Source organism: Pinus tabuliformis, chromosome Q (genome assembly GCF_031772625.1).
Source record: "Pinus tabuliformis cultivar Carrire ecotype Pingquan chromosome Q, CPIR1, whole genome shotgun sequence".
Classification (NCBI taxonomy): Eukaryota; Viridiplantae; Streptophyta; class Pinopsida; order Pinales; family Pinaceae; genus Pinus; species Pinus tabuliformis.
Genome location: NC_142296.1, coordinates 638,387,845 through 638,459,933, shown reverse-complemented (window position 1 = coordinate 638,459,933; position 72,089 = coordinate 638,387,845). Strand labels below are relative to the sequence as shown.

The following is a 72,089-nucleotide window of genomic DNA, read 5'->3' as shown; positions in this document are numbered from 1 at the left end:
GTTTCATTCTATTCTGCGCCAACACGAGGTTATCCTTTAAGAGTTGGAGAACTTGTTGTTGATGCTCGATGTGATGTTCCACTGCTTGAACCTTAGAATTTTCTCTTAAATATGATGTGATGGATGGTGGCTGATATCCATAAAGTGCCATAAATGGGGTCATTTTTGTTGCAATATGGAAGGAAGTGTTACACCACCATTCAGCTAGAGGCAACCATTTGACCCATTGTGTCTGTTTATCAGATACAAAGCAATGAAGATATCCTTCCAAACATTTTTTTACTATCTCCGTTTACCCATCATATTGGGGATGATAAGATGAGCTATGAGCTAAATGAGTACCAAGACAAGAAAATAATTCTGTCCAAAAATTTCCTGTAAAAATGGGATCTCTGTCACTTACAATAATCTTTGGGTTTCCATGTAGCTTTTGAATTGTTTCCATAAATGCCGTAGAAACTGTACTGGCTTTAAATGGATGTGATAATGCACAAAAGTGTGCATACTTGGTAATTCTGTCAACTACCACCATGATGACACTCTTTCCCTCAGACTTGGGTAAACCTGTGATAAAATCCATTGAAACCTCCTCCCAACGTTGGTTTGGAATGGATAAAGGTTGTAATAGACCTAGTTTCTTAATTGTTTCAGCTTTATTTTGTTGGCATACCAAACATTCCACCACAAACTTTTGAATATCCGATTTAAGTCCATCCCAAAAAAATTCCTTCTTAACCCTGTGGTAAGTTTTTAAAAATCCTGAGTGCCCTCCTAAGGGAGAAGCGTGCAATTCCAGAAGAATCTTTTGTTTGAGTTGGGAATTCTTACAGAGGTATAAGCGATCTTTGTACCATAACGAATCATTTTTCCAGCTAAATGTATCAGATGTACTAGAATCTTGTTGTAACTTTCGAATAAGTTCCCACACTTCTTCGTCATTCTTCCATTCCTCCCTTGCTTCGTTTATCCAATCTAGTTGGATAATAGAAATGGCACACAACAATGCTTCCACATCCTCATCCTTTCTTGAGAGTGCATCTACCACAACATTTTGCTTCCCTTTTTTGTATATGATTTCAAAGTCATAACCCAACATCTTTGTGACCCATTTTTGTTGTTCTTCAGAGGATAATCTTTGTTCTAAAAAGTATTTAAGGCTATCATGATCCATTTTTACCTTGAAGTGTTTTCCCATTAGGTAGGGTCGCCATTTGTTAAGTGCATGTAGTATTGCCAACATTTACTTCTCATAAATAGCTTTGTGTAAATACTTTCCCTTGATTGGATGACTTTCGAAAGCAATGGGTCTTTCATTTTGCATTAAAACAGCACCAATTCCATTTCTGAAAGCATCACATTCCACAATAAAAGTTTTTGTGAAGTCTAGTGTAGCTAAGACCGGTGCTTGGCACATTGCCTCTTTAAGATATTCGAAGGCCTTTGTTGCTTTTGGAGTCCATGAAAATGCATCTTTCTTCAACAATGTAGTTAGTGGTGTTGCTATTTTCCCATAATTCTTAACAAACTTGCGATAATACCCTGTCAACCCGAGAAATCCTCGCAAATGCTTTATGGATGTGGGGATTTCCCATTCCCTACTGGCTTTAATTTTGCTAGGGTCTACCTTAACTCCTTCATGAGATACAATATGACCCAGATATTCCACCTCTTGTACTCCAAAGAAACATTTGGATCTTTCTGCATATAATTGTTTCTCCTCCAATAGTTGTAGCACCCTGTCAACGTGTTCAACATGATCCTTCCAAGACTTGTTGTAGATTAGTATATCATCAAAAAATACTAACACAAATTTTTTAAGGAAGGGTTTAAAAATGGAATTCATCAAACCTTGAAATGTAGAAGGTGCATTGGTAAGTCCAAAAGGCATGACCAAAAACTCATAGTGACCTTCATGAGTTCTAAATGTTGTTTTCGGAATGTCTTGATTCTTCATTCTGATTTGATGATATCCTGAATGAAGTTCTATCTTGGTGAAGTAAATTGATCCATGCAATTCATCCAATAATTCATCAATGACAGGAATGGGAAACTTATCTTCAATAGTGAGCTTGTTGAGCTCCCTATAATCCGGACACATGTGCCATGATCCATCCTTCGTGTGCACCAATACTACTAGAGCAAAGAAAGAACTTTGGCTAGGTTGAATTATACCAGCCTCAAGCATTTCTGCAACCATAAGTTCAATTTCACTCTTTTGGGAATAGGGATATATGTACGGCCTGATGTTTGGAGGAACACTTCCTGGAATCAAATAAATAGCATGATCATGATCACGAATAGGTGGGAGACCTTTGGGAGTCTCAAATACCTTGGAATGATTGTCCAAGACTTTTTGGATATTTGGATATATAGATGATTTCGATGTGGAAACATCTAGCGAACATAATTGTGCAATTACACCTCGTTGTTCCTTTTTTAGAAGCTTTGTCATACCGTTAGAGCTTATTATCTTTCCCAGTTTCCCTGCAATACCCCTTAATTCAACTTCCTTTCCTTCCGTATAAAATTTCATGAAAATTTCTTGAAAGTTAAAAGCTATTGTAGCCATTGGACTCCTAGTACAACATCAGCACCTCCCATTGGAATGGAAAGCATTGGGCTTTTCAATACATATGCTCCCATGGATAGCTTGATATTATGGCACCTTCCAGAGCAATTTATCGTTCCTCCATTTGCAACCATCACTTGACACTCTGGTGCTGGATATAGGAAGCAATTCAATTCTTTTGCTATCTTACAATGAATAAAATTTTGGGTACTTCCTGAATCAATCAACACTATTACCTTTTTCTTCTTGATTTGTCCTTCTATCTTGATGGTTTGAGGAGTGGTAATTCCAGCCAATGCATTACAAGATATGGTCGGATTCATTTCTTCTTTATCTAGGCTTTTTTCCTGGAGTATATCCTCTTCTTTTGACCTTTCTTGCTCCTTTTCTTCTTCCTCGTCACAATCTGTGTAGAATAATTTCTTTTCAGCACACTTATGACCTTTAGTGTATTTGCTATCACAACTGTAACAAAGCCCTTTTGCTCTTTTTTATTCCAATTGTTGTGGTGTCAACCTTATAGTTTGTGGAAGGCTAGGGGCAACAACACTTCCATCTTTATAGTTGTGAGTGGTATGCTTCCTGGTTGCCATAATTTTGCTTTCCATTTTTCTTGCTAACCTGAATGCCTTCTTTAATGAATCAAGTTCCCAAAGGTGAACATCATGTTGGATATTATCCTTTAAAGTCCCTATGAACACATCATTCATATGCTCCTCTGGAATATTTTTTACCCTTATGTTCAATTTTTGGAACTCCTCAATGTGCTCCATTATTGAACCCTTTTGTTTGAGACTTATCAATTGGCTAAAAAAAAGTGTTGCTTTTTGTATCCTCATAATGTGCTGTCAATTCTTCCGTAAAAATTGCCCAAGTGATAATTTGTTTATGAGAGCAAAGCCATTGATACCATACAAACTGATTCGGTTCCAAATATAAAGTTGCAATACGTACCTTTTGTGTGTTTTGCACATTATTGAGATCGAAAAATTGCTCCATCTGTAATATCCATTTGCAGGATCCTTGCCATCAAACTTCCTCATATCGATTTTTGGAATATGGTGGGTCTTCGATCCAACGTTAGAGTCTATGGAATCATGATTAACATTTCTTTTGTTCTCATCATGAGTTTCCTTTACTACCCTTTCACCATTAGTGACCATTTCTTGTAGCAACTTATTCAAATTTATCTTCAATTCTTCCATCTTATCATCCATGCCATCCATTTTCGCGTCCATGCAATTCATCTTAGCATCCATGCCATTCATCTTAGCTTCCATGCCATCCATCTTAGCTTCTACGCCTTTCTTTAAACAATCCATCTTAGCTTCTACACCTTTCTTTAAACCATCCATCTTAGCTTCTACATCTTTCTTTAAACCATCCATCTTAGATTCTGTTACATTTTGTGCAAGTGACACTTGTTGCACTTGGTCTCATAACTTTGATATATCATGTTGCATTTCTTCCTCTTCTTCATGAGTCATGCTAGAGATTTCAGGTTGCTTACTAGGTTTTTGCATTTTCTTTCCTCGAGGCATCAATTACCGATAATAATGCTTTACTATGCCCTTTGAATTCCTTCAAACTAATTTTTCAAACCAAGCTTATGCAAAAATTTAAAAAAAACTACACACCTTTTTTCACTTTGTAGGAGCATGATATTGAATCTGATATATCTCTGTAATTTCGGATCATCCAGTTCTAAAATTGCGACCTGTAGTAGCCCTCTGCGTCCTCTTTCTAATGCCTCCAGTCTGATCCAAATTGGATTCTCCAAGGAAGAGTTATGCACAATCTCCCAAGATGACATGATTATAGACCTTTCCAGAAGATCGAACTTGTATGAAGTGCCACGTGTCATTGTTTCGACCTTTGGCTCTGAAAAATATATACAAGAAACTAAAGTTTGTCCTCTTTCTGTACCTTCTTACAAAATTTCAATCTGATGCTCAGAGAGAAAGTTATGATGATTTTCCCCAGGTCACCTGTTTGGAATGTAATTCAGGAGTCTGCAAAAAGACCAACTTCCTCAGATCATATCTCTGCAAATATAGTGTAAAATGCTCTGAAATTTGGACCCGAGGTTCAATTTGATTTCATCTCAAATGGGTTTTTTTCGCTTATGAAACATCGCAGAAAAAAAAGTTATAGCGAAAATGCCATGATGACCTATTTGGAGTAGCGAAACCCTAAAATCCAAAGCTCTGATACAAAATGTTATGAAACCAGCTCACAAAAAGATCGAAAAGATAGATCAATGCCTTAGAATTCAGCCTCTTCGAGGGGGCAACCTCCTTTACATTACACAAATGAACAATTCTTGGATGATTCAAATGAAAAAACCTCCTTTCTATATATAGGAGTCTAAGGGGTCACAATATAACCAAGCCGACCTAACAATAATAATATAAAGTCACAAAAATAACAATAGAGGGATTCTATGGGGCACAGTAATAACAATATGGGGACAATAGGGGCACAACAATATTAATAAGGGATACAACTACAATATTAATGGGGGCATCACTAGTATTATAGGGACCTAACACTCTTCAAATTCATTTGACTTAAATTCACCTCATTGATCTAATCTCAAGCTCTTTAACTTTAAATCAAATTTCATTTTTCATCCAAGGCTTTGAATGCTTTAAACTTATCAATGATTTAGTCTTGTCTTTTAGGAACAAAACCCATGTCATTTTAGTGTAATCATCAACAAATTGAAGTAATTTTCACCTTGTATACTTTTTTCTCTTGTAGGTCCACAAAGATATATATGAATGAGTTCAAATGGTTTTGTTGTTGAATACTCCTTTGACTTGAATCTTTTTCTTGTTTTCTTCCCATGTTGACATTTCTTGCAAATAGTGTTTGAAGGTTTTGTGATCTTTGGCATGTCTCTCACTTTGTATTTAGTGTTTATTTTCATTAGAAAATCAAAATTCATATGATAGATTCTTCCATGCTAACCATATTTCATCTATTTTTCCCATATATCATTTTTCTCCCTTGATCTCATTGAGGATGTATATTTTATTTGATGTTTTATTTACATCTGCAATTAATTTTCATGTGTTTTCCTTCCTTATCTCACACCCTTGAAAATAAAATGTGACAGTCTGTCCCTTTTCACGTATTTGACTAACACTAAGAAGATTATGTTTCAAACCTTCAACATACAATACATTTTATGTTTTAGTGTTTCCATTATTGAGACTAAGAGTACCTATTGTAGTGGCTACAACCACCCTCCAAATTATTGCCTTCGCTTTGTTTTGGAGCCTCCCTCCTCAAAATCTTAGCAGCATGTCCTGCACTACTCAGATACTTGTGTATTCATTTGAACTTATCTTTCACTTTGCAACTTGTGTTCGCTTACTTGTTCTACCGACTAACCACAAGTTGACCCCATGACTTGGTTTACATTTGATTCTTGCGTTGTCTTGGAAAACTGCGCAATCTGGCAACCAACCTTGCTCTCAGGAATTGTGAAGAGCAATCAACCCTACTCTCTAGAAATGTGCAGAGCAGTCTGGCAGACAACCTTGCTCAAAGAAATTGCACAGAACATCCATACATTGGGCTTTGCCTCAGGAATTGCGCAAACCCAGCTAGCATCTTATCTTCAGCTGGGAATTGTGCAGAGCATGAGAGGCAGACATAGCCACTCAACCTAGGAATTGCACAAAAGCATCCCTTCCGCTATAGTCTGATACTTGTGTCGGAAAGTTTCCTGGTTCCCTCCAGAACTGCGCAATATTCCCATGCATTTATGGCAGCCTTTCCCAAATAAGCAAAAAAGCATCCCTAAAAAATGGGGATCTATTTTTAGCACTGGGAGTTACAGTCAAGTTGATTTTAGAAACTTCCCGCCAGTTGCCTCTTTTTCCTAGATTTTTGGCATGCGCTTCATAAACCCTGAATCTACCAAATCTATTTAAATAACACCCCAGAGCTCATTCTACACATTTGATCTTGGAGCTCTGGAATTCCTAAGGCATTTAGGAACCTTCGACACAATCAGTACAACTTTTCCGAGTAATTTATTCTTTTCAAGATTTTTGTTTTTTTTTCTGTCACTTTTATTTCTTTGGCTTGTGCGAGTGTTGTTTTGCATGTTTTATTGAATGACCACTCACATTTTAGTTTGTTTTAACTTGTAGAAGTGATGTTTCAAGTTTTGAATTGTCTTTCTTAACTGTCGCATTTCACTAACGGTCGTCATTGCGGCGACCCTCTCCACTAGATTCATTGTTTGTTCGTTTGACTGGTTCCTGTGTTAGTTTTGATTTCATGCATGATCATTCTCTCTTATCTATGCCATCCTTCTCTCATGAATTCAAATCTATTCATTTTCAAGTTTCCCTTGGGCAAATCTGAGCTGCCTTGGCTAAGATCTTGCTTTCACCGGCATGCACTACACATTCCTGGAACTCAAGGCTCTGCCTTGGCTCCAAGAATTACACAGAGGTTGTCTATCATTGGCCTCCAGCTGTGCTCTACAAAGTTCTAGGAGATAGTGCCCAATCTTGCCCACTGGGATTGTGAATTGCATAGTCCCAGTTAGCAGTCAAGCCAGACTGAACTGTACATTACACTGTTCCAGTCCAAAGTCAACCCAGCTGGACTGTTCTCTGCGCAGTTCCAGTCAACAGCATGTCTCACTCGCAGTTGAGACTGCACAATGCGTAGTTCTAGTTGACAATCTCTCGCCTCTGAGAGTCACTACTGCACAATCTTGCCCAGTGGTCACCCATTTTGTTGCATGATCGATTCTTGAAGTGTTTAGTGTTTTTAAACTAACATTTTCTTGTCGTGAGTATCCACTCTGTCTCTAGGTACATCAATTGTTGAGCAGTCTCTGAGCAGTATATGTGTCACGGTTTTCAAGAGAGTTGGATCAAAGGACATTGTAGAGAGAAGCACTAGAGATGTGGTTAAACAGGTGTCAATAAACTTTCCCATCTATGCAGACACATAGTTGTTTGTAGAGAAGGACATGAAGATCACATGGCAAGAAATAAAGGACATATTCGCGTGTAGTTTCAAGGAAGATTTGGAAGATTGAAAAGTATATGTCAACACTCACAAGTCAGGCTTGTACATGGTTGCATGCAGGTACCCCACCTTCCCGTGCGCAAATATCATTCACTGGGTTGTCTCACATACCGATCCTGAGACGATGACATTGAGAAACACCAGTGGGACACAACTTTCCACCTTCAGGATGGAAAACGACCATCAGATGTATCACTTTCCGTAGCCAGTGAACTACATGGATGCATTGTTCTTCACTCCTAACAGCAACGTAACATCTATAGATATCATGAAGCATTGGGTAAAAGAGCCATCGAAGTTTAGGATGACACCCAACCAGGTCTACAAGATGAAGTCACTCAGGAAGGCTTACCAACTCCTGGTCATCTTCACATGTCACTTGTATGGTCAAGAGAGCATGGAGACCTTCCCGCAGAGTTGGGTTGTTATGTTAGATCAATTGGAAAATGAAGGAAGGCCTTTCAACTGGTCATGTTGGCTCTTCAGCTGAAAGTGCATGTGTCAAATTCCTGGAATCCGCCTAAGGATGGACAAGAAAGATTCTATATGTTCATGTACCTGCTTGATGCAATCTATGCCCAACAACAGTTCCCTGGCATGGGTTGGACATGGACACCATCAGAGGAAGTTGTGAACGTTTATTGCAAGTTTCTCTTTGAGTGAAGCTACCAAGGAGTCATGGTGAGGTTTTCTGACCACTTCATCTCCCTACTGTACAGGATGATATTTGAACAGGATCCACCTTGCATTTCCTAGGAAGCGATGCAGGCATTGCTTAGCATTGTAGATTGGTATGCCTCACTCGGTGGCACCCTCATCAGGATGTTTGCCATGTAGAAGCCTCCGTATGAGCTACCAAGGTTTTCCATGGAAAAGATGTTCATGCAAGAGGTTGCATACCACATCTCCATAGGTTTATCAGCATGACTGCACAGGAGGAAGAAGGCACCATGGCCTACTCTTCCTTTGCGAATTAGGTTGTACGAGATCTGTACCTTGAAATATGAAGATGTCGAGACCGAGGACTTGAAGAAGTTTTGGTTTGGCATCAAGAGCTTCAATCCATATGATCCACACTGCATACGTAAGAACCACTGTGTGAAGGTGTACTACCCATGGATCCACGGGGCATGTCATTGGCCAGAGGAACATCCTTGGAGGTATTGCTATAAATCCTAGGCTCAATGAATCGGTCAGCATGGTTGTAGAATGGAAAGAAACACTGCAGGCAGTAGCACCATAGGAAGCAACAACAACAACAACAGTGAACAACAAACTGGCATAAGACAAAGCCAAGAGGAAGATTATCGAGAGCGCAAAGGCCGAACAAAGCTACAAGTTCAAAGAAGATCCACTTGTTGAGAGAGTAGATTTGTTGAGCGAGTAGATTTGGAGATAGATGCAAAGAGGTGATAGCACGAAAGGAGGGTAGTGCAGAGAAAGAGGGAGAAGCAAAGATTGGAATAAGCGGAGAGGAAGTTGCAGGAGACAGAGAATAAGTTGAAAGCAGAACAAGAGCTCGGGAGGAGAGAAAGGGAAGAAAGGGAGAAACAGGAACAGGAATAAGGATAAGGTGCAGTGATAGAGAAAACTACACAGATATAGGTTGAGACAACAGAGCAGCTAGCAGATGAAGAAGAGGGTGAGCAAGTGTAGGTTCAAGAACTTGCTCAGCAGGTTGAGCAGTTGGTTGAGGTAACAGACATGGAGACAGAACATGAGCTGGAGGACCAAGACATTGATCTCATGCCGAGGTCATTTGAGGTCATACCACAGTCTCTTCCACCTCTAGAACCCTAGCCAGTTCAGAGCGAGCAAGGAGAAGTTTTTCTCCTCGATGATGATCCAGAAACGGATGTGTACAATCTGGAACTTGATGAGACACAACTGAGGATTGTACAGGCATGAAGAAAGTAGCTCTCGGATGATCATCCATCACCTGCACACATAGAAGAAAGGGTGATTGTACCATATGTTAGAAGACATCCAGTTTCCATGGTCAAGGCTTCTAAGGCTTATGCAGAAGCCACGATTTCAATGGTCAAGTTCTTAATAGCAGAGAATTATCAAATGGTGAAGGACTTGCAAGAGGATAGGAAGAGAACAGAGCAGTCCCCAAGATCCGCCATGATAGAGATGAAGAAAGTAATAGTGGTGGAGATATCAAATTTGGAGGTCGCCATGCAGACAGTGTATAGAAGATTTTTCACTGTGCACAAAGAGGTTGTCCAGTTGTACGAATTTCGGAAACAGTGCGCAAAGACAACCCAAACTCTCAAAGAAATTCACACTGCTATTGTGCACATGCAAGAATGGAAAATGAGATACAAGGGAGCCCCACTTTACTTGCACAAGAGGATGAAGCAAGAGGCTAAGCTAGACAAAGCACGGATTCAGATGTTGAACCGAAACTATAAGCAGCTCCCTCCGCTCATCATTAGCATTGAAGCTTCTTATGCATGGTTGTTCAGGAGTTTGGATGTCATAGTACGAATGCACAAGATCCATTCCATCAGAACCCTCACCCAGGCCATGAGGAAGAACCAAGTCATGCTGGATGTCAAAAAGTACATAGAGAAGTTGATGTGTCTAGCCACCAACGATGACTTGCATATCAGCGCAGAGAACATGCAAAGGTACATCAGTAGTCTAGCCAGACTCAGGACAATTTTGCGCATGCTTCAGGATTAGTTGGAACGGGGCTTTAGAACCATATACTCGGAAGCCATGGAGGCAAGAGTTTGCTTCGACAAATATGTCATCAAACAGTACAAGGACACAATGGCGCAATACCAAGCTTGGTATCACTTCAACACCAAAGATAACCACGAGGAGGTTACCGAGTTGGTCTTTCCACAAGACCCCGAGTGATGTTATTTGTCTTGTCAGGTTGAATCAAGCCTATTTTTGTTCCACATGGGTATATGTGGAAATTGTATTTTTGTAAACATGTTGTAAGTGAAATTCCAAGTTTCATTAATGGAATGTGAATAGTCACTATTGTAATGTGAAGAGTCATGAGGGTAGTCAAAGATTCAAAGGGTAATGTCAAGGGTCACCCCACCCTTTGCTATATATATAACCTCATCACTCATAGTACAGGCTTTTGGGAGCTAAGATTTTGGCTAGGCATTGCTAAGAGAAGGCTTGGAAATTCTTGTGACGAGCCTTGGCTTCTCCACAGTGCAGAGCGATTACAACTCTTTGGAGGAGCAGGTGATGCTGACTGTAATGTTCCACTATTGGTGCTAGTGGCTGTCAATGGTGTATGTATGGATGGAACTTTAACTTAATACATATATATATAACAAATCCAACACGTTTTCATGCATATGTTGTTATTGTAGTTGGACTATTCTGGTTGCTTTAGAAATGTATGTTATTTAACTTACGCATTTGTGTATGAACTATTTTGTATGCAATTGTATGAATCTTGTTGTAATTGATTTGTTGGTTTAACCGCCACTTTGGATTGTGGACTATTCTACTTTCCAGCTTGTGATGTCATCTAGCTCATGTGTTCCTTTCATGCTGCATATTATTACAAGCTTCTAAGGGACACACTTCCTTTTCCCCTCTGTGTGTTAGAACCCCCATGGATCTCACTTGACTCGTTGCAAGGTCACACACTTGCTTCCAAAAAAGATATCACACTTACCTCTGCGCGCTATCGCAATCAAGGCATTGCTTTACTACCCACTACTGGGACTCCTACTCCAAATGGTTTGAGGTCTAGTTGGGACTTCTTACTGGGGAGATCCCCTAACATGTTGGCGGGTCCAACATCGTCAACAATACCTTTTCCAGCTATCCTTATTGTAGGATCATCTCCAAATGTCCTACTACCTATGTTAACCCTTTTTAAAGTGAGAAACTTGTTCTTGTCATCTGTCATGGATTGAGTATCCATCGTCAATGTATCATTAGTTTCCTTTCTTTTAGGCATGGAGTGAAATTTGTATAAGCATAGATTTCTCCTTCTTTTGTTGTTCTTTATCCTTCTTCCTTTTCCAAAAAAAATTGGATTGTTTGGCAAGGGTATCATCTTCCTTGTTTTCTTTAGGAGATTTTATAATTCCACTTCTACAAAATCATGATATGTGCCCATAGATTTTGCGCTCTTTCTTCCTTTTCCAAACTTTTTTGGATTGTTTGGCAAGGGTATCTTCTTCCTTGTTTTCTCTAGGAGGTTTTATAATCCCACTTTTACAAAAGCATGATATGTTCCCATAGATGTTGTGCTTATAACATGAAACATTGTAATCAAATAAAGGAGAAAATGAGTTATTGTTTCTATTTTGGAACCCATAAGTACTTATATTTTTGTTCCATACATGGTTATCTCTTGCATGTGCTCTAAAATCTTTAGCTTTATTACCAAAATGATTGCAATAAAATGATAATCAAAGAAAGAGTCTTGATATAAATTCATGTGAGGCCACCTTGATGGAAAAGATCTTATGAATTTGTCCTTGTTTTCCTTGTGAGGAAGTTTTGGCTTTTGCAAGGCATCATTTTCTTTCTTCTTATTACTTTCATATTTTATGGAGATTTTAAGAACATAAACATAGCTTTTATGTTTTTATTCATTCACTTTCTTTAGTGATTTTGCAACCTTAGAATTTGAATCTTCTTTAGGAGTCTTCTAATTCTTATCATATCAATGACCAATACTAATCAATGATGACCTTTAGGAATTGATGACATCATCTAATATTTCAACACTCTTTTCAAACTTCAAGCTTCTATTCAATTGAGTAGTTTTCTCTAGTTCCTTACTTAAATAAACAATTCCAATGTCCAACATCTAGTAATTTTCTTAATTAAATTCCTTCAACTAGATTCTCACTACTTCTTTTGTCATTTTTACCTCTTCTAGTTGAATCTTTAGGATGATAAATTTTTATTTGTGTAGCTTGGGAGGTACTCCCACACCATAAGGTATAGGGTTTGGGAGAAGTTTGTCCCACATGGGCTTTGTGGGCAAGTGTACCCAAGAAATGAGTTTTGCACCCAAAGTTGTGGGAGTGAAACCAAGAGGAGATTTTCATGGTTTGTTCATTTAGGGGATGTGGGGCACCATTAAGGACCTAAGGGGCACTAGAGGCATAAATGAGGTGGCATTGGTAAAATGAAAATAATTGTATGTCTCATGTTTTATGTAGTTTTAACAATTTGTTAGGGTCAACTTGGAGTTATGTAATGGCTCTTGGTGGCTAAGGGAAGCCAACAAATAAAACTATAAAAGGAAGGCATGTGATCTCATTCAACTCACCATCCAAGTGCATCTCATCAAAGGAGAAAGACATATGAGGAAACCATATGTTAGTGTCTATCAGTCATGTCAGTCACCAGTGATCAAATGTTCTCTTTTAGCATTTCCATTAGGGTTTAAGGTCAAGTTTTTGTCATTTTAGTAGGTCCTCCATTCAAAAACTTTGGTCACCGATTAGTATGTCTAGGGTTATTTTCACTTTCTCAAGAATTTTTACATGTTGGTCACTTTCATCATTCAACTGAGTGTATCATCATTAAGAGAATATCATCATCATGTCAGTCATCACCATCATGATTCCACTCAGTCTAGTGTCTCCATTAGGTCATTAGGCTTTCAAGGTCACCAACACTTTCATTCCATGCATAAAATCCGACATAGGATGAGTTGTGATAAGAAAGTATTTTCAATAAATTATGATTTCAAATTTAATTTCATGTTTCTATATGTAATAAGTACTTCATAGCTATAGTTTCAAAGTTCCAAAAAGAAGGTACATTGTTGAAAAGAAGATACAAAGTCCAGGTTACAAATGTCCAAGTCTTCCAGGTTCAAAAGAATGAAAGTCATGTTTAAAAAAGACATGTGGGGCCCATTATCACTGAAAATAATGTTATGCTATGTCTATAAAATCCCAAAGAAATTCATACAAATTCAATTTACATTATTATCTTACCTTGTCATCAAGCTAATTCCTCCTTAGGTGAGAAAACATGGGTTTTTTTCAGTCAAATTTGAAAAATTTTCTTGCCGCTGCGTTTCTGGAGGTGGCAATGTGCACCGGTGAACTACGCTGCACACGGGACAGGGTCTCCCAGAATTGCAAAAAATCATTCAAGTTTTCAAGCCTCTAAATCCAATTTTTTATCCTCCAAGATTAATAATAGGTAAGTACACTCCTTTGCATCCCCTCTTCCTTTGGAAAAACAAACAAAATGATTGTGAGTTTAGTCCTTTAGGGTTTTCTATGAGTTTCATGTTTTGAGCTTGCAAATGATCAGTTGGAGCTTTGAAACCCTAAAATCACTATCCCAATACCTCTATTTTCATTAAACTCATCATCCCCATTCACTAACAATCCATTTCCCTTCACTCCACTTCACCTCCCTACAAACCCTAGCCCTAATCTATCAAATTGGGTAGTTTCCCTAGCTAGGACAGTGTTTAAATTTCCTAGATCATCTCCCTCATTCATTTCCCTTCATTTAAATTCCTAATGATTCCTAAAACCCCTATCCATCTCCAAAAATTTCCCTACTCTCGTCTCCCTTCCCTAACTCCCTCATTTCACCACTTCAATCACTTTTCACTATTTTTTCCCCTTTCCTATCATCTAGGGTTTCCAAATGGAAGGGGACTCTTCACCATCAGAGAAAAGAAAAAATCATAAAGGGGGGGAATATTCTGAGGTATGATCCCACAAATTTCAATGAGATCAATTCTTCACCATTCATAAGACAATGCTTTGAAGACGTCAACTGCCTAGGATTTTGTCAAAGAGTGGGAGAGTTAAGTTTTCATGAGCATCTCACTGATTTGATTGCCACCAATATGAAAGGAGAAAAGGCCACCATTGCAGGGATTGATTTCACATTCTGAGTTGATACCATCTCTCTTGCCACATGGATAACCAGATGTTGAGGAACATGGCCCACCACTACCAAACCAAAAACAAGATTTGCAACATCAAGGTCAAACAAATGCAAAACAAGCTGAAGGAAACCCTAAAAGGAAAATATGAGAAGGAAAACTTGGATATTCTTTCTGAGGAATCCATGATAACATAGTACACCTCATTTGGCACTTCTGGACCAATTTTGGGAGTTTTTTGAGCATTTTTTATTTTTGGTGAAACTTGGTGAAAATTCAAGAAAATGCACTAGTTTCAAAAATGCAATGCCTCGGCACTACAATTTTTCCTCAGAGCTCTAAATGAAAAATGGTTTGCATTTTTGGAAAGCTTATGGCCTCCTCTAAAAACCAATTTCCTTATATTTTTCAAACAGGGCTCAAAATTTTGAGAAAATAGAGAAAAAGGGGTCAAAAATCAACATTTTGCCCCTCTTTTTGAAAGACATTGCGCTTCTGGAGACTCATTGGGAGAATGAGTTTTTGGAGGCTTTCCCATGGGAAATTTTCAAAAATAAAAGATGTTTTGGAAACTAAACAGACAGGTCTAGTTTACCATTCTTTCATATTTCAATTTTTACTTCAGGAATGCACCTAAAAATGGACTCAAACTTGGCATTGTGCTTCTACAATTTTCTGATATTTTAATTATAAATTTCACTGTGTACTTTCTCAGAGTTTCTAGTTCGATTTGGGTAAAGGTCAAATGGTGAATTAAATGAATGATAGAGTGAAATTAAATGTAAATATGACGTAGTAATATATGGATAGTCTTTGTTTTGATGTAAATTGAGCTTCATTTATGAGGGAAGTTGCAGTCAAAGCTAATTGTAGAATTTGTTTCAACCTCCCTAGACTTTAGTGTTTGGTTAAAACCACTCATGTAACCACTCCTAGAGTCAAGGATTCGACCTCTGAGCCTAAGGAGAATTTTCTTTTGGTATTTATGTATCATTTTCTCAATCATTGGACTGGTTGGACATCTGAGGAGAGAACCATTGTAGCCTGAATTTGACATTTTTGGAAATCAAAGGACACAGTTTGCAGCTATTATCTAGGAATTCATGTGCAATAATAAGTTTGTGGTGTTTTTTTTCCTCGGTTATTACTTTATATGAATGATATTCATCTTCTCTTTCCATTCATCATATCTTCAATATTTTTCCTTACATTTTATAAATAGAATTATTTTCACTAAGCTCTGTTTTGATGGAAAATTATTATATGTTATTTTCACTCCTACTTAATGAATTCATGTTTCATTCTCATTAAGACATTTGTGCTTCTTCTGAATACCATACTACACCGAAAAAACCTAAGATCCATCACAAAAGTATTGTACCATTCTCCTTCATATCTTTGTTGTTGTAATCCTTTGACCCACTGACCTAGCTACCTGGTTTTTCTCCCTTATCCAGCAACAAAACCCTAAATTTTCCAAAACCTACCTAAACCTAACTATCTAGCCTAAAATACTTTACATCTCAGTCATTTGTTGGTTGTGATTTCATAGAGAGAGCCCTCTCTGGTTTGGTAGGGACAGATACCAAACTAAAAGCTTGGTCTGTCGTTACCTCCGTCGATTCCTCTCAACCTGAGACATTATGGGCAATAACACCATAGACCTTTAGGAGTTGATCTGACGTGGAGAAAATGATGTGTTTTTGTTTCTTTTCTTACGTTTTTTTGAGCCCAAGTTAGGTGTTTGTTGGCTGAGTTGGAGAGGAAAATTTTGTGCACATGTTGAGGTTCTCTATGTTAAGGTTGACCCCCTATTGTGTTTCTATATGGTGATGTTGTATCATGTGTTAGGGAAGTGAATGGAGTCCACATTACTTCAAGAATGAGCGCATGATATCATGGTATTTGAGAGAGAATTTGTGCTAGTATTTGAGGGTAGTTAGATTGAGTTGGGAAACCCTATAGTTGTTACAAGAAGCCCTAAACAAGGCTGAAAATCTTAGTTTATATTGTGCACAAGACTAACTATTTAAGGGAAAAATAAGATGTCCTTGAAAGGTATGCATTTGTATTTCTATGTTGGATGCAAGGGATGGTAGGGTTGTTTATTATGTTTGAACAAAAATGTTAAAGTAGCCTATGTAATCATTTCAGAGGTATGTTAGTGGTTGTGAGTTTATTCCCTAGTACTGTGAAAAAGGGAAAGATTGTTACAGTTAAGTGGGCAACTTGTTGTTTGGGCCCTAGTTCAGAGATCTCGAGAGTGTAGAATCAATGATAAGTGGGGTGATGTATTGTGCCCTAGTTTAGTGATTTGAAATCAGTGTAATCAGTGATAAGAGGGAAGCCTCTAAGCCCTAAGTTTGGTCTTATTTGGAGAAGCATAAAGGGAAGAAGTGGGCATTTGTGAAGATCCTAAGAGTTGGCACTCTTGGAGGATCAGGAGAGAAGCTAGTGGTAAAAATTTTCTGGGCCAAAGTTTAGTCACTCTTGGAGCAGTAGGAGGGTTGATAGTGGTTGCTTGAGTAGCGAGAGATGAAAGCTATATGAAGTGGCATAAGTTGTAGTGATCAACATAAGGGAGGAAAAGTACTCACCATATGTGTTCAAGGTACATGGATTGAAAGGACTATGGATGTGCACCATCAACAAGTAAGTCAAGTGTACATTGTTAAGGGAAATATTGCTCATCATAGTTGTTGATACCTAACCCTAGGTGATCTTATATCGGGGATGATTGTAAGGGCCATGATCCCTTGTATGAGAGTGCTAATATTTTTTTATTAAATTTTGTAATATAAAAAGTGTTGGGTTAAAATTGGTCTTGCATACTAGTTGATTCAATGTTGTATATTTTCCACTATGTAAATTAAAAGTGTTATGGCATTTGAGAGCGTTTGTGATTGTTATCTTAGACTCAAAACTAATTTTCAGTGCCATGAAAAATCAACATGGTATCAGAGCTACTTTTAAGAGCCAGTGAATCAGAGTGTGCACAACGTACAACTCAAGAGGGAGTTGGTTCCATTGTTATTGAAGGACTAATAACATTGGCGAAGTTATCGGTTGGTCTGCGATATGAGGATAGGTTGGATGGATTTTCCAACTATAGTCCTTGGAAGGAAAGGATCAGGTTTGTCTTGATGGTGAACAAGATCTATAATTTTGTGGGCAAGGAGATAAAGAAACCAACTGAACCTAAGGAGTTGGAAGCATATGAAGAGTTTGATACAAAGGAAAAGCTAATCATCCTAGATGGTGTTAAGGATTATTTGATACCTCATCTGTCAGGGAAGAACACTACCCATGAGATGTGGAAATATCTTCAGGATATGCTCCATAATAAGAATGAGAACCCACTACTGGTATTGAGGGATAAGTTGAAGAGCACCAAGATGTTGGATGGTGAAGGAGTGGTCCTGTATCTGACAAGACTTTCTCAGGTTCAAGATGAACTTGCTGCCATTGGTGAAATTGTTTCATATTTTGAGATGGTGATGATTGCTTTGAAAGGGTTTATCGAGGAATGGAAATCCTTCATCAAAGAGATCGTCACTTGGGAAAAGTTGCAAGACTAGAAAAGGTTATGAGGTGACTTCATTCAGGAGGAACTATGAGACGAGGACCTTCATAAGAAGAAGAAGAATTTTGATGATAATGTGGCTCTTGTGGGGAGAATGAAGGGAAAGGAAAAGGACTTGAGCAAGATGAAACTTTACAATTGTGGTGAATATGGTCATTATTTGACCAAGTGTATAAGGAAGGAGAAAGGAGACAATGAGAAAAACTAGGGAAAGGAGATAGTTGGTGTTGCTACATCCTCTAAGCTGGATGAGCTATTTATTCAAAACTAATTAAAGAAGAAATGAAATACATAAAATATTGTGTAAACAAAAATACAGAAACACATAAAACAAGAGAGACACAGATATATGTGGTTCATCCAATTTGGGCTACGTCCACGGAGAAACAACTAGTCCTTCCTTTTATATTATCCAGCAAAATGAAGAGATACAACCTACAACAAATCCGTTTTAATTTCCTATTTTCTCTCACACAACTTCCTCTCTCTCTTTTGCTTATAATAATGATACACAACTGCAATACAATTCCCTCATATAAATCGAGGGTTGCCTTCTAGGGAAAAACAAAAAAAAACCCTAAATTAACATAACTTCCACTGTCAGATCATCTGCCTAATGAACGACCCAAATTGACTATGAAATTACAATATTTTAGAAGGAAACTTTTCATTTATTTTTAGCTTTGGGGGCACTGCCCCCGAACCCCCGCAAACGGGGGGCTCATAAAAGTCGTCATCACCCCCTAGGACCCCCTTGACAACAATTAAATGGGTTGCATTTCCACCTTGTTAGGAACAAGGATCCAACATGGCTGAAACAAAAAACCTCTAAACAATCAAGAAGATAATCAGGCTCCACACCCAACACTCTTGAGAAGGATGGAGGATGAAATTGTTTCTTTGATTTCTCATTTCTCCGAGTGTATCGTCGATGAGACTGCATGGTACATGGACAATGGTGCGTTGATGCATATGACATGTTCACGTGATGTGTTTGAGACCTAACTGAATAGGACTCAAAGTTTCATATGGTAGTTGGATACACAAGTCAGAAAGGGATTAGAGGATCAAGTGTCGTGCCTATAGATCATGAGCAAAAATAGGTGCAAGTTCCTGAGGCTCAGAGGGAAATAATTTCTAATAGGAGTATGTAGGTTCAAAGGGAGAATCCACAACCCAAGAAGAGTGTGCGTTCAGTTGTGAGTAAGGGGAATTCTACATCTGGAAAGAAGGAACCATAGGATGACATGAAGGCATATCAGGATAGAATGAATAAGCATAAATATTATGGTGGCAGAGACACTACCGAGACGAGTGTGGTTCATTCTACAAGGTATGTTGTAGTGGTGAAAGCCAGAAGTTGGGCTAGTTTTTCAGTGACAATGATGACAAGATACTTCGAAGTGGTGCAAGTACCTCCCTCACTAAGAGGGAGCATTGATTTGTGTAGCTTGGGAGGTACTCCCACACCCTAGGGTACAAGGTTTGGGAGAAGTTTTTCCCACATGGGCTTTGTTGGCAAGTGTACCCAAACAATGGGTTTTGCACCTAAAGTTATGGGCATGAAACTAAGAGGATATTTTGATGGTTCATTCATTGAGGGCATGTGGGGTACCCTTAAGGAGATAAGGGGCACCAAAGGAATCAATGAGGTGGGATTGGTTGAGTGAAAACAATTTTATATCTCATATTTTATGGAGTTTTAAGAATTTTGTAAGGTCAGATTGGAGTTATGTAATGACCCTTGGTGGCTAAGGGAAGCCCACTATGAAATCTATAAAAGGAAGGAATGTGAGCTCATTCATTTCACCATCCAAGTGCATCTCATCAAAGGATAAATGCATCTAAGGTAGCTACAAACATTTAAGAGTTGATCTAAAGTGGATAAAAGGATGTGTTTTGGTTTCTTTTATTGTGTTATATTGAGGTCAAGTTAGGTGACTATTGGATGAGTTGGAGAGGCTGATTTTATACATGTAAATTCTCTATGTTAAGGCTGAGCTATTACCTATGTGTTGAGGAAGGGTCGATCGCTTGTTGTGTTGCTAGACGATGCTATTGTATCCTGTGTTAGGGCAGTGAATGGAGGCCACATTACTTCAAGGATGAGCACAAGAGATCGAGGTCTTTGAGAGAGAATTTGTGTTGGTATTGGAGGGTTGTTAGGCCATGTTGGGTCAGCCATGTAGCTATTACAATAAGCCCTATATAGGGCTGAAAACATTAGTGTATATTGTGTACAGGGATGAGTATTTGAGGGTTGAAGAAGATGTCCCTGAAAGGTATGTAGTTGTATTTCTATGTTGTTGGATGCAAGGGATGGTATGGATGTTTAGTATGTTTGAATAGAAATGTTGAAGAAACCCATGTACAACATTTTGGAGGTTTGTTAGTGGTTGTGAGTTTGTGCCCTAGTGCTGTGAACAAGGTCAGGCTTGTTATAGTTAAGGGGCAACTTTTTTGGTCCCTAGTTCAAAGATCTCAAGAGTGGAGAATCAATGATAAGTGGGCTAATGTATTATGCCATTGTTCACTAATCTATAGTGGTGTAATTAGTTATAAGAGGGTATCCTCCAAACCCTAATTCTAGTCTTCTTTGGAGCAACAGAGAGGGAAGAAGTGGGTAGTTGTGAATACCATAAGAGTTGGCACTCTTGGGGTAGAAGGAGAGAAGCTAGTGGGCAAACTTGTTTGGGCCAAATTTCAGTCACCCTTCGAGCAACAGGAGGGTTGATAGTGCAAGTTTGAGTAGGTGGAGATGCAAGCTATATGTAGTGGAAAATGTTGCAGTGATCAACAAAATGGAGGTAAAGTATCTATGATTTCAAGGTACATGTACTAAAAGGATTGTGGATGCGCACCATAAACAAGTAAGTTAAGTGCACTTTGTTCAGGGAAATATTGGCAATCATAGTTGTTGATACCAAGCCCTAGTTGATATTGTATAAGGGATGATTGTAAGGGCCATGATTCTTGGTACGGAGCCCTAAAATTGTTGTATTAAGTTTGTAGTATAACAAGTGTTGGGGTAAAAAAATTCTTGTTTGTTAGTTGATTAACTGTTGTATATTTTCTGTTGTGTAAATAAGAAGTGTTGTGGCATTTGAGAGTGTTTGTGATCATGATCTTCGACTCAAACTTGATCCTTGAGTGTCGTGAAAAATCAACAATAATAGTATTATCTGCTTCCTCAAGGCTTTCTGACATCTTTTCTTTTGCATCATGGTCCTCCTCTTTGTATTTATACAACTACTTATTTTGATTAAAATTCTTTTTCCTAATCTTTTTTGTTTCACTTAAGGAACAAATGAGTTCTTCAAGGTCCACCTCCCCATGTCTTTCAACATTTTATTCTTTTTTTAAATATGTCATTTCTTTTAAGTTTACCTTCAATTTCAAAAAACTCAATCTTTGTTTTGATTTCCATAAGATAATTTCTCTTCTATCATTATTGAAAATGCTTTCATTTCTCTTTTAAATATTTGTTAAACCCTTTTGAGTAGAGAATCTTCATTTGCTTATAAGAGTTTTTTCTTTTCATGCTTGTCGTGTTTGTGGTTCTTCTTGTATTGATGATGTTTGCTCCCTTTATTTACATCATGATCTTATTCATTATCACTACTTTCATCCTTCTCATATGGACACTTAGCCACAAAATGTCCTACTTTCCCACAATTAAAGAATTTAAAGGGTAGTTTACCTTTGTATTTTCCAAATCCATTTTTGAGTTTTCTCACAAAATGTGCTTCCTCTAAATTTGATTCACCACTGGAGATATTTCTTGATTCACAGTCTCTATCTTTTGTCTACTTTGAATCTTTGAAGGCTACTTCTCACTTTGATGAAATATCTTTCTTAGTCCTCATTTCATATATCAAGAGAATCCAATGCAATTCATACATTTTTAATTTATCAAGAACTTTCTTTGTTTTTGTAATAGCACAAACTTTGGCATCAAATATTAAGGGGAATGACTTAACATCTTTTGTACAATCATCGATTTTTCAATATTTTCAACAAGTCCTCTGATGGTGTTGAAATTGTTTTCTACACGAAGAAGATAGGTTGCAACATTTTCTTTATCTTTCATTTTCAAATTCTTGTGCCTTCTATGGATTTGGAGCTTAACCTTCTTAATATTGTCATCACTTATTATGTTTTGAAGTTTGTTCCAAATTTCTTTTGTAGATTCTCAATGCATCACCTTGACAAGCTTGGATTCTAATAGACCACACAAGATGGAGTTCATAGCTTTCGCATTATATTCACTAGCCGTATTTAACAAAGTTTCCAATCAAACGAGAAATGTACGGAGTTATCACTTTTTTGAGGTAGCAAAAAATCATCCGATTTTGAAAAATGTTGATTAAGAATACAATTTTTTTTTGGAACATATTTTTTCATTTTAAATTTTATTATGTATCAAGTATGAACATTTTTTTTTAAATGTTGGTGATTTTCGTGCTGGTTTTGAAAATCGTTGATGTGACATCAACCCCTTTAAACAATTTAACAAAAATCGTTGTCTTCTTCTTCTTTCCTGAGATATTTATTTTTCAAGTGTTTTTGATGTTTGTGTTTTTTCGTTTTTGTTTTCAATTCTTTTTGTGATGAATTCTTCATTTTTTTGCATAGTAAAAAAAAAGGGTCAATATTTATAGTTATGATTTTCTATATATTTATGTATTGTTAATTGTCACTAAAAAACAATACTTTTAAATATTTGACAAAAAAGTACACATTTTAAATATAGATATAATAAAAAATACACATTTTGAGACTTTTTTGCTAAAAATGACATGTCAAATAAATGCTTTTTACGGGAAAATTTTAACAAAAAAGTTTAAAAATTGGCATTTTTTATGATTTTTTTTGTTAAATATTAATAATATATACATTTTTTTCAAAAAATAATGATTCACATAAAAATTAAAGTGAAAATCAAATAATACAAATATTAAACATATAACAACAATAATTGAATACTTATTTGTATCATAAAATCTCAAAGTCAAAACATTACATGTATAAGTAATGAATAGTTTTCAAAATTGAGCTTGATTTGCAAGCATAAATTAAATTTAATCAATAATATCATATAATCCATGCTCATCATCTTCTAGAGTTTCATTATTGTCTTCTTCCATAGTATTTTGTGCTTCAGTTTGGTCATTTTCCTCTTTTGATGGATCTTCGATGTCTGCAAATCTCCACAAGTATCCCTTTCCAATCATTCCATCTAATCGTGGCCGAGGTTCCTTTGTTTTTTTTTCCACACATGATTCATTAAAATTCCATCTCGTCAAACCAAATTCTTGCATTGCATCTGGAAAAAATTGAATAGCATTAATTCTTTGTTGAATAAAACTACATTGTAGTGAGTCTTTTCAATGATTATGCAATTACTTCCTTTTTGTAGGCAACATATTAGTGTTGTACCTAATCATCAAGTACAAAATAAATGATTAAGTAAATTAATATAAACACATACAAATTAAAACATAAATATTGAGATTCAATTTTATATAATAAAACTTACTTGAACCTAGAACAAATCCAAAACCCAATCTCCTTCATTTGAACATAAATTTATAAGATAGTCAATCAATTCCTGTGGTTTTTTATAAAAGTTAACTTTCTCTCATTTTGCATCTTTATCATCATATGTGAGTTTTCTTACAATAACATCATGAACTAATACTTAGATATGACTCTTTCCATCTACTAGATTCAAAATAAAATACTTATAGCTATCATCTTTTGTCCAAGATTCAACATGAATGAATTCACAATCACTTATAATTAGTTGATCTCTGCAATCAATAAGATTTGATTTTGCGTGTAACATGAAATAGTAAAAAATTAATTAACTTATACATAAATATTTTTTTTAGCATTAATCAAACATACAATTTCAATGTCTTACCATGTAAGCTACATCCTTGAGTTTGTTTTTCCCTTGAAATTTGATAATATCATTGAAAATTGTGTATGCATGAAATGTCACAAATCTCCAAATAGGTGATCTTGTGACTTCTTGAAATCCACTAACTGATTTACTAAAATCTTGATAACTATAAGGCTCACTATCATATTCAACGTTTGGGAAACTGAAACAATGAGGAATATCTAAAATAACTAGGGAATATTCCCTTTTAGGTGTGAAATTTGCAATGTCTTCACAATCACATAGTATTATATGATATTGTACCATGTCGATCCCATTCCAAATGCAATGATTAAGACGAAGATCAAGTTCAAAATTCTTAATACATTGCTTTCTCTGCATTTCCAGCTTAATTTTTTCAATAAAGGATTTAAAACTATTTGATACTCCATTTGCATCCTTCTTCGACAACTTTAATGAAATAAGCAAATATATTTATAAGTAATAAAATAAAAATAAATTACATATGAATAAAATGAATATATAAATCAACATACATTTTTGAATGCAAGATAAAAAAAAAATTAATGTTTTCGTAGAACTTGAATCTGGGTAGTTGCGTACAACATCATCCCAACTCTCTTCATTCAACATTTTAACCATATGTTCTTGTATTTTCATATAAATCTTATGATTTAATAAATAAAGTAAAAAAAGTTAATATAGTGATATCTATAACAAATACTACCAATAACAATATGTTATATTTAAAAATTAAATTATAATCCAAAAATAAGTAAAAATATTTCAACGAATATACTTTTGAAATTCCTCACACATTTCGTCCATTGATAATTCATTTGCCTTCACCCAACATAATATTGATTTGATAAGTTTGTCATCCTTCAGTCCTTGAATTTCTCTCCAAGGTGTGTGTTGACAGTGCTGGACCCGCCAACATTCAAGGGATCTCCCTGATATGAAGTCCCAATTAGACCTCACACAGTTTGGTGTAGGAGTCCCATCCGGAATATGGCTCGGTTTTCGATGTAGTGGATTTCAATGATGTGCCTTGGATTCAATAATGCATAGAGTGATGTATAATGACTTTGGTGAGAATAAGTGTGTGACCCTGTGGAAGGTCAAGTGCAATGTATGAAGGTTCTACCACACGAAAGAGAAAATGAGTGATCCCCTTAGAAGCTTGTAATAGTACGCAACTTAAAAGGAACACGCGAACATAAATGACATCACAATATAATATGTTAAATAGTTCACAAGTTAACAGTGATGAATTAAACAACAACACACATTAAACAAGATTCATACAATGCAAACGAAATAGTTCATAAGCATAAGCGTAAGTTTAATTGTGGTGTTAACGAAATAGTTCATAAGTGTATTAAGCGTAAGTTAACTTATTGAGAGTAGAAGAGTTTTTCCCTTCAAAGAAGGATATTTATATATACATATGAGACACTTATTAAGGTTTTCCTCCCCTCCTTACTCTACTTGATTTAGCTGACAAGGAATAACCGAAAATTATAAAAGACCGATTAGAATATGCGATACTAGTTATAGATTCAAGCATCGTGATTCCACTATGGTTTTATCTGAAAGAGAATGTATTTTCCATCAAAGTATCATCAACTAAAAGATGCAATATTCACGCAAAGAGAGAGATTATATAGATAACCAAGCATTGACAGTGGCACAAATTCCTCGTGAACTTCACCATGCTTGCTTCGGAAACCAAACACGGTCTCATGCAAAAGCTATCCTACAACTAAAAGAAACGAAAAGATGGAAAAAGGAGTAAGACAAAAATTAAATCAAAGCAAAACAAATAAATGAAAACAAACAAACTACTCCTACTCCTAAACTAACCAAGAATAGACTAGACCTACTAAAATGAAATTTCCAATGTCACCGTCGATGCATCGGTTGGCCTATATAGGCGAGGGAATGCATATCAAGAAATGTATTAAAAAATATCAAGCAACAAAGATGAAGCGATACATACCACAAAATTCGATGTTTGAAAATGCACGCATAAAAATATGAAAAAAAAATCACATGCGAGACATTCTGCAGATCCGTTATTGTGTTCTGACGCACTGTGACAACATGCCATGTAAGAACAAACTTTCGAACTTCGAAATTGGGTGAACATAAAGAAAGAAGAAAAATTGCATTTTCCAAAGGAGCTCACTAGGTATGACTCCTCCAATGACTGAGTGATAGGATCATGAAAATCATATGGAGGATGCAAAAATTGAGATACAAACAAATTTTCAATTTGTGTAGAGGAGTGATGAGGAGACTTGAAAGATACATCGCTATTCTGGTCATAATTGGAACCAGTCTCAAGACTACGAGAACTAGACATAACCATCAGCGCGGGCTGAAATGCCTCAACAACTTGCAGAATTTCCAAATCATCAGAAGATAGATCATCAAAGATCGGTGGCTTAGAAAAATCAACAACAGAAAAATCAAAGTCAGGACCAAATGAATGGGTGAAAAGATCATGACAGCCATGATCAACAAGTTCAAGATCTGAAACAAAGGCATCCTCGTGATCTAATGAATCATAAATAAGGGAAGGTTGAAAACAATAAATTTCACCCTTTATTTCTTTAGAATTATGAGACGATAGATTGGGGAGATCAAGAAGAAAATATTTTTCCTCTCCATATTCGGATGTAAAATTGACACCCCATGAGTTCTGAGTATGATCAGAGATAACATCATCAGAAAATGATTCTTTGAAAGATTCAACAGGAATAACATAATCGTGGAATATGTTAGGGTAATGAGGGAGAGGTGTAGAAGGAAAATAATCATCATTCATCACCTCCGCCAAGTTTGCTACTCAACACTAACTCCATATAGAAATTGATCCTCATGAACATAAAAATAAAAATTTTAAATGGGTGAACACAACAGCTCACAATCCGGAGGACCAAAGGAACCAAAGGATGGAGGACGAGGAGATAAAAATTCATCTCAAACATCATATTCACAATCCAAACCTACGCTAAAATTATGGGTATGTGGGGTGGGAGAAGGTAGTAAATAAGCAGATGAATTCTCAAGTTCTCCCACCTCAACCTATGGACATGGATCTTTTTGATGAGGAGAATATGGAGAGTCACTTGTGTTGGCATTTTGGCACAGGAGTGGTGCTATGGTACAGGTGTTGTCCTTGATGGCAACTCTCTTTGGTGACAGATCTCAGTTCAGGCGCTCAGAATGAAGGAAATCTTGTATACGCAGGTTCACCTTGCCAAACACGCGTATACACGCGGGTTATACGTTCAAAAGTCGTGTATGCATATACACGCACTTTTATGCACAGAAAAGTGCGTACATGGTGGGAAACTTATTTTTGGTCCATGGTTGTTAGTCCTTGGAATTTGAACCTATGGTTTTGGACCATGGTATCTCGTCAGAAATGTTGACCCCAGGTTTTGGGCCCTTGGTATTGGTTTATTATGGTTTTGGACCGTGGTATTGTGGAAGGTCTAAAACTATAAAAGAGGAAGGAGATCATGTGACAAGGGATCATCTGAATTATTATTGAATATATGATAATGTATGAGATCTGGAATACTGGTGATTGGGTTATGGTGCAGATCTAGATCTGAATGAAGGAGGAACTTGAGCGCAAGAAGGATAAGGACTATTGATGGATCAAAATCTCAAGGCTTGAACATTGGTATCTCTGTATGATTTTGATCTGTTATATGTGGCGCACTCTTGATCTATAAATCTGGGTTAACTGATGTCTGAATGCTTAAAAGAATAAATTATCCTTTATAGATCTGTACGCAGGTTTAGTGAATTGCAGGTGCGTATACACGCTTTTTCTGTGAGTGAAAGAAGCATATACGCAGGTTGGTTGTGGTACAGAGGCGTATACTCGCAGGTTGCTGAACAGTGAAGTAGCGTATATATCTTGATTTATGTTCTAGCTGCTTCTGTTTTATTACTGCAGTATTCTTGGTTCAAAATTGGTGTTTGATTACAATTACTGTGTTCTGGGTACAGCAATCAGAGAAGTGTTTATTTGGTTCAGCTTTTGATTGGTGAAAAGGAGTTTGGGTTATGCAGAAATTCCTGATGTTTGATTGATGTTACTTGTGGATCCAGTCTGAAAATTAATGAAACGAGGTCCCTGAAAGCAAAGAGAAGGTTGCAGCCTTCTGCAGGTAGGAGCCTGCGTACTAGTATCTCAAGCTAGTACAAGAACTTAGGGGGTTGGAGCTCCCTTCTAGGAAAGCTAGAGAACGAGAGAGAGTTGTAGCTCTCTGCAGGTTGCAGCCTGCGTACTGGTAAAGACTGCACCAGTACAAAACATTGTAAAGAGCAGTTTCTAATTAAAAAGAAGATAGAGACGAATTGCAGCAGGGGGTTTTCACCCACATTGGGTTTCCTCCTTATATCTTGTGTTCTTGTGTGTGACCGTCTTCTTCTCTGTTTCTGGTACTGTTTATTTGCTTCTGACACAGATTAATAACTGACATCTGAAAGATAAATCAAATTATAAGTCTGCTTTGTATACGCAGATTTCTTTATCTGTAGTTGCGTATATACGCGGTTTTTATTAACAGAAGTAGCGTATATCATCTGGAATTGAAAAAGGAAATATTTGACTTGATAATACTGATTCACCCCCCCTCTCAGTATTATTTCCAACAATTGGTATTAGAGCAGGTCCTTCTGAAGAAGCTTGATCGCTTGAAGGAAGATCTTTCATCATGAGCAACTACGAGAGGGAAGCATCAATCAGACCACCGGTTTTTGATGGGACAAACTTCGTATATTGGAAGGTAAGAGTTATTGCCTATCTTAATTCTTTGGGTACAGAAGTCTAGGATATCATAGATACAAGATATACTTTTCCAGCAGCAACTCCTACAGATCCGGCTGAGAAGAAGAAATATGAAACAAATGCAAAGGCGGTCAATACTCTATTGGGATGTCTATCTCAATCAGAATTCGTGAAAGTTATGCAGTTAAAATCAGCAAAAGAAATATGGGACAAGATTGTCCTAAGCTATGAAGGAGATGATCAGGTAAAACAAGCAAAACTTCAAACCCTCAGGATTCAGTATGAAAATCTCAAGATGTATAATGATGAAAGTGTGGCTAACTATTTTCTTCGTGTAGATGAGATTGTTAATTGTATGAAAAATTTGGGTGAAGAAATAAAAGAGGCTATTGTGGTTGAAAAAGTTCTAAGATCTTTGTCCCCTAGGTTTGAATCTAAAGTTTCTGCAATAGAAGAAAAAGAGAATCTACAAAGCCCTAAAATGTCACAGTTGCACGGAATTCTAACTGCTTATGAAATGAGGAAAGGAGGACCATCAGACAGGAGAGAAGTTTCCTTCAAGGCTTCAGGCAAAGGCGAGTACTATGAGTCAGGACACGTGTCAGAAGAAGAAGAAGAATCAAATTTTGTCAGAAATCTTCAACGGGGTACTGGACGGTTCCGAGGTAAGTTACCTTTCAAATGCTTTGCTTGTGGAAGAGTCGGTCACTATGCTGCCAAATGTCCTCACAAGGATAAGATTGACAAAGGGAAGGAACCTGTTAGATGGAACAAGAAACAGAATGCAAATAAGAAAAGCTATTATACTCATGAAGATAGTGATGGACTTTCAAATAGTGACGAAGATGAACAAGGTAATAAGTATAAACTTTTAATGGCTTTTGAAGATGATGACTACATGGATGCTATAGATGTAGAAGGCTTTTGTGAAGAGATGAATAATCTCAAAATCTGCTTAGAAGAGAAAAGTGCAATTATTGATTCTCTACAATGTCAACTGGCTGAAAGGGAAAAACATCTTGAAAAATTGGAATGTGAAATTGTTTGTCTTAGAAAGGAGATTGAGAAAACAAAAGCTATTAATCTTAAATTTGTTAAAGGATCTGAAACTCTGGATGAGATTATCAATGTGCAGCGTTCTCCACTAATCAAGACAGGTCTGGGATATAATGGAGAAACATCTCAAGCTTCTACCTCCAAAAGTTATCTTGATGCAGCAAAGAAGAGCGAGAAAAGGCCTAATAGAAATCATCAGGTAAATCAGGGACAGTATACCTCAAGAACGAATAAAGACGATCAAGAAAATCGGGGACAAGCTACCTTAAGGACAAATAGAAGCTACAATCAGCCACAGGTAAAATCTTCCCAATTTGCCTCAAGAATGGATGTCAGTAGAAACTACAATCGGTTGGATGATAGATTTGATAATCGCAGGAGTTTCTTCAATGGCCAATGTTTCTCTTTCCATAATTTTGGTCACAAAGCAGCTCAATGTGTTGCCTATAAGACAATCATGACTAGAGAAGCTCAAAAACAAAGGAATATGACTGGAATCACGAAAAGGACTTATAACAACTTTTCGGCCCTTGAAAATGAAGTTGAATGTTCTATTTGTAATAACTTTGGTCATGAAGATTCTGAATGCAGGAGCACGTTTTGGAAGACAACTCAGAAGGAACATACCTCAAGTGCCAGAACATGGAGAATGAAGGAACCACAACCAGAAAGATGTGGGATAGCCTTCTATGTAGAAGGACAGGAAAAATATATGGTATATCGACAGTGGATATTCGAAGCATATGACAAGGGATAAAGAAAAACTTGAATCATATACTGCATTAGAAAAGGGAAAGAAGGTGTCTTTTGGAAATGATAACCCTGCAACCATAAAAGGAAAAGGCACTACTCAGTTGAAAGAACAGGTCAAAGCTAGAAATGTTTTGTATGTTTATGGCTTGAAGCATAATCTACTGAGTGTTAGTCAGATGTGCAATCAAGGAACTGAAGTAATATTTCGATCAAATGGATGTAGTGTTCGTGATCTTGATACAGGAGAAACAGTGATCAAAGGCAGAAGAACTCCAAATAATCTATACATATTTGAAGAAGGACAACAACAATGCTATTTAAGCAAGGATGATGAACACTGGTTATGGCACCAGAGGTTGGGGCATCTAAGCTTTTCACAAATAAGGAAAGCATGCAAATACCAGGCAATTCGTGGTCTTCCAGATATCAAAATTCCAGACAACACCATCTGCAAATCAGGTCAGTTTGGTAAGCAAACTAGAACTAACTTTCCTGAGAAGGAAGGATCAACTAGCAGGCCTCTTGAGCTAGTGCATACAGATGTATGTGGTCCATTTAGTACAAGGTCACCTCTAGGAGAAGAATACCTTATATTATTCATTGACGACTTCTCCAGGTTTGTTTGGTTAGGACTTATGAAGCACAAATACGAAGCATTCGAAAAATTCAAATCCTTCAAAGCCTTGGATGAAAATGAATCAGATTACAAAATTAAGTGCCTCAGGTCCAACAGAGGTGGGGAATTTACCTCAAATGAATTTTTTGATTTTTGTGAAGAAAATGGAATAAGAAGGGAATTCTCTACAGCTAGGACTCCTCAACAAAATGGAGTGGCGGAAAGGATGAACAGAACAGTCCAACAAATGGCTCTTGCTATGCTTGATGAGTCTGGAACTCCCGCAACCTTCTGGGGTGAAGTTGCATATGTGGTGGTTGTTATTCTCAACAAAACAAATGTCCGAGTGAACAGCACTCAAACTCCTCATGAGCTCTGGTATGGTGAGACTCCTTCGGTAAAGCATTTCAAAATTTTTGGGAGCAAATGCTATATTAAGAATACTGATGAGCAGCTTGGAAAACTTGAACCTAGAGCAGATGAAGGCATTCTCCTTGGTTATTCTCCCTACAGCAAAGCATATAAGTGTTACAATAAAAGACTTGGAAGAATTGTTGACAGCATTGATGTAGTGGTTGATGAAAAAGGATACATCCCTAGGGAAGTGAATCATGAAAATATCAATGAGGATGAAGACTACTCTCCAAATCAGACAGATGATGAAGAAGAACCCCAAGAGGCACCAGAGGAACAGATAAGGATAGAAGAGAAGACTCCATCCAGGTACGTTCAGAAGAATCATCCAGAATCTCAAATTTTGGGGCAGAAAGAAGCAGGTATACAAACAAGAAGAACAATAGCAGAAGCTTCAAGCTATTTGGCATTGCTCTCTTCCATTGAACCGCAAAATGTAAAAGAAGCATGCAAATATGAGTGTTAGGTTAAGGCAATGGATGAAGAGCTTGAGCAGATCGAAAAGAATAACACTTGGGAGTTGGTTCCTAGACCAAAAGACAAAAATGTCATAGGAACAAAATGGATCTTCAAAAATAAGTTGAATGAAAATGGGGAAGTGGTTAGAAACAAGGCTAGACTTGTTTGTAAAGGGTATGTTCAATGGGAAGGAATAGACTTTGAATAAACTTTTGCTCCTGTTGTTAGACTTGAGGCCATCAGAATGTTCCTTGCTCTCTCTAGCTTCCAGAAGTTCAAAGTATTTCAAATGGACGTAAAATCAGCCTTTCTGAATGGAGACTTAGAAGAAGCAGTGTACATAGAGCAACCAGATGGCTTTATCCTTGGGAATGATCCAAATCTTGTATGCAGACTTAAAAAGGCTCTCTATGGCCTTAAACAAGCTCCAAGGGCTTGGTACTGCCGCTTGGACAAATACCTTCATCAACAAGGTTTTTCAAAAGGATCAGCAGATAGCAATCTTTATATAAAAATTGAAAATGAAAAATTGCTAATACTTGTTGTGTATGTAGATGATATTATCTTTGGCAGCAACGAAGAAGGTATGAGTCAAAGCTTTGCCTTGGTTATGCAAAAAGAATTTGAAATGTCTTTGCTCGGAGAACTGACATACTTTCTTGGATTGCAAATCCAACAAAATGAAGGCAGTATCTTCTTGTCTCAAACCAAGTACCTCAAGCAGATTCTGAAGAAGTATGGCATGGAAGATTCAAAACCAGTACGTACCCCCATGGTTACAGGATGCAGCCTCAGTGCAAATGATGAATCGGCAGCAGTGCATCAACCAACCTATAGATCCATGATTGGAAGTCTACTTTATTTGATAGGTACCCGACCAGACATCATGCATGCAGTGGGAATAGTTGGAAGATTTCAGGCAAATCCAAAGGAAACTCATCTTCAGGCAGTCAAGAGAATCTTCAAGTACCTTCAAGGAACTCAAAACTATGGCTTATGGTACCCTAGAGATACAGATCTCACACTTCATGCTTACACAGATGCAGATTGGGCCGGAAGCGTGGATGACAGGAAGAGCACAAGTGGTGGTGCATTCTTTATGGGTTCCAGATTAGTATCTTGGTTCAGCAAGAAACAGAGTTCGATTGCTTTATCTACAGCTGAAGCAGAATATGTGGCTGCTGCATCTTGTTGCACTCAACTTCTTTGGATGATGCAAACCTTGCAGGATTTTCAAATCACTTGTACTCCACCTATCTCTATCTTATGTGATAATAAAAGTGCAATAAGCATTTCAAAGAATCCTGTCATGCATTCAAAGACTAAGCACATACCTATCAAATATCACTTTCTTCGGGAACAAGTGCTTGAGCAAAAAGTCAAGTTGGAGTATGTTCCTTCCAAGGAACAAATTGCTGATATCCTTACCAAACCACTGCCCAGGGAAACTTTTGAATATCTCATATAGAAGCTGGGAGTAGTTGATGCTTCATCCTACTGTTGAAGCTTGTCTGTTTCAAAGAAAAGTTGGTGTACACGAGTTGGATGAGGGGAATCCGCGTACATACGCAGATTTATGCAGGTGCAGTCGCGTATATGGAAATCTGAAGAAAATCAGCAAGAACAGACTCTGGTTGAAGAGAGTCTGATATGGGTCTGTCAGAGACCATCAGGCACAGGTTCAGGGGGAGAACATAATCTTCTAACAATGCATTGTTGGCATTACCTTAGAATCTCTTGGTTCTAGTACTCAAGCTGTTTTTGTTTCAGGTGGATCAACTGCAGAAAGGCGAACAGAAGAACAACATGGTTGTTGATATATACAGTGATTGTCAGATGTTGCTGATAGTAGTTATTGGTGATTTGCATAGTCTTGATATTTCGTTTCTATGTCATGTATATCTTTTTTATCAAGGTCATGTAGCGGCCTATTTTGGTTTCCCCACTATGCCTGGGATGATTGATGCAATGTGATTGGTTTTCATATGTAAATTTCTGATGTATCCCCACTTGGTTGGGTGATGGATGTATGTATTGAGTCTTTTGGTGATAGGAAGGTCTTTCATAATGTATATGTCTTGGTTCTTCTTGAAGAACATCCTTTGCATATCTTGCCTACAGTCAGGGGGAGCATATTTATCACAGCAGAGCAGAGATATCTACATGTACTCAGGGGGAGCACAGCCCTTTTCCCTTGATGACAAAGGGGGAGAATGACTTTGAGGATCTTGGGGTTGCCATCAAGTCCAAAGGGGGAGATTGTTGGCATTTTGGCACAGGAGTGGTGCTATGGTACAAGTGTTGTCCTTGATGGCAACTCTCTTTGGTGACAAATCTCAGTTCAGGCGCTCAGAATGAAGGAAATCTTGTATACGCAGGTTCACCTTGCCAAACACACGTATACACACAGGTTATACGTTCAGAAGTCGCGTATGCGTATACACGCACTTTTATGCACAGAAAAGCGCGTACATGGTGGGAAACTTATTTTTGGTCCATGGTTGTTAGTCCTTGGAATTTGAACCTATGGTTTTGGACCATGGTATCTCGTCAGAAGTGTCGACCCCAGGTTTTGGGCCCTTGGTATTGGTTTATTATGGTTTTGGACCGTGGTATTGTGGAAGGCCTAAAACTATAAAAGAGGAAGGAGATCATGTGACAAGGGATCATCTGAATTATTATTGAATATCTGATAATGTATGAGATATGGAATACTGGTGATTGGGTTATGGTGCAAATCTAGATCTGAATGAAGGAGGAACCTGAGCGCAAGAAGGATAAGGACTATTGATGGATCAAAATATCAAGGCTTGAACATTGGTATCTCTGTATGATTTTGATCTGTTATATGTGGCGCACTCTTGATCTATAAATCTGGGTTAACTGATGTCTGAATGCTTAAAAGAATAAATTATCCTTTATAGATCTGTACGCAAGTTCAGTGAATTGCAGGTGCGTGTACACACTTTTTCTGTGAGTGAAAGAAGCGTATACGCAGGTTGGTTGTGGTACAAAGGCGTATACTCGCAGGTTGCTGAACAGTGAAGTAGCGTATATATCTTGATTTAAGTTCTAGCTACTTCTGTTTTATTACTGCAGTGTTCTAGGTTCAGAATTGGTGTTTGATTACAGTTACTGTGTTCTGGGTACAGCGATCAGAGAAGTGTTTATTTGGTTCAGCTTTTGATTGGTGAAAAGGAGTTTGGGTTATGCAGAAATTCCTAATGTTTGATTGATGTTACTTGTGGATCCAGTCTGAAAATTAATGAAACGAGGTCCCTGAAAGCAAAGAGAAGGTTGCAGCCTTCTGCAGGTAGGAGCCTGCATACTAGTATCTCAAGCTAGTACAAGAACTTAGGGGGTTGGAGCTCCCTTCCAGGAAAGCTAGAGAACGAGAGAGAGTTGTAGCTCTCTGTAGGTTGCAACCTGCGTACTGGTAAAGACTGCACCAGTACAAAACATTGTAAAGAGAAGTTTCTAATTAAAAAGAAGATAGAGACGAATTGCAGCAGGGGGTTTTCACCCACATTGGGTTTCCTCCTTATATCTTGTGTTCTTGTGTGTGATTGTCTTCTGTTCTGTTTCTGGTACTGTTTATTTGCTTCTGATACATAGATTAATAACTGAATCTGAAAGATAAATCAAATTATAAGTCTGCTTTGTATACGTGGGTTTCTTTATCTGTAGTTGCGCATATACGCGGTTTTTATTAACAGAAGTAGCGTATATAATCTGGAATTGAAAAAGGAAATATTTGACTTGATAATACTGATTCACCCCCCCTCTCAGTATTATTTCCAACAACTTGGAACAAAAAATTCGTCCGTCGTGGGTTTAGAAGCTCTATAACCGAGGTATGTTGGGAGACTTTCAAAAGATTCATATTCATGTGGATTCATTGAGATGTGAACAAGAAATTAAAACGATATTTCAATAAATGGGAATCAACATCATCTTCATAAAATTCAAAACAAAAATGAATGAAACAATCGTGAAAATCATCAAGAGATTCATTAGGTGCTTTTCGCAATCGCATAATTTTCTTGAACACAGATTTATAATCATACCTATCAAAGGCGTGGTAAAGCTCTGTGGCAAGATGTTCAAAAGAGTGTATAGAGGCAACAAGAAATGTGTAACACCATTCCCTTACGTGCCCTTCAAACGTGAGAATGAACAACCTACAAGCAGCATCCTCACAGTGAATATTGTGTTTTGTGAAAAATTCAAGAAAATGAGAGGTGTGCTCGAAAAAGGTTGTTTCACCCTCACCATTGAATTTAAGATTTTACAAGTCATAAATGATTCTCATCAGCACTTTAAGATTTTTGGTTCTAGAAAAACATGTCGGGGTTGTGATTTGGGAAGAAGCCATTAAAGATACAGAATGTTCAACCAGACTTCACGGTCTTAGCTTGTCATCTAGACCTCCTTCTAGCGCCAGAAATGTTGATGGTGTTGGACATGCCAACATTAAAGGGATCTCCCTGATATGATGTCTCAATTAGACCTCACATTGTTTGGTGTAGGAGTCCCATCTAGAATATGGCTTGGTTGTTGATGTAGTGGGTTTCAATGATGTGTCTTGGCTGCAATAACACATAGAGTGATGTATAATGACTTGGTGAGAACAAGTGTGTGACCCTACAAAAAGTCAAGTGCGATGCATGAAGGTTCTACCATATGAAAGGGAAAATGAGTGAGCCCCTTATAAGTGTGTAATAGTACACAACTTGAAAGGAACACACAAGCATAAATGACATCAAAAAGCTAATATGTGAAATAGTTCACAAGTTAATAGTGATTAATTAAACAACAACACACATTCAACAAGATTCATACCAATGCAAATGAAATAGTTCATAAGCATAAGAGTAAGTTAAATAACATACATTGCAAACATAAAAAGAATATTCCTACTATATTTACAACATATGCATGAAAACGTGATGGCTCTGAGATTTTATTAAGTGAAAGTTATAAGCATACATATATACCATTGATAGACCACTAGCCCCAACAGTGGAACGTGAAGTCAACATCACCTACTCTTCCAAAAAAAATACTCCCTCTATGCTACGGAGAAGGCAAGGCTCTCACAAACTCCCAAGCTCCTGATTCTAAGCCTAAGACTAGCCAAAATCTTGGCTTCCCCAAAATCCCTTTACATGAATTAGGAGGATATATTTATAACAAGAAGAGGTGACTCTTCAACTCCCCTTTGTGACTCTTGGACTTCTCCATGACTCTTCAACTTATTTAATAAATGACTCATTACATTACATCATAACTCTTCACATTCCAATATTGACACTTGGAATTCCACTTACAAGTTATTTGGAGAAGAATATTACAATTAATCATACCCATATAAGACAAAATTGGGTAGATCCAACTAGACAAATTAATAAGACAAAACACTATCATGCTTGAGTTTAGGGAAACTCAAGCTCAACGACTTACACTTGATGTCTTTCGATCACATATCGGTGACAAGCTTGGTATTGTGCGCAGACATCCCCAAACTATGCGATGGTGTCTGGATGGAAGCGGACTCTAGCCTCCATGGCATCCGGGTACAATGATTTGGAACCAGTTTGAGCTTCCTTCTCGAGCAGAAGAAACATTGTGTTCACTTGGACAGGACCACTGATTTACTTTTGCATGTTCTGTCTGTTCAACTCCAAATCTTCCTTGGTGGAAATCTATCTCAGTTGTTCCAAGTATTCTTCAATCCCCTGCCTAACGTAGTTCCCAGGTTTGGCTTCATTGAGTGAGCCAACTAATGGGATCCTTTTTGAGTTCACTAAGAAATATAGACTCTTGTATAACCATGCATACAAGGCTGAAATGTTACTAATGAACGAGGCGAGTTGTTTATTATTCTGGATCAGCATTCGAACTCTTGCTTTCTCCAGCTCTGCCTGTTGCTTTTTTTTTCTTTCCCAATTCAAGTGTTCTCCTTTGTATCGCATTAACCATTAATGCACGGCAGCGATGGCATCTTGTACATTCCTGAGAGTTTTGACAAAGTCTCTACACTTATGTTGCAAACCACGCAAGTGGAAAATAGCCTTATGCATGGTAACAAGCTCCTCATAAAGATTCATCGTGATCTCTCTGAGTGTCGATACTTCACCCAGTATAGCTGCCTTCATTTCCTCCAAGTGGATTTGTGTGGAAGCTACATTTTGATCTGCTACACGGAGTTATTCTACTTCTTTCCTAATAACCTGCAAGTTTTGTGCTAATTGTTTGTTCTCAGTCATCAAATACTCAATGTTTGAATTTACTACACTTGTGAAGGCCAAGTTGGCTGCGAAAATGGCATTGGGATTCTTCCAGGTGTCCGCCGCAATCACTCTTTCTCTAATAAATGCAGGAGATGCAAGTTCATCCAAAAAATGCTTCTTACGTGCTTGTAAAATCTTTTTCTAAAGTTCATCGTATGAAATATTGTACGTGTCCATGACCAGATCGTCATCAAGAGGAACAAATTCCTCTTCCTCACTTGGAATTAACTCTGTTGTTGGAGATGGTGGAGACTAAATGGTGACCTGTTGTATGCTAGGCATTAGGTCGACATCTTGATTTTGTGGCTTTGGTTCCTCCTCCATGTCTACAATCTTAATAAATTCTTCAATCTACTTAGAAAGCTCCCAGTCCTGCATTTTTCCGCTCTCATCCTCTAGTTGTCATTTCTTTTAATGCTCAACTTGTTTCTGCATTGTTTCTTCTGCTATTGCGCTTCACCTCTCTTGTTCTTCCTGCTTCTGCTCCTCTTCTTATTCTTTCTTCAACTTTTCTTCCTCAAAACTCCTCTGCTCTTCCCTCTTCCTCTGTTCTACTCTATGCATCCTCTATTTCCTCTTTGCCTCTACTGCTAGAGCCGCTTTGATAATACTTGGTTCTTCTTTTATCTTGTGGCTTCATTCTCCCCCTGGACTATAAGAAAACTTTCTCCTTCCCTTATCCTGTGCAGGGTTGCTCCCTTCTGCTGGTACTGCTTCCGAAGTAGCTTCCTTTTGCGAAGTCACCTGTGAAGTTCCTGCAAAAATGACTGGCTCATGGGACATGGAGGCATTATAAAAATTCTTCCATGGATCCTCCTCCAAGCAAGGAAATGTCCCGTTGAGCCATTGGAAGTGAATTATCGCACAATGGTCTTTTCAAATACCACAAGGATCATATGGATTGAAGTCCCGAGTACCAAATGCAGACTTCTCTATCACCTTTCCTTCAGTATATGCAACTTTCAATTTCTTGATCTCGTACAATCCAATTTTCATAGGAAGAGTTGGCCAAGGTTCTTTCTTCTTCCTGTGCAAATTTGTTGACAACCCTATGGAGAGATGATATGCAACTTCTTGCATGACAAGATTATCGATGGCATAACCTGGAAAAATATGCGATGACTTCTGACCACTAAACACTCTAAGGAAGGTTCCATCTAGTGAGGCAAACCAATCTATGATCTTTGGTACTGCTTCCATTGCCTCATGTGACATGCAAGGTGGTTCTTCCTCAAAGATCATCTTATATAGCGGAATGAGGAAGTGGTTAGATAGCTTCTCCATTACTCCTTTATGGCTACAATTTGAGAGTTATCTGTAGTAGATATACATGACAGGGCCTTGTGGTGTCGAAGTCCAATCCATGCCAGGAAATGAATTATGTGCACAAATTGCATCCAGTAAATATGCAGACATGTAGAATCTTGCTTGCCCGCCCTTGGGAGGATTCAGGGTGTTATCTACATGGATACTTAACTGTTGAGCCAACAAGTCTGACCAGTTGAATGACTTCCCCTCGTTCACAACCTGGTTCAATAAGATTTCCCACCCTTCAAGAAAGGTCTCCATGCTCTGCTGACCGTAGATTCTGCAAGCTAGGATAACCAAGAGTTGATAGGCCCTCCTGAGAGACTTTGTCTTGTAAGTATTGGTGGGTATCTGTCAAAACTTTGATGGCTCTTTCACCCAACCTTTAACAATGTCTTTCGTGCTCACATAGCTATTGGTGGCATAAAAATATGAATCCATGAGCGCTTCTGGCTCGGGAAAATGGTACATGAGACGATAATCTTCTGCCAGAAAAGTAGCAAGCTTCCATCCATTGACATTGCTCAAAGTAATAGTATTCACATCAATATGTGAAACAATCCAGTTGATAACATCTGCATATGGGAAGGCTAGATATCTACATGCAACCCTGTGTAGTCTCAACCACTAAACATTAATGTATACCTTCCAGTCCTCTATATCTAATTTGAAGCTCTTTAGTAAAAAAGCTTTGTTTACTTTCTATTATGTAAGATTTGATTATTTTTCCACAAATAGTTGAGAGTCTAAATATAGTGGAAAGTTTATTGGCGTACTCTCAACTGCTTCCCAGGTATTGATTTTTGTGGTATCTTTTGAAGCAAGTCCCTTGGGTGCCATGATAACAGTGACTGCTGGAGAGAAGTGCTCAATAATTGTGATACCTATAGGAGGAAAAGACACTCATGGCAAGATTACATTAGCTTTTTCAAATCAACTTTCAAAGCAAGATCAGGCAGCAAACACACAAACTTATGAGAGAGATTATGCAATTATGATGATCAAGCGAGGGAGACTACTTGAGGGAACTGCGCATTTTGCAGTCTCAAGATTCAGTGATGCAGACTGGGGATTGAGACTGCGCAATGCGTAGTTTAGCCTAGGAAGCGACAGGGAGAGACTACGCATTACACAATCTCAGTGGCCAAGGTGGAAGGATTGAGCCTTGGGACTACGCAATGCATAGTTGGGTCAACCTGTCCTACGTATTGCGCAGTCTCAGAAGCCAAGCTCTCATCTTCAACCTTGGACTTGCACAATGCCCAGCTGAGAAAGGTAGTGCATGGCCAAGTGAAGTGCAAATCTACCCGGTGAGGGTGTAGAAAACAAGCATATCTAAGTGATAATTCAATTTAAAGTGAATATATGACTAAGTATGGATAGATCAATGTGAATTGAGTGTAGAAACTCAACAAACATAAAGAAAAAAAAAATGCAAGGAGAGTCGCCGAAACGACGATCACCGGCGTGAAAGCACAAGAAAACTGATGTGACACTTATGAAAGGGGAATGACAAACTGAATCAACACTTCTACAAGCTAATATAAGTTTAAATTCTAGCAACCATGAATAGAAACAAGCATAACAACACTCACAGAATTGAAACGATGAAAAGCGACAGAAAAACGGTAAGAAACGAAAAAAGAAAAACTCACCTGGAAAAGCAACGCAAAATCCACCGAAGGCTTCTTGATCTCCTTGGGAATGCTAGAGCTCCAAGATAAAATGTAAAAATGAGCTCTATAGGCATAAATTAAATAGATTTGGGTGGATTAGGGTTTATGACATGCATGCCTAAAATCAAGGAAAAGGTGACACTTGGGGTAAATTTCTAAAATAGCTATTGTGCCAACTTTGGGAAACTAATAATGACTCCCTATTTTATAGGGATGATTTTTCACTTTTTCACTTTTTTGTTTTTTTATTTTTCTAGAAACTTTCCATGCACACTACCAAGAAGGAATGTGCAATTCTGGAGAACTGGGAAACTTCCCGGCTCAGTGCATTTCACAGTTTCTGAGCTCAAGGAATAATTTGTGAAATTTCTGAGCTTAATGTTGGGTTTCCATCTAGGACTGTACAGTTCTCAAGCTCAAGGCTAAGCTTCCATTCTGGATTGTGCATTTTCCATCATTAACATTGGCTTACCTCCCAAGATTGTGCAGTTTCTGGAAGCAAGCCCAGGATTGTTGCAAGGTCGAGTCAGAAGGTTAGCTTGTGACTCAAAAGATCAGATCAATATCAAAACAAGCAAACACAAGAACAACATAAAAGGATAATTCTTAATTTGAACATGAATACTTGACGACATTAAAATATATTCTCTTGTGGAAAGAAGGAAAGGCTCCAAAATCAAAGCATAGGCAAAATTTTGGAGGGTGATTGTAGCAGCTACAATAGTGTGATAATCATATCATCTGGCCCAGATTATTCATTTATGGACATGTCCTACTATTGGTATATATTAAGGGTTTAGACTTTTTAACCTTCTGATTCTTTATTGCAATATTCTCCCACATATTGAAAATCTCATCAATCAAATCCCATACTTCCCCATTTCTAAATGCCAACTAGAAAATGTTATCGATACTTCTGAATACATCTAAACTTACTTTGCCACCTTTTTTATTTATGTTTTCCTCAATTTGATAAACTATTTCAATTCAATATTCCTTTCGAAAGCTTAGAGTAGCCTTTGCCTTATTCCCACCACATTTTTCTTCAAATCCACTATGAATAAATCTGACCCTTTGGATGAAAGTCATAGACATCCTATACTCATTATATGTATTATGATCTCATCCCAACAACTTTTCTTTTGTATCTGTTAAACCAACATAAATGATACATTTCATTGTTCCAAAAAGTGGGTTATTGGGATATTCCTCCATCGATTGTCTTCTAGCCTTTGCAGAATGGTTCCCCCCAACTATATAACAATTGTATTCAAAACAGCATGACCTATCAAATTCCTCTTTATTGGGAACTTGAATTGGATCAACAAGAACCACATAATCAACCACATGTGCATACAAATTTCACCTAAACAACGTTTTCAAGTTATGAACATGTTAGCTTATAGAATTGGCTAAAATTACGCTGAAATGTATGGCCACCATCAATGACGTTTCTCTTCCTCAACACATTTCGAATGGAACTTTGTTTAGTTTTAATAATTACATCCTCTAAATCAACACCTCATGTTATGATCTCCCTGCTTCCTTTTGAGCTTTCACTATGATCTTCACTAGTGGCCATGATTTTTTAGAACGACCAACTTTGGTTTCTTCCTCTTATCAGTTAACAAATTGTTTTCTAAATAAGCAATCTCGTCGTCATCAACTAGAAGAGAGACATTTGTGGGGTCTCTTATTTTTTTACTTTTATGGATTTTCTCCTTTTCTTATTTTTTAATTTTATCGGATCAATCTCATTCTCATCAATGGAGCCATTCTTTGTTGATCCCCTGTATGTACTCTTGTAGTTTCATGAACTATTGTGTTTTTCTTCTTTCTCCTATATTCTTCTGTCTATGTGGAAACTATTGATCAAATTCATAATATTTGGCTCCATATAACAGATTCCCTCCAACATAATTGAAAGACTCTCAACAAAATCTTATCAAACAAAATATAATATGCCAATGATAAATAAATTATAAAAAATATAATTATACTTACATTAATGCATAACACATAAATATAAATAAGCAAACTTACAATTCTATTATTAATGTTGTCTCCAATTTGCTCACACATCTTTATAGAATATTCATCCATGTCATACTTTCTCTTTAAGAGATGAAATCTAACCTTCTCATGTGACTTGGCCAATTTTATAAGAACATAAACAATATATGTATTCGATACCAAACATGTCTTGTACTTTTCCCATCACCTCATAACTTCCACCATTGTAAATCATACCACAATATAGATATATTTTTACTCTTCATTGATTTCTCTATTTTTAACACGTCGTGTAAATTTTTCTTTATTTATTTCTCGTACCATATTCCATTATGAAATAATCTTCAATGGATTTGAGGGTTCAGTTGCTTGACTTTTACCATGTGTCTTAGTTCGATTTTGTTCAATAGTATTCATAAAGGGTCCACCTACATCTTTATATGTTGTAATTGTTACCATTGATCCAAAAATATTTACAAATACCTTCTTTGACGTCATCTTCCTGATAAAAAAGTAAAAAATATCAGTTTATATTTTATTATCATAGGATAAATACATGTTGAATTTAAAAATAACAAAAATTATAATTTTATTAAAAAAATAGTTAAAATTTACAAAGACCACAACATATATATATATATAGAGAGAGAGAGAGAGAGAGAACAATTACATTTTTTATTAAAAAAAAATAAAATTTAATTTTAAAACAAAAAAAATACGAAAAAACAATTAAAATTTAATTAGTTTGCCCACGCCCTTTCAGCCTCTGGTCGGGCAAGTTGATTCTCAGGCCCCCCGCCTAGCCGGATCACTCGCACCCTCTTTGCTCGCTATTGAGCAGGGGGTAGATTACTCATATCACCCACGCTCTCTTGGCCTCCTATTGTACAGGGGAGCTGAGAGGGCGCAGATGACCATGGGAAAGGTGGCTCACACCCTCTTGACCCATTGCTAGGTGGGAGATCGATTCTAAGAATCTGCCCCATGCCTAATAGGGGGCAGATTTCGAGAATCGTCCCCTTCGTGTTGATTTTTAATGTACCTTGGACAAATGGTTTCCCATGGGTTAGTCTCTACCTAGGGAAAAGTGTCCAGAATAATTATTTTTCGAAGTGTCACTTTATAAAGTGAAAGTGACTTTATAAGTGGTAAAGTCAATGTTAAAATATAAACTGAAAAGTGACTTTAGACATAAAGTACAATGTGGGTATTTTATTTAATGGGTGAGCTAAAAAATAGAAAGTGAGAATTAAATGCACATTTATTCTCATCCCTTGATCTAAATGAATCTGAGCCATTAGATCTTAGGGTTGCCCAAAAGTCATTTAGGGAAACAAAAGGGGGAAAAGAAAAGAGATATTGCATTCATTTTTCATGAGCCGATTGGAGAAAGGAGGTTGAGAGCTGGAGAAAAGTTCTAAAGGAGAAATTTGTTGCAGCAAGCTGAAGGAGTGATTTCTGGGAAAATCTGGGCATGAAAATCAAGGCATAAAAGATAGCAGAAGGTATAGTATGCACAACATTCAATGTTGTGAGTTGCATGTCATTCCAGAGAAGTTTTTGAAAAAAAAATTGAAAAAAAAATCTAGTACGAAAATCCATACAGTACAATCGTATCCATACAATACATATTTTCAGCTTCAAGTGGGCACGAAAATCGAGGCAAAGTGAGCACGGTTTTCAAGGAGTTTTGGGCTGAAGATATAAGTTGGATTTTGTTGTTTTGTTTTGTCTACAAATGTATTTTTCCTGAACTTGAAAGATAAATAAATTTGAAGAGATCTCTAACAGGTTTTCCCTAGAGAAGATTGAAGGGGTTTTGCTTGGGTCTAAGTTGACCAAAAATCTATGTATTTTTATGTGTGTTGTTGGTTTGGTTATGTCCATATTTCTTTTCAGCATGTGTTGATAATTCCATGTGTTTTAATCTGAAAATTTCATTTCCATAATTCTATATGTTGAATGTATGTTTATGGGAAAGGGCATTTAACTGAATGGGAGTGATAAGGTGAAATTAAAACCGAGTTGGGATTGTAGGAAAAAAAAAATTAGTCATCAAATTTCAACACTTCGCCTAGCAAGGGGCCAATTCCTTGCCTAGTAGGGAGCCGATAGGGCACGAGTGCCCTCAGCCCAGGACCACTCGCGCCCTCAGCCCAGGGTTGCTCGCACACTTTCCCTCTCATCCCCCTACTGCGTAAGAGGGCCGAGAGGGCGTGGGCGGGCTTGGGAGAGGGCACTTGCACCCTCTCGACCCCCTATTAGGAAGGGAGTCCTAGAGGGCACGAACGCCCTCGTCCAGGGGTGCCTGCGCCCTCTCAACCCTTTGGCTAGGTGGGGGACGACTCTAGGGCTGAGAGGGCACGGTCGACCCGGCCCTGGGCAAGGGAGCTCATGCCCTCTCAGTCCCCGGCTAGGTGAGGGGGCTGATTCTGAGAATCAGGGAGCCAAGAGGGCACGAGCCTTCCTGGGCAGGTGGACGAAAGGGCGTGAGTGGCCTGGGCACTAGGATTCGAAAAAGCGTGGGTAGTGCCAAGAAAAACAAGGTTTTTTATTTTTTTATTTTTTTTTATTTCAATTTTTAATTTTTTTTTTTGTTATTTCAATTTATTGTTTTTTTAGTGGTTCACTACTTGTCCTTCTTTCCATAAACCAAGTCAACTAATGGGGATTTGAACCTGAGTTTGCCTTGTTTCAACGATTTCATAAATTTCGGATTAAAGAATTGAGCTGCCCCTCTTAACAAATAAAACAAAATTAAAAAATTTGAATTTTTTCAAAAAAAATTAAACACTAGTTTTTCCATTTCAAATCACTAAAAATTATGATTTTTCTTATTTTTTCTCCTAAAATTCCTAGATATATGAGTTTTTTTTGTATTTTTCCCCATAAAAATCTTTAAAATGTGATATTTTTATGTGGTTTTTCCCTCTAATAAAACAACATATTTTTCCCAAATTCCTCTTCAGATGGTCAAAATAGAAGGAAAACTAACCTTTAAAATGCGAAAATCTCTCGTTGAATGTATTCTCGATGATAATGTAGATTTTCAGCAAAATGACTCCAAAAATTTTAACGAACCCTCGAGAAGACTTGATGTGATGTAAGGAATAGTAACAATGAAAGTTATTATATAGCGAATATTGTGGGATTATTTTAACGTTTCTTGGATGTGGGATTAAAATTAGAATTAAGAACAATAATATATTGTTAATATTATAGGTGTAGCTTAACATTTCTTAAATGTGAGATAAAAAAAAATATAAATTATAAAAATCAATTTAATTACTTAGTTAATGTTAAATAGTTTAAGTAAAAGATTTATTTTGTTTTCAAAGGAATGCATTAAAGGAAAATTTTTGTGGAGATTTATAATATAAAATAGGGTCAAATTTTTCAAGATAAAATTTTAGTAGAATGTTTTCAAATAAATTTTAGAGGGGAATTTTCGCTAAAATTTTTGGGGGGAAACTTTGGAGGGAAATTTTCACTCTTTAAGCTATATATTGTCATTCGGAGAGAGTTCATTTGTATCATTTAAAATTTCTATGAATAGTCAATGAAATTTCTCTTTCTGCAGCATCAACATGTAACAACTCTATTCATATTGATCAATATAATAGGAAGTCTTTCCCTATGAATAGAAATTCAAATTTTGTGCTTAGTCATAATCCTAAGGATTATGAGAGCACTATTATAAAAGGGGAGGATGAATAATTTCTAGTAAATAGAGAGTTAAATATTCCACTTAGTCCTAATCCTAAGGATTATGAGAGCTTCGATGATGAAGGGGACGATGAAGAATTTCCTGTAAATAAGGAGTCATATTTTCCACTTAGTCCTAATCCTAAAGGTTATGGGAGCACCAATGATGAAGGGGAGGATGAAGAATTTCATGTAAATATGGAGTCAAATTTTCCACTTAGTCATAATCCTAAGTATTATAAGAGCGCCAGTGACGAAGGGGAGGATGAAGAATTTCCAGTAAACAGAGAGACACATTTTCCACTTAGTCCTAATCCTAAAGGCTATGAGAGCATCGATGATGAAGGGGAGGATGAAGAATTTCCAGTAAACATAGAGTCAAATTTTCCACTTAGTCCTAATCATATGGATTATAAGAGCACCAGTGACGATGGGGAGGATGAAAAATTTCCAGTAAACAGAGAGTCAAATTTTCCACTTAGTCCTATTACTAAGGATTATGTGAGCACCACTAACGAAGGGGAGGATGAATAATTTCCACCAAATGATAATTTTAGAGGAACACATATGATATTGATGGTGACAAATTTCCTAACTATGTTCAAAATGATCATGGTGAGGATAATGTTCCTCCTAATGATGATGAAAATGCTTATAGAGAGGATAATGAAATGATGGAGACGTTTCAAGCAAATATTGTATCTAGGAGTAGGAGTAGACTTTTTCGTATCAATTCAAGATATTCCAGTTATACAAGGGATAGGATAAAATATCTCATGAGAAGAAGTTCCATCAGTGAACTGATTTCAAGTGAATGTTGTCAAAATGATTGCTTGAAACGTATGGATTTCAAGTTTCCAATGGAGAAAAGGAAGATATATTTGTCAATAAATAAAAGCATGAAAAATTCATATTTAGTGGGGTGCATGCAATCTACATTAGCATGTTATTATTATCATATTGGGAATTTATTGCTTTGTAGAAAGGCTTTCAAAATGTTTTTTTCAATTGGCAATCTTTGTCTGTCAAGAATCCAAGGAATATTGGAAAAAAATTCCACATTTTATTCAGAAGTACACCATATGCAAGAGATTAGGCCATTAGAAAATATTTCAATGTCATGGATGCAAGACTTATTTTCAAAGCATGGAGAGTGTATTCCAAATAAATACACAATGCATATTCCAAATAATTTCTCAAGACAGGAAATCTACAACTTATACAAATAATATGCAAAAGGTGCTGAAGGAGATGGCAATTTTATTACATATCCATATTTTACGAAGATATGGAGGAAATAATTAAACATTGTTTGTATTCCTAAGAAGACAAGGATGGGGGTTTGCAATACATGTGTTTCTCTTAAATGTAAAAGGATAAATATCAAGGGGCATAAAGAGGTATACATTCATAACATTATTTTTAAAAATTGGAAAATTATCAACTATAAAATTGTATCTATTAATTGGTTTATTTTATGTTATGTGCATATTCTATTGTCAAAGCACTTAAAGAGCATAGAAATCAACAAACAAGCGGAAAGAAAAAGTTATATAAGCATCGAAAGAAGTGTTATGATAATCCAAACAAATATTTTGGTTTGATAATTGATGGTATGGACCAAAAGAAAACACTTCTACCACATTTTGTTCACACACCAAAACATTTACAAGAGGAAAATTTTATTCAATTTCACTTGGTCGATTGTATGGTCTTTAATGGGAAAATGTGGCCAAGGATTGACTTAACATATCCAAATATTCATAATAATACAAGTCTGAACCATAATTCACGATGTGATTTCTCATTAGTCTGGTAATTTATCTGAAGTTTTGTATCTGCAATTAGACAACACTAGTCGTGAAAATAAAAATCAAATTGTTTTTGGATATCTAAACACTTTTGTTGAATTGAAAATTTTTCAAAAGCTAAAGATTGGTCTCCTTCTCGCTGAGCACACTCATGACCATATTGATAAGATGTTCAGTCATTTTTCAGTAACATTGAGGAAGAAGAATGTTGGGATCTATCCATCATTAATTGGATGTATCAAGAGTTTATACATTCCAAAGCCTTTTTTTCACGTGTTGGAAGGAACTATTGACATGCGAAGGTTTATTTTGGGATCGCATGGTGAGGAGAAATGCATTGAACAACTTAATGAAATTAGCTTCTAACATCAATTTTATATCAAAAAAATGATGGGAAAACACTTATATGGGGCAAGAAGTATTCAACTGCTACAAAATGGGGACCATCATAATGTTTAACATTTTTGAAGTTCATTCAAGATCATCCAATATTTGCATCAAATATATTGTTATTACAATTAATTGTTGAAATCCATAATGCACGAAGGCATAAGAGAGATATAAATTATTCTGAATGCTTCGAAGAAATTAAAAAATCTATTAGAGATACATATGAGTAATTTGATGTTGTTGATTCAGTTTGGTGGGAGTAATTTTTCAATAATCAAAGTGATATCATTTCAAGATCAAGAAATGAAAATATACTTTTGAAGACTCCATTTATTTGTCCACAAAATATGCCAAATGAACACGAGGAAATAAACATTGTTGAACAACAACAATATCAAGGTATTATTAATTCTTCATAGGTAGAGGAAAGATAAATGTATATTGGCTCTAGAAGATTATGTGCACAACGTGAAGCCATGGAAGACCTTTACAGGGGTTCTGTGTAGGACGTTAAGGAGGGTTGCATGATCGCAGTGTTAGCAGATGGAGATCCACATGGCTATCCATTATGGGTTGTCAAGGTTATAAAGGTCATTAAATAAAATTAAGATGTTACAACTATTGAAGTACATTGGTATGTCGCAAATACGCACCCATTCAATGGTGTGTAGAAGCCAAAGATGGTAGCTGATAAACAAATTGGAAGAAAGAGAAAAAGAAAGGGTACAAATATATATTGTCAACGCACATACCTCTTAAAATTGGAGAATGTTGACATACTTGTTTATGAATTCAATTTGACAAAGAGGAAAACTCTTCACTTAAGGACCATAGAGATTATGAAGAGATTTCTACTAGAAGAAAGAATATTAAAGTAGGAGTTTGTTGAACCTAGTCGTAGAGCTACAATACTTTTGAAAACTGAAATGGTGGGCATGCATGTTGACTCAGATAGGACACTAGTTGATGAAAAAGAAGAATATAGGTCATATTCATCTGCATCTAGTCATTCATCTGAAGATGTTGTAGATTATGATGCTGTATCAAAACCTATGAGTTATTTTGAATAATTTCCTAAGAAATTTTGTATAAGTGATGTTTGCATGGCAACTTGAAATAAATATTTTAGCTTCCATGTGATCTTATATGAAGTTATGAGTCATTTCTATGTTTGTTGTATTATATGTTTTAATTATGAAGAATTCATTTCCACAATGCAACAATAACATAGAGAAATAATTTATGTTTCATTTAATCTACCAGTATTTATATTTTGATTAAAAGTAAAAAAATATTAGAAATTAATGTTGAATTTTTAAAATATACAATTATATTTTAATAATATCATTTATTGTTATCATTTGATATACCATAGTTTAAAAAAATTGTTGCAATTTTAATTACCCTTTAAAGGGGGATACTTCATTTTGATGGTTGATTTTTAAGTCTTTGTTGCAATGGGATAAGATGTAAAAATGTTATTCTAAAATCAACACTCTTCGTTTTCAGGGTGCTTTCATCTTTTTATTTGGTTTTTACTGTCATTTTTTAAAATGTTGAAAATTTACCCAAAAAAAAGAGTGTTGATGCAGCATCAACACTTTTCATTTCGGGTTTTTTTCATGTTTTTTTGGGGATTTTTGGATATAGTTCTCATTTTGAGGAAATAGTTCTCGTTTGATTGGAAATTATGCTATTTCTAGCCTGATCCATTGGTAGAGGTATTGGAGCTTGATAATCAAGCACAATAGATTTCCAAATTTCAAATCCAACAACCATTATATAAGTTTGTATCCTTATACTCCATAATGCATAGTTTGTTCTATCAAACAATGGAGCTTTGTTTGTGTAACAGCCCAAAGTAAATATAAAACTAATTTCCTAATTAAAATCAGAATCAACAAATAAGTACATACCAGGTTTTGGGGACGACTCTCCACCCAACCGTAGGCTCAATTGCGCAAAGCTTTGCTACAACTGGCCACCCCCGAGCCCTCAATCAACGTACTATTGCCACTGACTCCTAAATCTTAGTACACCATTCTCCCAAGAGAATGAAAGATAGACTCTCGGAATGATGGAATGCAGGAATGCCTCTCATCTTCCTCACCATCTATTAAATAGAACAACATTGGAAGGGGAACCACATGCACACACTCCATGTGTCTACATGCAACTTTCTTTTGATTTTTAGCTTTCTTGTTTTATTTATTTACTTTTCTTTTGATTTTTAGCTTTTCTTGTTTTATATCCTTCTTTTTGATAGTTTTCTTGTTTTATTTCTATTTATTCTTATTTAGAGTTTTAGTATGGTTATTACTATTTTTATTTTTATTATTTTTATTTATTTTCTTTGTATATATTTTTAATATCATTTATTATTTAACATTTATGATTTATTATTTTTATTATTTATTATTAAGTGATTTATTTATTATTATTTATTATTTCTATTATTAATTATTAATTATTTTTATTATTTATTATTTATTATTATATTATTATTTATTATTTATTATTAAGGGGAGGGATATTACATACTCCCCCCCTTTAAGGAACTTCGTCCCGAAGTTATGTTGAGTTATGTATTATGCATTATTTTTATTATTTATTATTTATTATTTTTATTTACTTCCTGTTGCCAACACCCTCTGTTGAACTAGTATAACCAGCAGGCATCGAAAGTCCCCAACACCCCGGGAAATCTCAAGGAATCTCTGTCCTTTTCCCACTTTCAACACCAGGCTAAACCTGACCCGGTCTATATCCTAGTCCAAGGTTGGCCCCAAGGCTCGCGCCTGACTCAGACCTCATCTGCCCCAAGGCAGGCATCCGGTCCGGTACTCAATGACCCCGGGCATCTCGCAAGGCTGGCCCACTCCCTCCACAACTACTAAGGCGCACAGCCCCAGGCATCAAAGTCCTTTACAACCCTTCCAGACTTCGGCATCCCAATCCAATAATAGGCACCTAGCCTAGAACATCAGGCACTTGGCCTCCTCACGATGGTTTCATAGCTCTTCAAGAGCTATACACAAGACAAAGGAACCACTGGCATATGTAGTGTTGATTGAGTTTTGTCCCCAGCCCATATGGTGTTACTTATTCTCCCTCATGCATATGGGCTCGCACGAGATCATCAAATAAACTGGCCCTCTTGGCCCATTTGTGGAGTCTTGTGAATCATATGCATCCAATGCATTAACCATACCATCATAGTATCATAGGAAATAATCCACATGCCAACTCTTGCATGTCATCATAAGAACGTTCATCTTTGTTAATTGCAACATTATGAATAATAAGGAATTGCATGCTCATGCATGTCATAGATTTGTACGGAACTATCGCATGCTTCAGTTATACCATCAACATAATTATATTAAAGACATATCATTACTTTTCATAAATGAACCACATGTCAATAATCCTCATATTATAGCATCATAATTCCTATGCCACGTTATGCATATCATATCCATCATGAGTATTGAACATTAAATACCTATCATCACTTAGTAAATGAATATGTAAATATATCTTGACATAACATCATAATACCTCTGCATATCGCTACTATTGTATGGATACCTTATCACTATAAGAACCATATGTACATCATTATCTTCCTACCATGATAGCATGAAACATCGCCAATATGTTTTCATCAAGTTGTCAATTACTTTTCAATAATCAGTTCGACTTCTTTCTACTAGGTAGTTGATTATTTACACCAATGGTGTAAACATCTAAGTACATCGTTAAATTTCACATGAGCCTCATCATCTTGAGTCTTAATCTCTTGTCATATATTCTTCCTAGTGATAACATCATTATTTAAATCATCTATCTCAAAATTAAAATCCTTTGATTTTACATCCATTTACCCTTTGGCTTACTGATTCCAATACCGCTATATGCAATTGCATATAAACATTTTTTCATCATGATTTAATTTTATATCATGCTTAATTTACTTGCAAGGATTTGTTAATCCATGTTGACTTGTTTAACAATCAACACTTCATCCACAGAAATATTTTCTGATCTCGTCGAGTTCGTAAAGTTCGTATCTCAATACCACTTGATTGCTTTCTCATAAATTCAGTTTCATCAAGTTGGGCAAAAGACTCTTTCTTATTAAATAGTATCATTATTTTAGATTTTGAAACAGTTGGAAACACTACTACCATCATTGTCCATGAGAAACTTAAATGTGGAAACAACCTCTTTTAACGTTATGGAAAGTCCTACTCATGAAAGAATGAGTCAAGTACAATCTCTATTAATTGACTTTCACTTCTTTTGTCACTATTTACACAATCCTTCTCAAGGTATCCGTCTAAAATTTCTAGCAACATTCCTTCCTATATCTTCCTCGTTTATTATCATTTGGTCATCATGCAACTTCACACCTTCACATTTTTAAAATATGTAGATCATCATTATGACCATTACCAATGGTGTTTCTAGCTCTACTCATTAATACCTTTAAAAGAACTTTCTTCTTTATAGAACATCCCTTCATTTTATCCTATCCGATATTCATAGATATATTTTTCTTTTTCTCCTTATCTTGATTTCCTACTATTCCATGTCTATTGGCTTCAAAAATGGAAGTTTCTTCACTTCATTCTATTTTATTAAATTGACTTGAATTTCTCACCTCCAATCATTGTGGTTTTTCCTCCTCTCCTATAGCACTGATATACCTTGGAAATGTTGTTGCTATTTCCAACTTGGGTAAGACCTGATAAATAAATTCATTAAGATAGCTACCAAGTGTAATCCACTTATCTTTTCCTATTTTTAAGACATCAACATAATAAAATCTCCTTATCATACGTCTTGTTATCCATAATTCATTCATATAGTTAGTCACCTATGAAAAACTCTACAATGTGGCTCTCCCATTGTTATAGACGTTGTTATGCACACAACTTATCTTCTCCAATCATTCTATTTATCATACCTTACAGGTTCCTTAAAATAACCTTCATTATTACCCTGATTTTTCAAGTTCATTAGTTGATTGCCAATATTTTCTTCTTTATGTGCATCATCCTTAGATAGACCTTATAGTGATACCTTTAGAGTACCAAGTCATGATTATACCAACTCTTCCATTATGTTCTAAAATCGGTTGTTTCTTCTTATTGATTTCTTACCCCTGTTGTGATACTTCTTCTCTACGATCCAAGTTGGCCATAATCACATGAACTATCATTAGCAATTTTCCCCTTTCCATTTCTCTTTCGACATCTTTATCCACTAAATGTAATTAAACTTGAATCACGAAACCTCATGTAACATTATACTCAACTTCTGAACTTTAATCCAAATTTATACAATTTGCCACTGAGACTAAAAGATACCCTCCTATGGTTTATATATATACTGCAAAACCCAACTGATTCACTCAAGAATGAAGGGAACTTCAATGGTAGCTTGATGATGTTTAGTAAATGAGCAGATACATGTAATCTAAATGGCAATTGCAATGCAAAATTAAATTTATTAGTAGATCATATTGAGAGAGTTGTGTTCTTGCAATAATATACCCAAGAAATGCCAAGCAATTGCTATCGCTAAAGGAAATGAGAACAGCAATCCAACCCAATTAGTGAATAGTATGATCAACATTCAAGGAATGTTATCTGTATGTTTTTAGATCAAATTTGAAGAGTAAAATAATGAATAGATTGCTAGTGAACCATGATCATCTAAAGAGACTAAGATATCAGAGTTTATCCATTATAAATTGGAACAGATTTCACTATTTTAGAGCACTTTAATTGGTGACAAATTTCAACTTCAATTATCCAAATACTTCAAAAACTATGTTGTAAAATGAACTAGTGGTGAGTGGTTACACCAGCATTAAAAATTTGTTACAAAAAACATGCCAGCAATTAGACATCGTTAATTATGGGTAGATTATCACCATCCAAGATTACATGATTTTTTCCAATGAATCAATGAGTCATAACAAAACTATATACTTTTAATTAGGTGAGTCATTTAGAATACTTAGATTATTGTTGTGATAATTATGCAGCGAATTTTTAACCAGATATGTATTAACCATGCCAAATTTATTCAACAAAGTTTTGAAGATTCTTGATTCATTTCAATTTACTGTTTTGTATATTTTTCCCCTACTGCACGGCATGCAATCAGACCATTGCCAAATTTGAAACTGTGTGATTGATCATGCAAATTATCAATAATTACTAATTTTGTAGTATTAAAACTTAGAGAATTGTCTCAACATAAAATCAAAATTCCAATGAGTAAAGCTTAAAAATATTAGTGGCAGTGTTGTTTTAAGAAGGTACTTGAATTTTGAAAGAAAATTCACCATGACTTTTGAAATTATATGTCACACCAATATTAAGTCTATAGATTCATGACCTTATGTGCTAAGATAAATTGAAATTATGTGCTGTAGAGTGAAATATTTTGAGTATCTGTTTAAGCAATCATAACTTATGTTAGAAGAATTAAATGGACTGCAAAATAAATCGTTAAATAAATTTATTGAATGTATCTTGAGATTTTTATGGCTATTAAATAATTACTCTAAGGAAATTTAAGAAATCAAATAACCAAATAAATATTCCACACCATAAAGAAGAGACACCGCCACCCGACCCAGAACCGGATCGAATGACTGGGAAGGTTATCCCTCCCCAACACAAAATAAAATCATTTTATTAATTATATGGCCTGCCTGCAAGCGCACCTGCGAAGGCAACACCATCCCTCAAATTAAAATACATTTTAGCCATAATAATTTCCCGGATAAGACATAAAATTGTCTGCATAAGACATAAGACATAAGATTGTAAGCTTGCGGCCATGGCTATGCGTGTTCCTGCAAATTCCATTGTTCTTTTCGACAACAATGTCGAGAAATCTGCACACACTATAAGGTTAATAGTACCATTTACATAGTCAATAGTACCATTTTCTCATGCAAGGAATAATAATAGCCCAATCACATAATCTCCACCCACTCAAATAGCCAATTGCATACTTGGTGGCTCTCCAGCTTACAAATGCAAAAGTCGTTGGCATTTGGACCACGGTGTTTAACAACTAGCAACAATCATTGCAGAAGGGCGAGCAATTGTTTTCGTTCATATTAGAAGGAATGCAAATAGATTAGCGGACCTCCTTGCCAATAAAGGGGTGGAAGATAATCTAGCTTTGTGTTAGCTCACACAGAGTTCTCTCTCAATTGTCACCAGGTTCTCTCAATGTCAAACCCTCATCTCTCAAAACAAGATGCTTCAAAAAAAGAAATACCAATTCACTTGTAATCAAGATTTATGACAAGATTATTAGCTTACAACAATGATTCAATGAAGCACGTAAGGATTAATCAATAAAGCAAGTAAAGGAAATGACAATTAGATGAAAATGTTAGAACAATAACTCAAATGCCTTAATAGAAAGTGCTCTTAAAAATCTTCACTTATAATATGTTATGACAAATGGAGCAAGTGAGAATTATGCAAATGAAAGCACAAGTAAATGATCGTAGATGAGATTACTAATTAGGAAATTAAAGATATACTACTTCAATCTAAAACACAAGTGAGATAAAGACGAATTACTCAATGTAATTTAGACCAAATAGCCAATGAGATCAAACAATTAGCAATGAAGTCTAGATTTATTAATGACCAAGTGAAGCAATCCAATAAATTAGATATAAATACAATGAAATGAAAATTAAATTAAAGAGTTAGTCACTTCCGCAAGAAATCCTCCCTTTTAAATAAGGAGATGGGATACAATAGAAATAAATCTGAAACTCACTCAAGAAAATGTATTTTTATTATGAGATTACAAAGGAATAATCAATTAAATAGTAAAAGAGAATTTTCAAATGAACGTTTAAATACCCCTCCTAAAAATATTAATGAGAGAAAATACAAGGACTAATATAAACTTTAAGAAAATGAATTTCCAGCATATATTCCACTGGCAAGGAACGAAAAGAGGAATAACGCATTCCCGCATCGTGATTAGTAAAACTAATAATCCCACTTTGAAGATTAAAAATATGGGGCATAATAACTGAAAAAGTTGAGTAACTCTAAAATTTAATACCAAAATAGCTTCAGCAAAATAATAGTCAAAATTCACTTGTATTTGGGTTCGGTAAATTCAAACTAATCTGACTCGATGACAACTGGACAATCGAGTTAACTCAGCGACAACTCGATTTATTAAATAATAAAGAAAAGTAGACTTCGTCATTTATGACAAAGCTTGATAACCAAAACTGCTAAGTAGACTGATTATATTAATTTTAACCATGAGTGAACTAGGCCATGGTGGGCACATGAAACTATATTCGAAGTAACAATTTAAAACAACATGAGCTTTCTCGAAATTTAACTTCCTTCGCAATTGCATCAATTGAGGGGTGGATCACATAAGGATAGAAAACTTGAAAATTAAATTATTTGACTATCTTTCGAAGGACCCAAAATTTAATAATCCATAACTCCGTTCCCTCTGCGTGGAGGCACCCAAAAAAATTATTGACAGTACCAAAAGTTACCATTAAATAAATCTTATTGCATTTCATTCTTTCACGGAAGAGAATCGAGTATTGTAAATTCGTTTTCATTAAAATTCACATAATATATTAGGAGGAAACTCCCTAAGGTAAAAGGAATAAATTATGGGCTATCACGCGGGGGTTTTAATAATCAAGGAAAGAGGGGCTTTACAAGAATAGAGAAAATCTGGGGTTATGGACAACTACTACTTGCATGCATTCTTTTTTTTTCTATTTAAATTAAATTATTTCACTTCATTAAAAAAAAATATGGATTAATTTAATTAAGGTAAAATAAAAAATTTCTCTTTTAAAACCCACGTTGTGTACAATTACAAAGCTTTCCATGCCTCCATGGGCTCTACTTGAGAATCCCCAACAATTCCCAAGAAATTTGATTATAAATAATTGGGTTATCTCTGGATTAAGAAAATTGGAATAAACAACCAGTAAAGATGCAGGTGACAACAAGAAGGAGCCCGGATATGAAAATATGTACATGATAAGATTAGTTGTGGAGATTACTCATAGGAATGACTTTAAAAATGAACACCATCAAAATATAACTATGCAGTAAGTATGCACTGAATAAAAATTTACGTGTATAGCGAGGGTTTGTAGAAAAAATATGTGGCCTCCTCGAAGTAACCATCCTGTAACTTCAAAACAAGTCAAGTTAAAAATTCCAACAAAATAATTTTTTTTTCTAAGATGCTCATAGGCCCTAAGGGTTGAACCTCGCTCTGATACCATATGTAACAGCCCAAAGTAAATATAAAATTAATTTCCTAATTAAAATCAGAATCAACAAATAAGTACATACCAGGTTTTGGGGACGACTCTCCACCCAACCGTAGGCTCAATTGCGCAAAGCTTTGCTACAACTGGCCACCCTCGAGCCCTCAATTAACGTACTACTGCCAGTGACTCCTAAATCTTAGTACACCATTCTCCCAAGAGAATGAAAGATAGACTCTCGGAATGATGGAATGCAGGAATGTCTCTCATCTTCCTCACCATCTATTAAATAGAACAACATTGGAAGGGGAACCACATGCACACACTCCATGTGTCTACATGCAACTTTCTTTTGATTTTTAGCTTTCTTGTTTTATTTCTTTACTTTTCTTTTGATTTTTAGCTTTTCTTGTTTTATATCCTTCTTTTTGATAGTTTTCTTGTTTTATTTCTATTTATTCTTATTTAGAGTTTTAGTATGGTTATTACTATTTTTATTTTTATTATTTTTATTTATTTTCTTTGTATGTATTTTTAATATCATTTATTATTTAACATTTATTATTTATTATTTTTATTATTTATTATTAAGTGATTTATTTATTATTATTTATTATTTCTATTATTAATTATTAATTATTTTTATTATTTATTATTTATTATTATTTATTATTTATTATTCTTATTATTTATTATTTATTATTAAGGGGAGAGATATTACAGTTTGTGGAGAAATCTCCTTGACTAGTCATGTGTGCTCCTAAGATATACCTTCTAGTGGTTATATAAGTTAATATCAATTGATGAGAACACACTTATATGATGGGGGTGGGGGGGGGGACAATCGATATAAAACAATTTTTACTTATCTAAACACTCACCAACCATAATAAAACAATAACATATGTGATCTAACAACTATAAGATGTGAAACACAAGATTTTCACGGAATCTCTTTCGAGAGAAAACCACAAAAAAAATCTTTATAATTCTTTATAGGCACCAACCTACTATTAGAAGTATTTGCAGGCACCAATCTTCATTGATACAAACCTTGGTAGGCATTGGCATACTCTTTCTTAGACACCAATCCCCACCACTAAAGAACCAACTTAGTAAGAGACACCGATCATTTTGTTCGTGTGACACAAATATGCATATAGATCCTTAAAAATGATATGTTCACCACTCACCAGATTGGCATATAGCTTCATCATACCTGCTCACCAAATCTTCACTCCTTCAATGATAGTCAATCATCGCTCCATGAATGACATTTAATTACTAACTTCTCCAAATATTTCATTTTTCACTCTTAGCATTTTCCTTTCAATACTTTCTCTTTTATTATCATAACCCTTCATAAAGAGGTGTTGATTTGAAAAAACACAACAATCATTAATTAAATAATTAATTACCTGTTTATTTCACTTTTCCAAATACCATGGACTTCCAAAACCATGGGTTTGAAACCACCAATTCACTTTTTGACTCCTTTCTGTAAATTCATTTTTTTAATACACCTTTTTCACATAAATACATTTTTTTATTTGAATTCACCTTTTTCACGTGCATCTCCTTATATATATACACACACACACACAATTCCTTTGAAATGAATGCCAACAATTTGTTCAACAAAATATTGGAGCAATTAACTTGCAAAGCCATTTAATAGCAAGTCTTAGTTTGGATAATTGGGGTCTGGAAACTTTTGGGACCATTTTGAGGCATTAGACAATGTTTTTTGGGGGTTTCAATATCCATAAATTTCACATATGTAGTTTTTATTGATTTACACATTGATATATTTCCAATGGTATGAAAATTGTCTCAATTAGAGCTTCTATACAAAAGGTATGCCTCTCAAAAGTTTGACCTACCTCGTTGACCACCATGGAACATGTGGATGCCACATCATCCCATGTTACTCATCCATGTGGGGATAACCAAGTGAGGGCTTTAAAGAAGATTCTAGAAGGTATACAACCTTATCATATCGGGGGTTGAGGAAGGCAAACCTCTAACCCAAGATGGCTATCGATATTGAAAATAGAAATTAACTCAGACAAATAGATAAAGCACACATAAAAACCAGACACAAAATATTGGCGGAAAAAGGCTGAAGCCTCATGCTTCTCTCTCACATTTTCATTCATTTTAAAATAATTGAATATAGTGTTACAAATAAATAGATGAGAGATAGTGTTCTCAAGATAGTGCGTGCTATCTTAGACACTTTTGGTTGAGATAATTTCTCCTTTGGTTGAGATAATTTCTCACCAAACACACACCAATATAGGAGTTACCTAAACTAACTCCTATCTTAGAGGAACAACCCAAGAGTTAGGCACAAATTCCTAACTTAGAATATTTAATTAATTTATTTATTTTGGATTTATTATTGTTTTATGAGAGAGGCTAACATTCCCCCCTTCAATGATAAATCCAAAATAAGAACGAGGAACCATCTTCCAAGTTCTCATGTTGATCCTCAAAAACATTGTCTGAAAAAAACCGCCAAATCTGGATGCTGAAGAAACTGCAATATGAAGAGAGTGAGTCAGCTGCATGACTGATTCATCTCAAAAGGACACTTGACAACTCCATCATGTGCCAAGCCGCAAAAGGATCCAACTGTCCTTTGCTTGAAAACAGCATCCGGTGTCCACTGACACAATTTGATGAACGCCCACTGGCGTATTTGCTGATGATGATCGCCCACTGGCTGAAGATGTCGAAAAACAACTCAATGTTGCTTTTGCTATGATGAAAGCTGCTCACTGCTGCTTTGGCTGTCGATCGCCCACTAGCGAATTTGCTGATGCTCACTGCTGATGACAAATGCCCACTGGCTGATGAAGATGCCCACTGGCTGCTTCGCTGATGTTGTCGAGACTTTCAGCCTGACAACCACTCGTCAATTTCATTGACATTTTCCCCCGTTTGTCAGCTGAAAGGAGAGAAAATATTCTCCAAAATATATCTGAACTCCCCCCCTTCAGGTGTAGCAATGTTTCACTGTTGTACTCCCTCGTTCAATTGCATGAGAGTACCATCATCGGTTCACTGCTGGCTGTACTATGTGTGATTGTAATCGGTTGTAGAACTGAGATAACCATTTGACTGTGGATGACCATTCCCAAGGATCGATCCATTCATAATGTATCTTCAATCTCGCTAATTTTTGTTGGTTGCGACATTTTTCTGAGGAATGATTGGGTTTGCCACAATGGCAACAAGGATGGAGATCAAAACACTGATCTTCCATATGACCGGTTCTTTGACAATGAGAACATTTTGGTTGGACATCAACTTCAGGTTGCGTGCAATTCTGTTTGTCTACAACTTTCTCAGAACCTACTGAGGTGAGTGGTTCAAGAAATCCTGCACTCACGAATTGAATTGGCTTGGAATAATCTGGGATATGTAAGTTGGTGTCATCAGTGACATATCCTAAGCCTCGACGATTCTTGTTATTTTGAATTTCCTCCCAGGGCTTGATGATGGGTTTGGAAGAAATTTGAATTTGATCATGAAAAACTTCGACACTTGAAGTTGTTTGGATGAGTGATTTGGAATCAACATCTTTATCTTCATCTGTATGGGTGAATGACTTGGAAGAAGCACTCTTTTGTTGCAGCTCATCTCTTTGTAGTTGCGACTCTAGTTGAAGAAACTCAATGGTTTCATGTGTTTGTTGTAGATGCCGTGAAAGATCAGCAAGAGTTTCTTTGCTGATGTGCACCATGTCTTCATCACTGGAGATGATCAAACTGTGAAGAATGTTTAACAACTGAATATGTTGCGCCATCTGAACTTGCTCACTTGAAGTCAGGCTCTCTTGTCGTAGATGTCGTGCTTTGAACTGTTTCACTTGATTTTGTTACTTGAATGACAGGCTCGCTTGCTATGGGACTTGAATGGCACGCTTGCTTGATTTGGTGCTTATTGCACTTGCTGGGAACACTTGCTAGATTTTTAGAACTTTCTTACTTAGACTCTGAAATTCACGCTCGCTTGATGACGATCACGTTTGTGTGAACGCTCACTTGCCTTACTTGATGACTTCACGCTCACTTGAATGAATAGCCACGCTCGCTTGATGTTGATCTCAACTTGCTTGATTGATGTTAGAGTTGAACTTGTTTGGTTGCTTTGATGGTTGCTGCAATGAACTTCACTCTGGCTCGCTTGAAGGTTTGAACTTTGTACTGTTTTGACGCAAATTGCTTGAATGAATACTCACGCTCGCTTGCAGGAGATGTGAACTTGTTGCTTGTGTGATTTAGAGTTAAAAATTGTGCATTCACTTGATTCTGCTTAAAGGAAGGGTGTCGAACACTATCGACAATGCACCCAAAAAAGTTTACAATGATTTTAATGACTCACTACAATGAATTCAGTTTGACTCAATTCAAGACTTGGGTGTTGGTTTCAACCGAGAATGCACCCTTACAATTCAATGTGATTTGATTTTGGTTACAAATTCAACAATGTTGATGTAGACTGTGCTCTGAAATGTTGAAGTTTACATATTCATTAACTTGATTGTAGTGATGTAGACATTGCTTTGAAATGCTGGAGTTTGCGGATTCATGAACTTGATTGTTTTGAGTGAATTTGTTTGTTGAGGTAGAATGTCAATGTTGAAAACTTTGATTATTTGTTGTAGTGACGCAAATGCATGTGTTGAGCTTAATTATCCTTCCTTGAAGCTATTTTGTTGCAAGTGTTGTGCTTGCTTGCATTGAACTTTATGTGTGTTAAATGAGATCATTTATGTGTCAAAACTAGACACAAATCAAAAAGAAACAACATGAAGTATGCACCATCATCAACACACTCTTCGTGTACCTAAGATCCCCTTATTCAATTTCGGGCGGATCTAGGACACAAACACCACAAAAAATGATATCTTTATTAATCATTGAGTACATCTGAAGCAATGATAATGCCAAGCTGACAACCCTTTGAAACAACTCGCCTTCAAAATCTGAATGGATAGTGACACGATCCCTCTCAAAGTAAAACAATACTTTGAATTACAACAACTTTCCCTTATCACTCCAAATACAAAATAATACACTTATATCTCCACAAAATATTCTTCAAATTTACAAAATGTAATGCACCTTATCACTCCAAATACAAATAGAAACACTCCTTATTTCTTCAATTTCAAAGAGCGAAATACCAACCTTTCAACTCACAATCTCACCACTTTCATGCATATAAAAATGCATCTCCAATTTCATGTCAAGTAAATCCACTCTCACTCATTTACCTTTCTTCCATTAAAAAACAATTTTATGGATTTTATAAAATCACTTTATGAAAGGTGAATTCACGTTCACACTTTTAAGTTTAATGAGTGTAAAATGATAACTTTAATAAAATATTTGATCAGCTGTCAGATTTCGGAATCTCGAAGCTCATCGCCCTGGATTTCTCACACGCCTCCACGGAGATCAAGGGGACGACGGGCTATCTCGACCCGGAGTATTTCACGCGCGGCAAGCTGACCGAGGCCAGCGACGTCTACAGCTTCGGAATCGTTCTGCTGCAGCTGATTTCCGGCCAGAAGGCAGTCGTCAACACGCCCTCCGGCGGGGCCGAGTCGGTTGTTTACTTGACGCATATGTTCATGAGAGGCGGAGACCCGGACGTGAAGAAGATCGTGGATCCCAGGATCGTAGAGGCTGTCGATGCTCGTGATTTGGAGTCCATCAAAACGGTGCTAGATATAGCCTATCGCTGCGTTCAGCCTTTCAGAGACGATAGGCCTCCCATGGCAGAAGTTCTCAATGTAGTCAAGGAGACCTGGAACAATCGCAGAGATGAGGTGTCCGATATTGTCACAGGTTAGCAAGGAGAGTAGAAGCAAAATTTTATCATTTTACACTCGTGATCATCTCAAGTTGGCTCAAGATTTGGTGGTTCACAAGAACAAAAGGCGTGGACTGATTCCTCTTTACGCAGATCTTCTACGATATTTATTTCGCAGCCTGGACATTCTTCAATGATTACTAGTCTCGGTCTTCCAAAACAGGAAACGTTCCTCCCGCAACGAATTTTGCTTCAATTTCAGGTTAGATCCAGCAATAAATCTAACATTTGACACGATGATTTCACATATTAAAATGGAAATGAAACCGAAGCAGCATCACAGAGAAATAAATACGTCCACACTGGATATGATTTCAATACAGACTAATTTTGACAGAGAATAAAGAAGCAATAATTTGCTAGACGTTGCACCATAACGTATTTCACAGTGAAACACTTAACACGCTGGATTGAATGGCAATACCACGATATCGAGAATTGGCACGACATCCGCCTTCATTGTTGGACATGTTGTAGTCTTCAATGGCGGTTTCCGTTCTCAACACATCAGCTCGATCTCAAAAATGAAATTATGACCTCTGCAATGGACCCAACAAACCAAATCTCTCATTCCATTTGAATCATAAGTGAAATAGCTCAGTGGCCTTCCATCGCGAAAGCCCAAATTGCCCAGGATTCTCTCCTTAACGGCTCCGCCTTTGACTGATTATGGTTGTGGATCTGTTCATGCACACAGACCAAAGCCTATCTCCATATTATTCCATTGCCAATTCTATCTCATCAATATTACTACCATAGTGAGGGCGTGTAACCCCAGGCGTGCCGGTGAAGATCGTTAATCAATCAAAATTAGGCAGTGATCAATGTTCTGCCTGCTAATTGAATCCTTAATAAGAGTCCAATAACGCAGACTCCCACTCACTCATAACTGTATTACAAAGTCAACAAAACTCTCGCTTCGATACCACATATTGAAAATAGAAATTAACTCAAACAAATAGATAAAGCACACATAAAAACCAGACACAAAATATTGGCGGAAAAAGGCTGAAGCCTCATTCTTCTCTCTCACATTTTCATTCATTTTAAAATAATTGAATATAGTGTTACAAATAAATAGATGAGAGATAGTGTTCTCAAGATAGTGCGTGCTATCTTAGACACTTTTGGTTGAGATAATTTCTCCTTTGGTTGAGATAATTTCTCACCAGACACACACCAATATAGGAGTTACCTAAACTAACTCCTATCTTAGAGGAACAACCCAAGAGTTAGGCACAAATTCCTAACTTAGAATATTTAATTAATTTATTTATTTTGGATTTATTATTGTTTTATGAGAGAGGCTAACATTCCCCCCTTCAATGATAAATCCAAAATAAGAACGAGGAACCATCTTCCAAGTTCTCATGTTGATCCTCAAAAACATTGTCTGAAAAAAACCGCCAAATCTGGATGCTGAAGAAACTGCAATATGAAGAGAGTGAGTCAGCTGCATGACTGATTCATCTCAAAAGGACACTTGACAACTCCATCATGTGCCAAGCCACAAAAGGATCCAACTGTCCTTTGCTTGAAAACAGCATCGGTGTCCACTGACACAATTTGATGAACGCCCACTGGCGTATTTGCTGATGATGATCGCCCACTGGCTGAAGATGTCGAAAAACAACTCAATGTTGCTTTTGCTATGATGAAAGCTGCTCACTGCTGCTTTGGCTGTCGATCGCCCACTAGCGAATTTGTTGATGCTCACTGCTGATGACAAATGCCCACTGGCTGATGAAGATGCCCACTGGCTGCTTCGCTGATGTTGTCGAGACTTTCCGCTTGACAACCACTTGTCAATTTCATTGACATTTTCCCCCGTTTGTCAGCTGAAAGGAGAGAAAATATTCTCCAAAATATATCTGAACTCCCCCCCTTCAGGTGTAGGAGTGTTTCACTGTTGTACTCCCTCGTTCAATTGCATGAGAGTACCATCATCGGTTCACTGCTGGCTGTACTATGTGTGATGCCCCACCTTTGATGACAAATATGACAATGAAATTTAAAGTCTTTATCGACATAGTCACCTTTATTGGATTATCCTCATCATGCTAATTTTGATGGTATGTGGCATGTCTTAAGGGTCCTCACAGTTTGAGAGATATTCTTGTTCAAATATGAAGCCCTCTTATTGGAGTCAACATCCCCATGAGCTAGATGATGTGGTCGTTTATTATTAGATGACAACTCGTGAGGTAAAAAGGGACTTCTCATTAAAAGTCAAATTAAATATTTTTTGGCTTAATTATTTCATTAAGGACAGTAAAATTTAAATTAATATCAAATGTTAAGGTCGACATCATTTTGTTTGGGGCTTCTAGCTCCAACAAAATTAAAATTTCAATTTTATCTTCCCTCCATAAGAATCCAACCTACCTCTTCAAAAGTGTTGACACCTAATCATTGGGATTGGGTTAATAAATGTAAATAATTTAAATAGTAAATAATGGAGAATAAGAATATGAAGAGACATTGGGAGGTGAAGCCCAAGAATCTCTCCCTCCTTGTATATATCCATGAGAAATCTTAATGAATAAACACAATTTCATTTGAGGAGTTACCTCCTAGCCTGATATGGTATCATAGCTAGTTCCATTTTTTTAGCTTTCCTGCCTTTGTAACTCCCTCTCGTTCTGCCTATTTTGCATCACTGACACCTTCTCCGCATCTTGCGTCGCCCTGGTGATTTCTCTGTATTATCCCTACAAGATTATGTGCGAGTGGTTGAAGCGCAATGGGAGTGTTGAAGGGTCGATTTTCTACAATGAGGCATTACTTTTCCTCCTGTAAAGACTAGAGCACGTTGTTGCAGAATGTTGTGATGCCCGGAGGTGCAATGGCATGAGTGGCATAGCAAAGTGGTGTGACTGTGTGCGGAAGTGTGGCATAGCTGTTGAGATTTGGGATATGTTATATGTCGATTTTATTTTTATTACTATGAACCAGTAACTGACATACCAAGTTTTTTTGTGGCATCCATACCATCGCTCCTCATGGCTCCCTACTGCATTGAATTTTGATACAAACTCACTCCAATACCATCACTCTCGGTCATACCACTCATCGAATCCACCATACGTGTTTTTAATACCTGTGGTTTTAATATATAATAACAATGTCGACTCTTGGTTTTACCATGACTTCTCTGCACAGTTAACACCACCTTGGAGGTTCCACCGCCTCCTCCCTCCAGTTATATTTCTTCGCCCCTCTGTTGCCTCCATATCAAAAGGTAATAGAGCTCGTGCCTAACACTCCTAGTTGACTATGCCTCCTAGTCATACACCCGCAACATTCATACCATACATTTTCTACACCTCCCAGTCCCGGGCCCAAACCTTGTCTACGCATACGTTCTCATAGGTCCTAGGCTCGAACCCTGTATGTTGCATAAAATATATAACGTGGCCCCTCCACAATGTCACCCCTTCTCCACTTGCCATACCATTGGTTTCTCCCTCCCGCTCCTATACCACAATCACCATACGTATACCAAACTATCCATCCACCTGTCCAGTTAATACCTCCCTTACATAACCCCTTCCCCATATAACACCTCCCCCGGTAATATCCCAAAGTTTGCCACCATAAGTGAATTTCTTTTTAAGTACACATATTTTTAAATGAATTCATTAATCTCTATAGTTGGATTAGTTTTCTCTGGGAAAGAGAACTATCAAAAATGGTCACAGAAGATAAAAAAACACTCTCATTTTCAATGAGTTGTGGAAAGGAGTTTGTGTAGGAGAAGGAGATAATGAACCAACAAAACCCATCTCAGATAAGGAGATTGTCATTTGGGAAAACAAGAACAGCAAGGTCTATGCCTTGATTATAGCATTTGTAAATGAAGAGGTGAGTCACCATATTTCACCATTTACAAATTATTTTGAAGCCTTACAGAAGTTGAAGGAACTCTATGACTCACACTTTGAACTAGAAGTTGTCCAATTGATGATTAAATTGTTCAATCTTGAATTAAAAAATGACAATCCTCTTTCTTTAGCATCAAAAGTAAGATCTATTATGCATGATATCAAAACCACTGATGTTCAACTATACATTCCTCTCATATATTTTATCAATCTATAACCTACTTATTCAAATTATCTTGAGTCATTGCAAGCGAGTTGAAACCTCAAGGAGATTACCTTTGACTCCCTTGTGAATAAGTTTTCTAAGAGAGAGAAGTATTTTGCAAAGAAGATATCTCCTCAGTCTTCTGAAGAAGCTATGTGTCTTGCACATAGAGAGAAGGATCATGCTCAAGATTCTTCTAGAGGAAGAGGTGGTCGAAGAGGAAGAGGAAGAGGAAGAATAAATTTCAGAGGCAGGGAGGGCAGACACTCTTAAGGAGAAAAAATTGATCTTCATTGCATACGTTTCAATAGAGATGGACATGATCCATCTACATGTAAGTTGCCTTGGGACACAATTGAGTAGGAAATAAATCAAGCCAAAGGTAAAACCAATGATAAAGAAAAAGGTAAAGCACCTAAATCTGCTCACTATGTTGTGGTACATTGTAATATTGGAGTAACTGAAGACTTGTTCAATGCTTCACTTGCTTCTTGGAAAAATGATTGTTTCCTTGATTCAAGGGAAACTTGCCACATGAATTTTAGAAGATATTTGTTTGAAGAATTTACTGACAATGTTGATGGAGCAGTATACTTTGCAGAAAAATCAAAAATCAATCCATCAGGGCTTGGCATAATCAGGCTCAAATTGCCTGGTCTTCCAGACTTTCTTCTACATGATATTTTATATCTCCCAAAGCTGAGAAGAAACTTGTTGTCCTTGGTCCACATCCACCAGAAAGGACACTCCATTCATATGCTTTATGTCAAGGTTGAGGTTAGAAGATCATCAGATCACTCACTTGTCATGAAGGGGATAGAAGAAGAAAGACTTCTGAAGCTGCATGGTACCTATGCTTGTGCACAAAAATTTTCATACAGTTCTCATTATGATGAAGGTACATTTCCATCAAGTCTTTTATGGCATGCTAGATTTTGTCACCTGAACTATGACAACCTTCGCTTTTTGAAGAAAAATGGTGCTACTGGTTTGCCTACAATTCCTAGGAAACTTAAGCAATGTGATGCGTGTATTCTAGGAAAGCATAGAAAACGAACTTTTCATGATTCACATTCCAGAGCACATAGAAAAATTGAACTCATTCACTCATATTTATGTGGTCCAATGCATGTTCCTTCTGCAAATGGAAATAAATATATGATGACATTTATTGATGACTACACTAGAATGTGTTGGGTTTATTTATTGAAGAAAAAATATGATGTTTTTCAAACATTCAAGAACTTTCATACATGGATTGAAGATGATGCACAATCTCATATTGGATCTATTCCCACCGATAATGGAAAATAATACACTTCAAATGAATTTGAAAACTATCTTCGCCAGCATGGGATCAAACATCAAACAATTGTGCCTTATAATCCCCAACAAAACGGAGTAGCTGAAAGAATGAACAGGACAATCTTAAATATGGTACGTTCCATGATGTTTTTCAAGAATGTTAAATTCATGTTTTGGGCTGATGCAGTTCTATGTGTTGTGTATGTAAATAATAGATGTCCATCTAATGCTATTAGAAACGAGACTCCTTATGAAATGTGGTATGGCCACATTCTTTTGGTAAAGCATCTCAATGTCTTTGGTTCCACCTTTTATGCCTTGATACCAAAGGAACAAAGAAAAAAACTTGGTGCAAGGAGTCGTAAGTGTATCTTCTTAGGGTATTCAAATACCTCCAAAGAATATCGTCTCTATGATGAAGTTAATAAGAAATTTGTTGTATCTAGAGATGTAATCTTTCTTGAATCTTCCAAAAATGACAATGTTGTTGAGCAACAGCTTGATCGCTTAGATAGATTTAGACATGCAAAATCGTTTCAAGAATTTGATAATTGAATTCCACATCTTGAAGGGGGATTCCTATGCTGGATCAATATGTGGAATCTTCTTCTGAAGCACTCTCTCCCCCACATGAAGCTCCAACCACTTATGATACTTTGAGTGATGTGATTGACATAATTGGGAGACTCAACCTTGATTCAATCCCAACTGAGTCAATTGAGCAACCTGGGCCATCTCAGAAAGATCCTCCAAAATGGCTGAAAAAGACACTTGAAAATGTTCATCCTGATGAGGTTGGAAAGACAAGAACAAAAATTCAACCAGGAAAAATGGAGGTGATGTAGACGATTCTGATTCACCTGTTGACATGGATGTTTCTTATGATTTTGAACTAAATTTGTCTATAGACTTTGAACCAAATTCCTTTAAGAAGTCGCTTCTCATGATGAATGGAAAGAAATGATGCAAAAGGAGCATGATGCCTTGGTAAATAATGACACTTGGAAGTTGGCTGATCCTCCATTGGGAACAAAACCAATTGGTTGCAAGTGGGTCTACAAGAACAAGTATAAATCTTATGGCCCACTTGACAAGCACAAAGTCAGGCTTGTGGAAAAATGTTTTGCACAGAAGGAAGGGGTTGATTATGAGGAGACATTTTCCCCCATAGCAAAATGGGTTACCATCTAGACACTCTTTGCCTTGGTAGCTCAGAATAGTTGGAAATTCCATCAAATGGATGTAAAAACTTATTTCTTGAATGGAGATCTGAAAGAGAATTTTTTTATGCCCCAACCAGAAGGATTTGTTGTGAAGGGCCAAGAACACAAGGTACTCAAGCTTGTGAAATCATTGTATGGCCTCAAACAAGCACCGCGATCTTGGTATGAAAAGTTAACTGAGTATCTTCTGAAACTCAACTTCAAACATTATGATCTTGATGATGCAACTTTGTTTGTCAAGAAAGTTGGAAAAAGAGGTGTATGTCTCGTGGTGTATGTATATAGTCTTTTGATGATAGGGAATAATGAGAGCTACATTGCATCCATAAAGAAGGAATTGAGGAAAGTTTTTGAAATGACTGACTTGGGTTATGTTCACTACTATCTTGGTATTGAAGTAACTCAACATTTGAAGTTTATATTCCTCTCTCCCGAGAAGTACATTGGAGATCTATTGAACAGGTTTGGCATGGTTGAGTGCAACTCTTTAACTACTCTAATGGAACAGAACTTGAGGCTCACATCCATTGAAGGAAAATAATTTGAGGATGCAATAAAGTATAGACAACTTGTACGAAGTCTCAACTACCTGACTACTACCATACCAGACATTTCATTTGATGTTGGAATCCTCTCCAGGTTTATGCAAAATCCTTGTGAGGGAGTTCTAAAGTACTTTAAGGGAACTCAAGACTTTGGAATCAAGTATACACAGGTGGGCGATTTCAGCTTGATTGGATACTCTGATTCAGACTTCGATGGAGACAAAGAAACTGGGGTTATGAGTCTTGGATCAGGAGTTGTCTCTTGGAGATTACGCAAACAATCAATTCCAACAGATTCCACAACAGAGGCAAAATATGTGGCGACATCTGAGGCAACAAAATAAATTGTGTGGCTTAGGAAAATTCTAGAATATTTGCAGGGGAAACAAGTGCATTCAACTCCACTCATGATTGACAACACCTCTG

At 36.5% G+C, this 72,089-nt stretch overlaps 1 protein-coding gene across 1 annotated transcript; it reads left to right on the top strand.

Annotated features, from left to right (window-relative positions):
• Positions 1–17,638: 17,638 nt before the first annotated feature.
• Positions 17,639–64,481, top strand: LOC149221087 (putative serine/threonine-protein kinase At1g01540). Its single transcript, XM_089387318.1, has 2 exons — positions 17,639–17,989; positions 64,023–64,481. The coding sequence occupies exons 1-2, from the start codon at positions 17,639–17,641 to the stop codon at positions 64,479–64,481; spliced, it is 810 nt and encodes a 269-aa protein (XP_089243444.1).
• The last annotated feature ends 7,608 nt before the right edge of the window (positions 64,482–72,089 follow it).

Bases quoted from the DNA above. Each gene is read 5' to 3' on its own strand.
- LOC149221087 (XM_089387318.1), top strand. From the start codon at position 17,639: ATGGTGAACAAGATCTATAATTTTGTGGGCAAGGAGATAAAGAAACCA. The intron at 17,990-64,022 runs GTGATGATTGCT...ATATTTGATCAG, and splicing joins TTGTTTCATATTTTGAGATG to CTGTCAGATTTCGGAATCTC.